At 35.9% G+C, this 72,089-nt stretch overlaps 1 protein-coding gene and 5 pseudogenes across 3 annotated transcripts in view; 3 read left to right on the top strand and 3 right to left on the bottom strand.

Moving 5' to 3' along the window:
* LOC147287133 (protein ANTI-SILENCING 1-like) overlaps nt 1-1,036 on the top strand; it is a 5,397-nt pseudogene extending 4,361 nt beyond the window's left edge. Inside the window, exons 10-12 of the transcript XR_015121798.1 lie at nt 74-185; nt 653-794; nt 915-1,036. The product of XR_015121798.1 is annotated as a protein ANTI-SILENCING 1-like (transcript). The remainder of the gene's footprint in view (nt 1-73; nt 186-652; nt 795-914) is intronic.
* An 850-nt stretch (nt 1,037-1,886) lies between these two features.
* Nucleotides 1,887-4,781, bottom strand: LOC147287132 (putative disease resistance protein At5g63020 pseudogene; annotated as a pseudogene).
* Nucleotides 4,782-11,166: 6,385 nt separating this feature from the next.
* LOC147287131 (disease resistance protein RFL1 pseudogene) lies at nt 11,167-13,913 on the bottom strand (annotated as a pseudogene).
* A 16,955-nt stretch (nt 13,914-30,868) lies between these two features.
* On the top strand, nt 30,869-36,453 carry LOC147287130 (protein ANTI-SILENCING 1-like; annotated as a pseudogene).
* Nucleotides 36,454-38,514: 2,061 nt separating this feature from the next.
* Nucleotides 38,515-41,541, bottom strand: LOC147287129 (disease resistance protein RFL1-like). 2 transcript variants are annotated; one of them, XM_086240624.1, is made up of 2 exons: nt 39,109-41,541; nt 38,896-39,011 (listed from the first exon to the last, which is right to left on the bottom strand). In XM_086240624.1, exons 1-2 carry the CDS (start codon nt 41,506-41,508, stop codon nt 39,006-39,008), a joined length of 2,406 nt encoding a protein of 801 aa, XP_086096750.1. In that variant the 5' UTR covers nt 41,509-41,541; the 3' UTR covers nt 38,896-39,005. The 2 variants fall into 2 exon arrangements, with proteins under 2 accessions (XP_086096749.1, XP_086096750.1); XM_086240623.1 differs by having other exon boundaries at nt 38,515-41,541.
* Nucleotides 41,542-45,829: 4,288 nt separating this feature from the next.
* LOC147287128 (uncharacterized) lies at nt 45,830-52,516 on the top strand (annotated as a pseudogene).
* The last annotated feature ends 19,573 nt before the right edge of the window (nt 52,517-72,089 follow it).

The raw sequence follows: 72,089 nt of genomic DNA, 5'->3' as shown, positions 1-72,089 counted from the left end.
TTTGGGTTCAGGTCCCCTCTTTTGCATATACATTTTCATATACATAATATTTTCCTATTTGTTCCTTTTGTAGAGAAAGGCAGTATCAACAGCACACTGTTCTCAGCCCAACACAATTGAGTATGATATGGCCATGGAATGGTGTTTGCTACAGGTCAGATTTATGGCAGAAGGCATTACATAAGGTGCTTTCGATTTTCATAAGCAAAGTATGTTATATCAATGTATATAACAGTTTCAGGACACATGCACTGCACACCAACCTTTTACCAGAGATTTTGTTATTTAAAACATTTGAATTGATATATAGGTTTTGTTGGCATAATTTTTTTTTTTTTTCAGCCTGAAGGTTTTTTGACATTAGGTATCTCTGAAAATGCTTATGAATACTCTTTTAGATGTCTACAACATGTCATAAATTCTATTTTAGTACCATATTACAATCTATAAATTAGTTAGTTTCTTCTAACTTACTAAGAGGCCAATAGTCAAATGTTTGATATGCAAAAAAAAAAAAAAAAACGCACTTTTTAATGTACTTTGCAGCCAATTAAGGAAAACTTTTAACTCTTTAAACCCGCCTGCAGTGATTTTAGGAAATTCATAGTTGTGACAAAGGGCCCTTAATGTGTTTTGATGTTTTCCACTTGAGGAATTTTTGTTGAATGTTCTAACTTTTTTCTCCCCTTTGGAGCCCCCTTCTCTTCAGGAACAAATGGAGGAGATAGAGTCGCTAAGGAGACAGCTAAAGTCAATTTTTAATTAGCTAACATTGTATTTCATCGATACATTGGGTAAGCTTACATCCTTGGAGGAAAAATCATTAGTGTTGGCTCTTTATCATAGACCATCCTACCTTTTTCATCTACAAGTTTTACACTAACATACTAAATTTATTAGTTATGTTTCTGCAGGAGAAAATTGTTCTTTTTGTGATTACAGTAGAGTCAGAGAAGGGTGCCCCAAAATTGGACAGCATACAGGGTTCTACCCACACTTGAAGGATTGTGTAAATTCCTAACAACTTAAAATTCACTTTTGTGTAAACCTGTCATCTGATCAGATCTAATTTTGTAAGCTTGGAAGGAAATATTAGGATCAAATTCATATGATAGAATTTCTTTTTCTCTGGGGAATTGGTCAGCCTGTGATATGTATCACTTTTTCCAACAACTTTGTTATTGACTAGTTGTGCATTTTGATGCCTAAGTATACCATTGTGCCATTCATGGCTGATCTGTTCATTTTGCTGATCTGTTAGATTGATTAGTCCATTTTGAAGCTTGCCATGATAAAATTATCTACCTAATGAGTTTAGTGCTAAAAAGATCCACCATTTTAGGATAATAAATCTGGCTCACATTATAAAATGAGCAGCATGTTTCACAGGGTCAAGCACTAGATCATGTTGCACGTTTGCTTGTTCCAGATAGTTAACATATTTGCCTCCTGTTAGGGCTTCTGCCAAATAGGTTCATCAAATCAACTTACTAAATGATGTGTTCGTATACTTGGTAGTATGTTATTTGCTAAAACTAAATGAGGTTGAGAGTGGGTTTAGATTTGAATAAAATTTGATTCGTGTAGTATTATCCTCATAAATTGAAAGTTTAAAGGAATTGACTATAGATCGAAGCTCAAGTTTATATCTATAAATTCTTGGATTTATCAAAATATTCTTTGACCAGAATTCCATATTTATACTTGGTCACTGGAAAAGAGCTCTTGTATCCTGTTGAAACACTAGCTTGTTATTGTTTCTCACTCCATTGTGGAGTTAAAAGAGTACAAAAACAACAATGCAGAAACAAGTAGTGCATTACAAACTATTCCAGGTGAAACAATAAAATGAATTAGAAAAGAACCATAAAGTATTAAAGTGGTATATACGGACAATAAAAGCATAATACATAAAAAAAGAATAATTAAAAATAATAATGAAAAGAGGTGTTCGTGCAAAAGAATAATACATATATGTTGAATTTCATTTGGTAGCATGGGAAGTGACCCAATTCAGACAATTAAGTGGCTACCTGCACCTGCAAGTGAGATCCACCAGCTCAGCTGCCTGCCTTTTACTCAATAGGTTTGAAGGTGGGAAGGAAAACATTTGGAGCATCTTGGTCGTCCCATTCTAACCCATTCCACCACCATTCCTGTCCTTCGATGATGAGATTGCATCCTTGGGCACTCCTTGAGTCCAGTGGCAACTTCTTCAGTGCTCGACAATCTCGTATGTAGACTTCCTTCAGATCTGGAAAGGGTAAGGCACCTTCATATATGCTCTGCAACTTTGGTAGATACCCCAAAAACAACTCTTTCAGTTTTGCAAATGGGTTCAATTCTTTTACCACATTTGCCACTCCACCCAATCTTTCCAAATTCATTATTTTTTCCATTTCTGAGCATCCCTCTACAATTAAACTGATGAGATTTGGAGCAAAAATGAGCCATGTCAGATCCTTCATTTTTGCGCATGCAAATACAAATACTGTTTGAAGGCCAACGAAGCAACTTTGGTTTATCGTCATCGATTCGCGAGGATCATTAGGACCTCGTGCTTCCCAATTAACCTTCAATTCTTCCAAATCAGTACACTTTTCAATTCCAAGGTAATCAAGATTGGCCAGAGATGATGATATATCAAGAAACCTCGTATTGTCGGAAAGTTGGAGGCTGAGCTTTCGAGTGCAGGTCACTAAGTTCTTATAGCTTCTAAATAACTGTTGGAAACAAGAGGCACTTCTTATGGTCAAAGTCAAGACCTCTAGGTGTTTCAAACACTGCAATTCATCCAACATTGCCTTTTCACTGTCAAAAGGAAATTTGTCATGATGACCACACCACATCATTCTCAAAACTTTTAGCATGGAAAAGCTTGATATTATATGCGGTGGAACAAATTCAAGCTTCTGCATAGCCTGCAAGTTCAAGTATTTTAGCCTTACCAAGGCCTTTAACTCCATCGGCAACTCTCTTATATCAGTTCCTGACAAATTCAAATGTTGTAAAAAAACAAGTTTTGAAACTCCAGATGGTAGTTGGGTTAAATCCCTATTGCCAGACAAATCCATAACTTGAAGAGAACGCATAGAATCAAAGAAGCTTTCGCCAATCTTCTTCAATTTATTTCGTTGAAGAAACAAGGTCAGCAAATTGGGGGATTCTGGTCTTTCAACTAACTTTTCAATATGATTGTTCATTAATGACACCCTTTCTACGCCTTTCCATTCTTCAACATTCGGTGCTTCACTCAAATTGGCACCTGATTCCACAAGGAAATTCTTGTTTGTTTTCTCTGGATCACGAGACAGCCACAATGCCATCTCGCGAACCACATCATGCATTTTTACCCCGCTTTCACCATTCGCTTCCAACAAACATGCATTGAGAAGAGTGCCTATGATATCATAACTCTCATATTTCGCTTTGTCTACATTACCGTATTTCTCAAGTATTCCCTCACACATCCAACAATATAACAAATCAACTTTCTTTATGCGAAAATCTTCTGGAAATAAAGCACAGTATAAGAAGCAGGATTTAACTTTCTCGCTTGGTAGATTATTATAACTATACTCTAATAAGTGCAGCACCTTTTCCATACCTGTAAACTTCCAGACAGAATTCTTCAAAACATCAATTGCATATTTCCATTCTTCAGGGGTCTTCTTGCTAGCCATGGCCTTACCCATTGTAATTAGTGCAAGTGGCAAACCGTCACACTTTTTTGCCACTATTTCAGCAAGTTTGAGGATTTCTGGATGAAGAAGAAGTGTTTCTGTCCCAACATTCTTTTGAAACAATTCCCATGCTTTGTCCCATCGCAAAGGATCCACTACAATCTTCTGAGCCCCCATACTAGCACATACACCTTCTAATCGAGTTGTGAAGATTACCTTGGACTTGTTTCCTTCACCAGGAAAAGGAACCCCTAGTTTGGTAATTTCAACCGGCTCCCATATGTCATCCAAAAATAACAAAAACTTCTTTTCACTCAAGATCTTGCAGATGTCTTCAGCCTTTTCATCCTGCTTTTTTTGCTTCCATGCGTCACCCGCAAACCCAATCTTTTCACCAATATTATCCTGAATTCCTTCATATTGGAGGTCCTTTGAGACCACTATCCAGATCACAATCTTAAAATCATGAGGAGTTTGGGCCAACTTGTTTTTGATTTGGGTTAGGAGGGTGGTCTTGCCCACCCCTCCCATTCCATGTAAGCCAATTTTTCCCACTTGATCATCTTCAATGAGTCTCCAAACCTTTTCAAGCATCGATTCCATGCCCACAGTAGGCTCAACAGCTACTTGATTGACTACAGGTGCAGCTACTCTTTCTATGACCTCTGCAAAATCTTCCTTGCCCTTTTTAATTAATTCAGCGACTTCCTGCAACTTCTTGGCCACGTGTTTTCCATAATTGTAGCTGGACACGTAGTTTGTTGAACAGTAACCTCCACAACATAAATTTCCAATTTCTTGGCTGCCATCGGTTACAACTTGATTGACTTGAGCCTCTGTACTTTCCACACTTGAAATCCACCACTCTACATGCTCTGACCGCTTCATGAATGGCTGCTGCTCCTCGACCTCAACCCTTCTCTTCACACCATTCTTTATAGCTGTTAATTCTTCCAATGACGTTTTCAGAGCTTCATGGTTTTGTTGGAGGTCACGGACATATTGATGTTGTCCAATAATGGAATCCCAGCAGCCAGAAACAATGCCATCGCCTGAAGATGAGACTGAGGAGGTCACGGACATATTGATGTTGCCCATTGCTTGCAGATGGATCGAAAATGGATCGAAAGAAATAAAAGATTTCTAAATATTTTTGAGATAGAGGAATTAGTGTGGGTAGCTACTAGCTAGGCAAGGCAAGCACACACACATACAGGAGAGAGAGAGAGAGAGAGAGAGAGAGAGAGAGAGAGAGAGAGAGAGAATAATGTGGGGGAAAGGACTGATGTACTGAGAGGTAATATTGGACCTCCTTGGATTCTCCTTGGTGCACTGTGGAGTGAGGAGCTGGTGGGTTGGTGGGTGGGTGGGTGGTTGGGTGGGGGGGCTCACCCGAAGACTTGACCCGGCTTTGATTGATTTTTATTTTTTGGTCGAAAAGAACAAACCCTAGGCTTTGATTGATGTAAAAGCCAAGAGTTAGTGGGTGGTGGGGATCAAGGCTCACCAATTTATTATTATTTTTTTTTGGCCACCAATCCAATTTAATTTAAAGACTCAATAATATATGCTTAAAATATGACTTCTCACTCAATTGATTCACAATTGATTAAAATAATATGCTTAAAATATGCTTAAAATAATATATAATATATATATGTCAGTTGGTTCACAATTGACGTAATCATCACATCATGACTTCTCTCTCATAATATGCTTAAAATAATGTAAAACTAATGCTAGAATTAGTAGATTTGTTCACAATTGATGTACATGTAAGTAAAGTAGGAAAATTTCAAAATTTTTGTCGAAATTTTGTCAAAAATTTTATTTTTTAGAAAAGAATAAATTTTATGAAAATACCAACATATTTTTGTTAATATTTCAAGAAATTTTGCCAAAATTTCCATAATAATAAAATATGCTTAAAATAATTGATTAAAATATGACTTCTCTCTCAATTGGTTCACAATTGATTAAAATAATATGCTTAAAATAATATATATATATATATATGCAGACTCCTTCTATTGAGGTATACCTCAACTTATTTATGTTGAGGTATACCTTATTAGGACCCACATGAGTCATTTTACGTTGATCCGAACCGTTCATTTTTTACATCTCCATTGATAGATCATCTTTGCAAAAAATTAGCCAAATCGAAAATCATTTGCCTATCTAACTTTGGTCGAATAAATGGACGAATCAAATATTTTCGATGAAATCGTCCATTTGTTTTATCACAATTAGATAGGTAAATAATTTCTGATTTGACTAATTTTTTGTAAGGATGATCTATCAATGAAGATGATCCTTGCGAACGGTTCGGATCGACACAAAACGACTCGTGTGGGCCCCAACAAGATCATACCTCAACATAAATAAGTTAAGATATACCTTAATAGAAAGAGCCTGATATTTATGGGCAACGGAGTTATAAGCACGTGGTACATATGAAATAGAAAAATCTCAAAACTGCTTTCATCCGAAGTTGCAAAATCATAAACCAACTAAAGTAAATCCACAAAAGATGGTACCTGCCAGCCATGCAATTTAGAGGCAAATATAGAATGTCGCCACACCTTGTTTTTTATTAATAACATAGTGTATTATTACATAATGTGCTGTAAATGTAATTATCAAAGAAAAAGATAATAAATTATTTAATACCGGTTAAAATTTGTATTAGCATTGTTGAAGTCAAAGGTTTAAATTTCGATTTTTAGGGGTTCCAAAATTTTAACACCCATTCGATCAAATTTCGAAAAATTTCGGCGAAATATTCGAAATTTCGAATACCCTAACAACAAATTTTTTTGAATTTGAGAGAAATTTCGTCGAAATTTCGTCGAAATTTCGACGAAATTTCGCTCAAATATCCAGATCCAGCTAACCAGAGGGAGAGAAGGGAGGAAGAGGCGAGCTGGCCTCGTCGCTGGCCGTCGCCGAAGGCAGCAGATCAAAGAGATTGGGGAGGAAGATGAGGAATAGAGAGAGACCAGGGAAGAAGGAAAGAAGGAGAAAAGAGGAAGAGAAGGAGGGAGGAGAAAGAGGGAGGAGAGAGAAGGTGTTTGGGCGTGGGTCTGGTGGCTGGGTAGTGGGAAAAAAGAAAAAGAAGTGGGTTTGGTGGCTGAGTGGCTGACTGGCTGGGCAGCGGGAAAGAAGAAAGAAAAGGGGAAGAGATGAAGTCACGGGAAGAAAGAAGAAAAGAAGGAAATGAAGGAAGGAAAGAAAAGAAAAAGAAAAGAAAAGAAAGAAAGAAAAAAGAAAAGAAAGAAAAAAGAAAAGAAAAGAAAGAAAGAAAAAAGAAAAGAAAGAAAAAAGAAAAGAAAAAGAAAAGAAAAGAAAAGAAAGAAAAAAAAAAGGAAAAAAAAAAAGAGGAAAAAAAAAGTTTAGGATTGGTTAAGGATCTTTTAAGTTATCAAACAGTTGGAAAAATCCAAGAGAAACTATTGTACGTTCATGCATACTGTACATCATGTTTCATTCATTGTTCTTATGCACATGCATGTATATAATTGTTGACGCAAATTAATGGCTGAAGTTAATTAGTCGTAGAGAATTTCAAAATAAATTATATATATACTGATTTCGTTTAGGGTCTTTGTGCAATTAGAAAAAAAAAAAAAAACTTTTTGGTTTCGTTTAGTTGTTTTTAAATCCTAGATCCTAAATCCTAAATCCTAATACATTTCTATATAAAAATAATTAAAAATATCTTAAAGAGCCTAAACCCTAATATCTTATACCATATCCTAAAAAATATAGAATACACATTATAAAGTATACAAAATTTAGTGTATATATTACAGAGTATATAAGATTTAGTATATAGGATTTAGTATATAAATTATAGAGTATAAAAAATATACTAATTTCATTTACTCATTATACTAATTTTATTTAATAGTATTTGTCTCCAGCGTGCATTATATTCATATTATATCACATGAAATTTACTATATAATTTAGTTTCTTCAATGTTTTTTATCAATGTAGTAGATAATATGTTAAATAAACATATAGTAAAGTTTCATTCAAAATTTCCGTATTTTGATAGTAATTTCCGTCGTTTCCGTTTAATTTCTGTCGAAATTTTAAAATCTTCGAAATTTTCGTCGAAATTTCCATCGAAATTTCCATCGAAATTTTCTCGAAACCCGAAATTTTATTCCTTGGTTGAAGTCAAGATCAGACACATGTGGAAATGCATTCCCAGCTGGTGGGTTATGCATGCACGGATTCCTAGTGAACAAAGTACTTTATTAATGGCAAAAAAAAAAGTACTTTATTACTTCTAAGGGGGCTAAAATAGAGATTTCATCTCTTAAAAAAACAAAACATACTAAAATCTAGTCAGACTAGGAGGTTAACAAATATAAATAAAGCTGCTATTTGCACACCTCACTTTCTCTTAGAGGGCTGCTATTTACACACTCATAAATTTTTTTTTGCACACCCTTTTTCTCTTTTTTTCTCCTACACACCCCACACACTCATCTTAAATTCAAAACCTCTTAACACACTCCTAACCCATTACCAAAATACCCTTATTTCATTACACACTCACACACCCCATCTTTCTCTTTCTCTCTTTCTCTCTCCTTCCCTCTCTCTCTTTCTCTGTCAACACACACCCGCGCAGCACCACCACCGTGCGCAGCACCAGCACCGCGCGCAGCACCACCCTGCTGCACCACCCTCTCATTCTCTCTCTCCTCATCTCTCTCTCCTCCCTGCTGCACCACCTTCCCCGCGCCCACCACCATGCCAAGCTCGCACAGCCCCAACACCCGACCACGCAAATGAGCTCGCGCCCGACAGCTCTGCCCAGCTCGCACGACCACGCCGCAGTGCCAGCCAAAAGGATGAGCTTCACATGCCGTTCGGCAGTCATCCGCCGAAACCGGCGGGTTCGTTCGGCAGCCATCCGCCGAAACCGGCGGTTTCCTTTGGCAGCCATGCATCGAACATTCGAGTTTCCTTCGGCAGCCACCCACCGAACATTCGCTGCAACTCGATCTCCTTAGCCGGGTGGCGTTCGCCGGCGAACCAGGCAACGAGACACCCGCCAACCACCCAGAAAACCAGCGACGGCGCCGAAACCAAAAGCACCACGCCGGCGTTGATTCCGTTTCTGGCGGAGTTGGGAGACCGGACCACCCTCCTCTTTCTTAAGATCGGGGCTGGTGTGTATGTTTTTTTGGTCGGGGTGAGGGAGGGAAATGGGCTGGTGTGTGTTTTTTTTTTTTTTTTTTCTTTTCGTTGATGGGGGTGTGCAAAGAGAGAAAATGGAATTGGGCTTTGGGTGAGAGAAGGAGAGAAGAGTCTTTTCCTTTTGATCTTTTTTATTTCTTTTAAAAAGGGTGTGTAAAAAAAAATTTAGGGGTGTGCAAATAGCAACCCTCTTCTCTTATTACAAACCCCCCATTTGCCTATTTTAGGAAATGACAAAACTCACCCAATACAAAATTATCATAAAAAACATATTTCTTGATTGCCCTCCCTTACAACTTGGTTGGCTTGAGCCTCCATAGTTTCCACACTTGAAATCCACCACTGAACCCTCTCTGACGGCCTCATATGTGGCTGCTGCACAGCGACCCCAACCTTTGTCTTCCAGTCATTCTTTATAGCTGTTAATTCTTGCAGAGAAGTTTGCAGAGCTTCATGGTTTTCTTGGAGCTTACGGACATATTGTTGTTGTCCAATAATGGAATCCCAGCAGCCAGAAACAATGGTATCGCCTGATAACGAGACTGAGAAGAAGTTGCCCATTGCTTGCAGACGGATCAAATTATTATTAATTCTACGGGATCGAAAGAATTAAAAGATTTCTAACTATTTTTGAGATAGAGGAATTATAGTGTAGGTAGCCTAGGCAAGGCAAGCACACACACATACAGGGGAGAGAGAGAGAGAGAGAGAGAGAGAGATGAACCGGCTTTGATTGAATGATTTTTTTTTTTTTTTTTTTTTTTGTGTGGAAAAGATAATTCCTTAACCAAAACAGAGGAAACCAGATACCAGAGAATTAACAGTCCGGAGGGAATGGCACAGCACCAAAAAAAAAAAAACAAATTTGTGAAGATTTATCCTTATTCATATTAAAAAAGAAAAAGTTTAATATAAAAATTTAAAAACATTTCTTCTATTAATTCTATAGTGCCATCGCCTCCTTCTGTGACTTTTCCTCACCTACCATTACCAATCTCATCACAGCTTGCCAAGTGCATGATCGTTATTGTAGTCGTGTGCTTGCTGCTAGCTTGAAGACATTAGGATAAGTTAAGATTGCCAGCAAACCTGACCTGCCTGTTCTGTTAATTAAACATATTAGGTATGAAAGATGCAAAATCATGAATTATTTTTTGATTTGTTTCAACTTTCAATATTTTTTTCAATTATATAATCCAAGAGTTCAATCTGGTGCAATAGTTATTATGATTATTTTATCACAACTAGTTAAAGATAATGTTTTTTTAAATATTGTTGACATTTTCATATACAAACGAATTGATTAGGCCTTCCGAGAGCTCAAGATCAACCTCTGTTTCAGTGGTGAGAATTAGACCCGAATATAGAAGCAAGACTTATTACAACCATAAGCAAGAAATGACCTGCAGCCCTCAATTGCCACAGCTTCTTTGAAGACCTGTTACCAATAGCATGCCTGCTGGCTCATCTATTCTGACTGACTGTTCATAAAATTTAATTAAAGGACTCTGTTAATGTGGAAAATAAATTCAAGAAAAATTCTAGAATTTTCATAAAATCTCGAAAGAATTCTCTAAAATAGGTTTTTGGTAGAGTATTTCCGTCTTGACTTTACAGAAATTCTATAATTTTTATAGAATTTATTTTATGGCAGGAAATTTATTTTAATTTTTTTAAAAAGAAATTTGGACTTCCCAATTTTTTTGGAAACTCTCAGAGGGTAAATTGATAATTTGACTCTACAGTAAATTAGTATTAGTCAAGACGAGTCCGTAAAAATTTTCTGTGTATTTTATGAGTCCGAAGTTATTTTTAATTAATTTTTAAATTTTATAAAAATAGAAAAATGGTTGTACATGTGACCACTTATAACTGGTTGGGCCTTGCCACTCAGCATGTTGAGGTGGCAAAAGCTTCCCCACCCAATTTCAAAGACCAAAAAACCCTTGAAGATTTGAATGAAGGTCGTAAATTGCAAACAAAATTTAATTTAGGAGGCAATTTGTTTTAATTTTTAATTTATGTGGTAACATACAAATCGAGTCAAAATTCAGGTAGTATCTTGCTTAAAAAGCCAACAAATAATGAAAAGAGGTGTTCGTGCAGAAGAATAATACATATATGATGACTTTCATTTGGTAGCATGGGAAGTGACCCAATTCAGACAATTAAGTGGCTACCTGCAAGTCTGCAACTGCAAGTGAGATCCACCAGCTCAGTTGCCTGCCTTTGCCAAGTCCGAATCAAATGATATGGAAGCCCCTCACCACTCAATAGGTTTGAAGGTGGGAAGGAAAACATTTGGAGCATCTTGGTCGTCCCACTCTAACCCATTCCACCACACTTCGTCTCCTTCGATGATGAGATTGCATCCTTGGCCACTCCTTGAGTCCAGTGGCAGCTTCTTCAATTCTAGACAATTGCTAATGTGGACTTTCTTCAGATCTGGAAAGGGTAAGGCACTTTCGTATATGCTCTGCAACTTTGGTAGATCGTACAAACTCAACCATTTCAGTTTTGCAAATGGGTTCAATTCTTTTACCTCATTTGCCACTCCACCCAATCTTTCCAAACTCATTATTTTTTCCATTTCTGAGCATCCCATAACAACTAATTTCATGAGATTTGGAGCAAAAATGAGCCATGTCAGATCCTTCATTTTTGGGCATCCAAGTACATCTACTGTTTGAAGGCCAACGAAGCAACTTTGGTTTATCGTCATCGATTCGCGAGGATCATTAGGACCTCGTGCTTCCCAATTAACCTTCAATTCTTCCAAATCAGTACACTTTTCAATTCCAAGGTAATCAAGATTGGCCAGAGATGATATATCAAGAAACCTGGTATTGTCGGAAAGTTGGAGGTAGAGCTGTCGAGTACTGGTCACTAAGTTCTTGTAGCTAAATAACTGTTCGAAACAAGAGGTACTTCTTATGGTCAAAGTCAAGAACTCTAGGTGTTTCAAACACTGCAATTCATCCAACATTGCTTTTTCACTGTCAAAAGGACATTTGTCATCATCACCACACCCCAGCATTCTCAAAACTTTTAGCATGGAAAAGCTTGATATTATATGCGGTGGAACAAAGTTAAGCTTCCTCGTAAACTCCAAGTCCAAGTATTTTAGCCTTACCAAGGCTTTTAACTCAGTCGGCAACTCTCTTATACCAGTTCCTGACAAATTCAAATGTTGTAAAAAAGCAAGTTTTGAAACTCCGGATGGTAGTTGGGTTAAATCCCTATTGTCAGACAAATCCAGAACTTGAAGAGAACGCATAGAATCAAAGAAGGTTTCGCCAATCTTCTTCAATTTATTTCGTTGAAGAAACAAGGTCAGCAAATTGGGAGATTCTAGTCTTTCAACTAAATTTTCAATATGATTGTTCATTAGTGACACCCTCTCTATGCTCTTCCATTTTTCAACATTCGGTGCGTCAATTAAATTTGAACCTGTGTGCACAAGGAAATTCTTGTTTGTTTTTTCTGGATCACAAACTAGCCACAATGCCATGTCTCGAGTGACATCGTGCATTTTTACCAGTCTTTCATCTTGTGGTTCCAACAAACATGCACTAAGAAGAGTACCTATAATATCATAACTCTCATTTTTTGCTTCGTCTACATTAGCATATTCATCCAATATTCCCTCACACATCCAACAATAGAACAATGTATCTTTATGTATGAGAAAATCTTCTGGAAATAAAGCACAGTATAAGAAGCAGGACTGAACTTTCTTGTTGGGTAGATTATCAAAACTAAACTTTAAGAGGTGGAACACATTTTTCTCCATACCTGAAATCTTTGAGGGAAATTTCTTCAAAACTTGAATTGCCTGATTCCACTCTTCAGGGGTCTTCTTGCAAGCCATGGTTCGACCGACTGTAATTAGTGCAAGTGGCAAACCCCCGCACTCTTTTGCCACAGTTTGAGCAATATCTGTATGAATATTAACAAGTGTTTCTGTCCCAACATTCTTCTGAAACAATTCCCATGCTTTGTTCCATGCTAAATAATCCACTTTAATCTTATGAGCATTCATATGACCACATACAACTTCGGATCGAGTTGTGAAGATTATCTTGGACTTGGTTTGATCATCGGGAATAGGAACCCCTACTTCGATTATTTCAACTGGCTCCCATATATCATCCAACAATAACACAAACTTCTTATTGTTCAAGACGTTGAAGATGTCTTGAGCCTTTTCATGCTGCTCTTGTTGCTTCCATGCATCACCGGAAAGCCCAATCTTTTCACCAATCTTATTTTGAATAGTTTCAAGTTTGTGGTTCTGAGAAACCACTACCCAGATCACAAGATTGAAATCATTAAGAGTGTGGACGAACTTGTTATTGATTTGTTTTAGAAGGGTGGTCTTGCCCACTCCTCCCGTCCCATATAAGCCAATTATGCGCACTTGGTCACCTTCAATATACTTCCAACACTTAGCAAACGTGGATTCCATGCCCACAGTAGGCACAACAGGTACTTCATTGACTGAAGCTGCAGGTAAACTTTGAGCGACCTCTTCAAAAACTCCATTGCTCTTTAAATCAGCTACTTGCACCAACATTTTAGCCACCTTTTTTGCGTACTTGTAGCTTGACATGTAGTTTGTTGAACAGTGACCTCCACAACAGAGTTTCTGAATTTCTTGATTGCCCTGGCTTACAACTTGGTTGGCTTGAGCCTCCATAGTTTCCACACTTGAAATCCACCACTGAACCCTCTCTGACGGCCTCATATGTGGCTGCTGCACAGCGATCCCAACCTTTGTCTTCCAGTCATTCTTTATAGCTGTTAATTCTTGCAGAGAAGTTTGCAGAGTTTCATGGTTTTCTTGGAGCTTACGGACATATTGTTGTTGTCCAATAATGGAATCCCAGCAGCCAGAAACAATGGTATCGCCTGATAACGAGACTGAGAAGATGTTGCCCATTGCTTGCAGATGGATCAAATTATTATTAATTCTACGGGATCGAAAGAATTAAAAGATTTCTAACTATTTTTGAGATAGAGGAATTTTAGTGTAGGTAGCCTAGGCAAGGCAAGCACACACACATACACAGGAGAGAGAGAGAGAGAGAGAGAGAGAGAGAGAGAGAGAGAGAGAGAGAGAGAGATGAACAGGCTTTGATTGAATGATTTTTTTTTTTTTTTGTGTGGAAAAGATAATTCCTTAACCAAAACAGAGGAAACCAAATACCAGAGATTCAACGGTCCAGAGGGAATGGCACAGCACCAAAAAAACAAATTTGTGAAGATTTATCCTTATTCATATTTAAAAAAAAAAAAATTTAATATAAAAATTTAAAAACATTTCTTCTATTAATTCTATAGTGCCATCGCCTCCTTCTGTGACTTTTCCTCACCTACCATTACCAATCCCATCACAGCTTGCCAAGTGCATGATCATTATTGTAGTCGTGTGCTTGCGGTCAGTCACGATTTAGACCCTTAATTGGTTCCTGCTAGCTTGAAGACATAGGATAAGTTAAGATTGCCAGCAAACCTGACCTGCCTGTTCTGTTAATTAAACATATTAGGTATGAAAGATGCAAAATCATGAATTATTTTTTGATTTGTTTCAACTTTCAATATTTTTTTCAATTATATAATCCAAGAGTTCAATCTGGTGCAATAATTATTATGAATATTTTATCACAACTAGTTAAAGATAATGTTTTTTTAAATATTGTTGACATTTTCATATACCAAACGAATTGATTAGGCCTTCCGAGAGCTCAAGATCAAGCTCTGTTTCAGTGGTGAGAATTAGACCCGAATATAGAAGCAAGACTTATTACAACCATAAGCAAGAAATGACCTGCAGCCCTCAATTGCCACAGCTTCTTTGAAGACCTGTTACCAATAGCATGCCTGCTGGCCCATCTATTCTGACTGACTGTTCATAAAATTTAATTAAAGGACTCTGTTAGTGGACTCTAAAGTAGAGGAGAAGTCGCCCACACCACGCACACACAGAGACACATCATACTAAGGATCATTCTCATATTAACTTTTTGTTACTTACATAAAAAGAAAACATATGTCTTCACCATGGCAATTAATGAGGACTAAAGTCAGAAAAGTAACGACCAACAGCCCTGGCATGGTCTTCTCCTGATTTCTAAGACATGCATCTCCTGATTACTAAGCTATGTATTGAGATCAAAGTCAATTCCCACACCTATTCAGCAAAACTAAGATGTTAGAGAAAAACACAACAAACTTCTTATCTGTACAGGGATACAGTACTAAACTCTTCATCCTACCATTTGACACACTGTTGGCAGTTGTACAAGTCCTTGAATTGGCGGTGTAGCCACAACGCTTCTGTACTTCTGTAAAATTCATGAATGTAGATAGATTCTAGATATCATGAACTGACTCGAATTTATAACTAGAGATGGCTAACAATGGTGCATATATTCCATTTCTCCAATGGCCAATTCGAAATGAAAAAGTTATGTACTTTGAAATTCAAGGTAAAACAAAATACAAAAAGATGCCAGTCAAATTCCATGAACAACTAATTCACAATAGATGTATCTTTTTCTTTGTTTTTTGTACATCCAGGCACAAGTAACAATCTCACTCTCCAACATGTAAACCAATATGCAGCAAAATCAAAATATTGATAAGGCTTATTACCACTTTTGCCCCTTGAAAGTGTAACGAAATGACAATTCCCCCCCTTCTCGTTTCAATTGTCTCGTTTTGCCACCTAATAGTATATCTCGTGATTCAATGTGTCCCTTCGACTTAATTCCGTCATAACCTCTGTTAGTCTTGCTGAGATGACCCTATGTGGTAGGGCATATTGGTCATTTCGACCAGCCTGGACCACTCAGCACCTCTTATTTTGCGACATAGACCCAAAAGTGGGACCTACCCCTTTAATTTAATACAAAACTAAAAAAAAAAAAAACAATAAAAGAAACAAATGAAAAAAAAAAAAAAAAACCCTCCCCCTCCACACGGACCCCACCCCTTTCCCCCTTCCCCCACCCACGAACCCCACCCCCACCCTTTTTTCTTTTTCTTCTTCTTCTTCTTCTTCGTCTGCAATTCCCTTCCCTCCCCCACCCAACACCAGCCCCCTCGCCTCTCTCCCCCCAACCCAGCCCCTCCCTGACCCACCCCCCCACCCAGCCCCTCCCTGACCCACTCCTCCTCCTCCGTCGCACTATCGCACCTCCCCCCCCCCCCCAACTCAACCCCTTGCCCCGTCTCATCCCCTCCCACCAAACCCCAACCCCATCGCACCCACCCAACCTTCTTTTTTTTTTTTTTTCTCTCTCTCTTTCTCCCCTTCACCCCACGCAGCTTCCCGATGTCGAGCAGCTGCGCATAGTTGTCCAACGGGCAATCCAAGGGCACCACAGAACTCAGTGCGATGAGAGGAAGACGACACGACCGGTTTGGCGTCACAACTCCGTTGAAAATGACGAATCACCGGTGAGGACTCGTCGGCGTTCAAGTTGGGTTATGGGTTTTTTGGGTGATTTTCCGGGCAAGTGAGTGGCAAATTAAGGGGGGGAAGAGGGAAGGACGGCGAGCAAAACCTGACCAACACCTCCGGCATTGACTGCCGGACAGAGCGTCACGCGTTGATGACAGGTGCAGCGAAGGAGAGAAAGAGAGAGAGAGAGAGAGAAAAAAAAATGATAGAAAGAAGATAAAAAGAAAAAGAAAAAGAAAAAGGGGAAGTGTCACAGGTGAGTGAGGAAATGACCAATATGCCCTGCCACGTAGGCACCACGTCAGCAAGGCTAACGGAATTGAGCACATTGGATCACATGATATACTATTAGGTGACAAATTGAGACAATTGAAACGAGAGGCGGTGAATTGAGATTACGTTACACTTTCGATCAATGGGCAAAAGTGGTAATAAACCTATTGATAATGTCAATATGAAACCATACATATACAATATCAATTTCATAAACTGGAAAAATTTCCAAGTCTTTTTTTTTTCTTTCTTCCTTGCTTGGAGAAGCCTTTCAAAATAATAATTGTGAAAATTTCAATCAGCTTAATATCACATATTATCAGCCATCACCAGTAATGCAGTTCAAATAAATAGTTTATATTAACGTTTTTCCATTAAAAAAATTGAAAAAAAAAAAAAGATGAAAAGGTGCACAACAATAATAGTGATGAACTAATTTGGTAGCTAACTTACGTAGACAATAAATGGGACAAGGTACAACATGCAAATATTTCACATGGAAGTGATCGAATTGAGACACGTATGTCGACCATAAAGGTAAAATACAAGAGTTTAATATAGAAGAGTCATTTAGATATACACTAGAAATTGTGCCCGTGCGCGTGGGTGTTGAAAGCTTATAAAATGTGCAGAAGGCTTATAAAATTTTAATGAAAAGATACAGTCTTTAATATATCAAAGTTTAAATGGCTGTGCCCAGCCTCATAAACCACCATCAATCAAATTTTAATCAAATCAAACCAAATATTTGTTAGAGAACGTTATATTTCTTTGGGCAAAAAATGTAATAGACAGTATAGTATAAGAACTAAAAGTGAAATGGACCAAGAGCGAGGATGACATCCTAATCCTACACTTATGAGAATTCAGCATTGGTACAAATGTACAATGGTTGTATGTTATACAATCACATCCAGGGGTCAAAAAGTGGTTGTATGACAGAAATTTTTTATTCCACTTTAATTTAGTGGAATGTGATAAACAACGATCACCTTTTCAAAGTATCTAATCTGACGTCAGTATATTGTGTCATGCAGAGACTAGTCGCAATATCTGGATGTGGTCACCATCCTCATGAAGAGTGTCTGAAGGCATTACTTGCAGCAATATCACTCTTCTTAAGTAGACTCTTAATCAGACAAGACTCACAAAGCCAATAGGTTCCTTTTCCTTTTCTTTCCCTTTTTTTTTTTGTTTTGTTTTGTTTCTTTCGTTAATCAATTTAGCCCAAGGGAAGAGACTAAGGTCATCTCTTCTTTTTGGTATTTTTGATGTGTTAGTTTGGAGCCTTACCCTAGCCCACATTCTTTAGGGTTTTAGAGCTCTTTTCTCTTGTATTTTCATATCCCTCTATTCCTTCTTTTTCCCCTTTTGGAAATTTTAGTTTTATTTATTGTTGTTTGAACAGTACTTGTTATTATTCCCCACTAAAGGGGGTGGAAGATAGCATATATTTGTACATTTTTATCACATCGTGAATGCATGAATTTTGAGAATGGTTTTGTTCCACCAGTCTGTTGAATTGTGATTCTCTATGCCTAACACCCACAAGCACTAATAGGAGGCTCTTGAGTTGTTGTATGTTCCTTCCAACCAATGCAACCTTAAAATTGATGAATGGCAACAGCATTGAGTGGTACTGATAATTTGTTTTTTCGGGGAGAAGTGGAGGATTTTGAGCAATTGTGCAAGACAGTTGAAAATGAATTGCGACGGGTGGGTTGAATTAGCTTGTGCTTAAGTAGTATTTATCTTTTCAATATTGAAGAAGTTTTATGTTGGAATCCACCATCCTCAAGAACCAAAAAACCTTCTCAATCATAGAACAATTCAGCTATACAGGTCCTTTTTGGAAAGACGACAGATCAAGTGTTTTAAGGGTTTATACATTATCAATGGAGATGGACATTACCACAGGATGTTACTTTCAAGCTTTCAATTATGGGAGAGAGTACAATTACTTTCCTCTGAATTTGGCTATCATTAAGCTAAAGAAGGAAATTTGCATCATGGGTTACTTAAAGGATGAAAATTTGCTTAGTGGATTACTTAATGAAGGAAATTTACTTTATGACACTTAGCCTACAAGTACTTGGTTGAAAGACTAATCAGAACTATTCAAATCTGCAATGAATGACTCATGCAAAGATGTTGATTGATGTGAATGTTGGCATGTTGCTTTGCAAGAATTTAGTATACAAATTTAAATAAAATTATTCTTTCCTTTAATGTATCGGTGGAGAACTACTAGAAATGGCATGCTACTTTGTCATGCAGGTTAATGCTAATTTAATTCAAATTTTATTGACTCCATGTCAATAATTAAATCACATACCACTCAATTTAAGTTATATATTTTACACTGATTAATCCAACTCAAAAATCTTACTGGTCAAATTTTCATATTCTTTTGCTTAATAGCGGATATGGCTTTTATTTTTTGTTCTTGTTTTGTTTTTGATATTGGATTTTTGTTTCTATGTTTGGTGACAATAGGGGTTATGATTGTTTGCTTGAACTCACAGTGAAAGAGTTGGGCGTCATGTTTAGCTTATTACATCATCCCTTATGTTTTTGCCATTCTTTTTGGTGTTGGGTTAAGATTACAAGATGGAGGCTCTGTTTTCAGATATTCATAGTTTACTGCGTAACAATGATTATAATTTTTATTTTTTTGTTACAATAGAGGTTATGAATTTTGCTCTGTCAGTTGTTGCGCTCTAAAATCTTTATTTAAAGTTATTATAACTCACTAGCCTCTCTGCAAGCGCTATCGCGCGTGCGAATTTATTTTTTGTATTGTGCATACGTTAATTTTTTAACATACATTCTATCTATTTGTATTTTTACTTTATTTTTTTTTTGTTCTTATTGTTATTCCCAGTACTCTTTCCACGTTTTAAAATAGTGGGATAGTGGGGTGTGTTTTTTATTTTTTAAATTTTATTTTAATCGTTGTATTTTACAACTATACTATCATTTATTAGGTTGTTTTAAAATAACTGATTTGTTGAATAACGGGTAGAAAAACCAAAGTATCAAAGTATCCTAACAGGGACATTAAAGGCATGATTCAAAACATTTGTTATAGAAATCGACCATTAAATATGTTTTGTTATTTTCTCAACAAAAAAAAAAAAAAAAGCTTTGTTATGGAGGATTAGAAACCTGGAGAGCATATTGAAGATGGAAATTGACTTTGACATACATGATTTCTACAACCACCTAAATACAAACCAATCCCTAAGGACCCACATCATGTGTAATTGATGATAAACAGTAAGCCTAACTAATACATGTTTCCTATATAATATGGCAGTAAGCCTAACTAACAGTAATACCATTAGTATGAACTAATACTATCATATGTATTACCATGCTGCATGCTGCAGTAAGCCTAACTAATACATCTAGCGTATGTATTACCAAAGCATTATCTATATATATAAAGCAAAGGTTTCCTTTAGGTGAAATTTTCAAATATTTCACAAATACCCATGGTTGAAACAGTTTGCCTTTAGGTGAAATTTTCAAATATTCCACAAATATCATCTTGGTTGAAACAGTTTGTTAAAACAGACTGGTTTTATTTGAGGGGGATAAATAAGTAAATCAACCACTATTCTAATTAAACGAATTAAGAAAATAAAAAACCAGTCATGACCAATTGACCACGTTCGCACGTTCTCTTCTTCTACAGCACATCATTCCTTCCCCACCATTTCCTTTAGTGTCTTGCTGCTTTACTTAAAAATTATTCATATTTAGTATTTAATCATAATTTTCTATTTAAAAAAACATACATTACTTTTAAAATGAGAATGCATTTTCATGAAAAAACTTATCAGGAAAAGGATTTTAAAAAGTCTTGTTTTTCTTGGTAAAAAAAAGAAAAAGAGAAGATGTATTTTTATATATTATTTAAATTTTCTAATTGAAGCTATTAGATACATTTTTTTTTAATTTGTAGTTCACTTGTAAAAAGAATTATTTGAAAATAATGGAGATGATTTTTTATTTTGACCTCAAAATAAAAAATCAAAATTTGATAGTAGTGTCAATTCTACATAATGTAGAATTGGGTCAGTTTTCCCATCTGTTTTAACTTAGATAAAAATTATAAAACAAACAACTAAGAGAAAAACTATTTACAAAGTAGCATGGAGAAGAGTTTAAGCAAAGGCAAATAGAGTAGTAGAAACTTAGCAAAGTACACACGCTCGAATAACGACAACGATGTGCAAAGTAAAAAAAAAAAAAAAGATGATAATTGAAAACAAATGCATTTGTGTGTGTGCGTGTGTGTGCAATCAAACATGCAACATCCACATATTCAAACATGGACAACAGCCAACATGTACCCACAAAGCTATCATCCACATATTCAATGTAAAGTGTGTAGTAACAACGAAAAATATGCCACAGTTAATGAAAAACATTTCATAGGTAAGAAAAAAAAAACTATTTAACAAAGTGCAGTCAAGATGAGTAAATGCTTTAATGATAAAAAATTTTGTAAGAAAGTTTTGTAATCTGCGAGCATAGCTGCTCCCCTTTTTTCCAGTGAACAGGAAAAATGCTGATATTGGCTGCTCTGGTTTCAATTGATCCTTTTCTTTCTTAATTTTCTAGCTCACTTTTTCTGTTTCCTATTTGAGCTGCAGGTATTCTTCAAGCAACTCTATAGGTGTCTTCTACTTGTGCTCTTCTTCCCAGAACTGCATTGACTCACTCTCACACTTCTCTTTTGAAGTCACTTTCAAATAAGATTCCTTCTTTAGCCTGGTACCTTTCTTCATAAGGCTTTTTCTCTTCCTGATGTTCTTCCACTTTGCCCCCTAAATTTTTAAGATTTCTTTAAACTCTGCCTCAGGATTCTTCTTCTTCATCTCATTTCATCAATCTTTGGACCATAGGATATAAAGAGGGGCGGGCTGGCATTTTCTTTTTAGGGAACACCTATTTCTTGACATTCAATGATTGAACGACGTCATAGTGGGTCTCAACTCCTTCATCTTTTGTACCTTCTTAAACTTCATCAGCAAAGTGTCAAAATAACAAATACAGTGGTACCTGAGAAAGTTGCAAGTGCCATCTCTGCTTGGTATAAAATAAAAGAGGAAGGTCATTCCCTTGCACTGAAAGGCTTCATCCAAACAGTGTCAACTTCTAAAATCAATCAGGGTCATCAAAGTAAATTCTTTATTTGAGCACAAAAGAATCCCAAAAGAATCTTAGTAAGCCAATGTTAAGAAGTGTGTCTGCGAACTCAAGGCATATACATAACACATTCACATGCAATGTTAAAATAGGAAAAAGTGTTCTAGGGAACTTCTTATGCAGGCATGCAATAATCTGATGTTCTAATGTTGGGATTTAAAGTCTAATATATATTCTAGAATTTACCATCTCCATCTCCCCTTTCTTTCTTTTAACAAATGTTATTTGAGTTTTAAGCATAGTAGCATCAATGCTAATATAGAGAGGAACAGAAAGATCAATGCCTCAATCTTCTTTCTGGATATAGTATAAAAGACCATATGCAGTAGAAAGGGAACAAAAAGATCAATGCCTCAATCTTCTATCTGGATATAGTATAAAAGACCATATGCAGTAGAAAGGGAAATGCACAAAAAACTGGTTATTTCCTCTAAATAATACAGGATATTAATTCTCCAAAATGATCAATTTAGATATTCAAAGAGGTGAGGAATGGTTTTTGAATTAATCTTCAGATCTTAAAGGTTTGTTATTTGTACTATTTAATCTTCACATCTTAAAGTTTCATTTTTTTTTTTTTGTTATGACGATAAATAGTTTTCTTTCCTTAGAGAGAGTTAGAGATGATCAACATCATTGTTTACTATGTTTTGAAGGTAAACAAAATAAAGGACTACACACAATTACAGCAACCCCTTACACACTCTCTGTTTCACAGTTTCACTATATCCAATTGCAGGGAAAAAATACTAAATTAAATTTTGATTACCTACAGACTTAACGGTCGTGAAAGTCCTAGTTAGAAATCAGGAAAACAATAAAGAAAACAAAAGGGTGAAAAAAGATTCTTACAGCATATTGCAGCATGATTAAAAGGAATGCCAAACCCCGCAGGTATTCTGCAGAAAACCCCGCAGCAAAACTGCAGAGCACAAAATAATCCGTCAAATACAATAAAAATAAGAAAATTACCATTACCTCTGGTATATCAAGGTTGACAGATCCATAGTGTAACTTAAAAAAATAGTGAGTGTGGCTCCAATAGTAAAATGCTCACATACCAACAACTGCAGATATCTTGTTGCATATGATGCACATGGAAGTAGGCACTAACACCATATACATTCCCAAAATTATGACTGGAACTTGTGATTGCCCCAAACTATAAAAAATATGCAAACTGTAATTAGAGAATCCAAGCTTTGACAGGAATGGACAAATACACGAAGAACTTGGTGCTACAGAAATGGACAACTACTGCACATTTTTTTAAGGGTTTTCCTTCTTATTCTTGTGTCAATGCAACTTGTTGCATATGATGCACATGGAAGTAAGCACTAACACCGTATCCGTTCCCAAAATTATGACTGGAACTTATGATTGCTCCAAACTATAAAAAATATGCAAACTGTATTTAGAGAATCCAAGCTTTGAAAGGAATGGACAAATACACGAAGAACATGGTGCTACAGAAATGGACAACTACTGCACATTTTTTTAAGGGTTTTCCTTCTTATTCTTGTGTCATTGCAAGAGTTATATTCTAAATTTCTAAAGAAGTTCCATTTCTTGTGCATAAGTATTCCATTTTGGATTTAATGCTTGTAGACATTTTGGCTAGATGTTAAGATACTATTTTGGCTAAATGTGAAGATAAGTTATGCAGGAGCACAATTCAATTGGATTGTAATCTGTCTATAGAATGTTAGAAATGCATTAACCATGATCTTCAACCCAAAAAAATAAAAAAACAACAAAAATCAAAGAGGAGAAAAATGAGTTGATTAATATTTAGTACCTCATCCTTCCAGTTTTAGTGGTCTTCTTTTTGCATCTCTGGCACACTCCAGTTGTCTATTTTTGCATAGTGAAAAATAATAAAAACCATAAAATCAAACAAAGGAACAAAAATAGTAAAGGAAAAGTTTTTGGGGGAATATCATTATCAAAATCCTAGAAGTAAAATGCTAAATACAACATTAATAATCATTAATCCTAGATTCACAAAAGCTAGCACCACACCTGACATAGTGTGTGTGGGGCTTGTTGCCCCTCTGTCCAGAGCTCCCTTTCCCATTGGTATGAAGGTCAAGCTGTTGGGAAGAGGTGTTAGGCTGCATAATGCACACTACCTAGATTAAAGATTTGACTTTCATACTAAAATTGTCATTACCTTAACAAAACTTTAACAGATAGATCGAGAAAATAGAAGGAAATGCAGAAAATATCATTGACCCAACAATGAATTCTGTTTGTTAAAATATGCAAAAGCCAAATATATCCTGAAAATGATTCCTAATAAAAGAGCTTTAGGCAGCAAACCTGGGTATTGATGGAGGTAGTAAACTTAGGCAGACAATGAATTTGGAGTGAAACCCTCTCATCAAAAGCAATGAGTCTTCTTTCAACCCTCTTGCTCGTTTCGATTCTCCAACATTCTTTTCCAACGAAAAAAAATCAACAACACAGCCTTAACCCATTTTGGGTCCAACCCAAAATAAATCAAAAGAGAAAGAGAGAGAGAGCAAAGGGTAAACAGAGACACTCACCATTTGGGTGGGTTGAGAAGGTTCGAGGTTTTGTGGGTTTTGGGCAGTTGGGATTTTGGAGAACGGATGCTCATCTGCTTCTCTTCTCAGCAGTCTCCCCCTCCCCCCAATCCCTCTTACACATATCACTCCCTCCTTCTGATTTCCAAGAAAAATCAAAGAAAGGAACAGACCTTTGTCTACAGAATGAGCTTTCCACGGGAGAAAGAGAGGGAAACTGAACCCAACAAAACTACTAAAGGAAATAGTGGGGAAGGAATGATGTGCTGCAGAAGAAGAGAACGTGCGAACGTGGTCAATTGGTCATGATTGGTTTTTTATTTTCTTAATTCGTTTAATTAGAATAGTGGTTGATTTACTTATTTATCCCCCTCAAATAAAACCAGTCTGTTTTAACAAACTGTTTCAACCATGGGTATTTGTGGAATATTTGAAAATTTCAGCCAAAGGAAACCTTTGCTTTATATATATAGATATAGATATAGAAGATAACTAACAATAATCAAATTGTTAAACATAAATGAAAGGCATCAAAATATATACTGCCTAACTAACAGTAATACCATAAGCCAAACTAATACATCTTGCGTATGTATTATGGTATTACCAATATAGGCTTCTGAACTAAGCGTAACTAACAGTAATCAATAAACTATAAATGACAACTTGTTGAGGAGGGGGAAATACATGTGAGAATAAATGTAAAAACCAATTTAATAATAACCACAATAAACAGACATATATAAGAAGTCGATAGCAGAACAAAGGAATTTTAATTTATTTGAGACCACTAATATGGCTACTTCCCTGCCCCCCTCCAATCTCCAACAGTACTATTGAAAGATGAGCATTTTATTACCAAAATGCAGTACTAGAAAAATTGAGAGGAGGCCAGTGAATCGAAATGAAGTGAAATGTAGTAAACTGTAGATGATGAAAATTAAGTGAGCTAATAATGCATTCAAAGAAACAACTGTGGCTAAATATTTATCATGTAAATTTGAAATTTAAAAATGTATTTCAAATATTTAAAATATTCACCATGTCCAAATAAAAGTTAACAACACATAAGACAATTATTACCTATGAAAATAGCCAATTTAGTTAACATGAGTCCTACAGGGACTTACTTTCGAAGCCAGAGCCGCTCTGTTCCAAAGTTGATAAAGAGCAGAGCGAATTGGGGCCCATTTGCCTAAACTATGAGGAGAAGAGTCCATAACATAGGGCCAGCAGAAGGATGAGGAAGAGGTAGCCGCCATCAACATGTATGCCACAAATTAAAGGCACAACAAAGGAGCTAATACCTGTGTATAAGGCCTTCCTTTCTGTTCGAAACAGTGAAACACAATGCTTAAATCCAAAAAACAGAATATATAGTTAGATATATGGAGATTTCATGAGGTGAATCAATATCTCAATTCTGATGATTGAATAAAAACAAATGAAAGCTAAGAAACATATTTTACCAGAGGAAAAAAAAATCGAATCACAAAATCTAAGAAACTCAAATTGATCCAATTCTCTAACTCATAAAACTAAAAAATCAAGTAAACCACTAAAGAGATTGTGGGGAAGAATGTGATGCATAAGAAGAGAACGTGAGTTTGGATTGATAAAGAAGAGATAACATGGTTTGGATACAGAAAAAAAGAAAAAAAAAAAGGATAAAAAAAGAGAACATGGTCTCATACTGCATCATTTTTCAAATTTATTTTTGAATTTGTATAATTGCAATAGTGGTTGATTTACTCATTTGTCCTTATCCAATTAAAATTGTATGTTTTAACAATTTTAATTAATCATGGGTATTTGTGAAATTTCTGAAAATTTCATATAAGGAGAGCCTTTGCTTTATATACATAGAATAGATATATACATAGATATACATCTTTTCTTGATCGGGAAAAACCGAAAAACACATACATAATTTCTTTGAATTATTATTGGCAAACATTATCATTTCAATTTGCACATATATGTGGTACGACCAAGGAGTTAAATTTCTTTTTCGGAGGGTATGGAAATTTTAGCACGAGTTCGTCACTTTTTCGTCGATATTTCGCCGAAATTATCGAAATTTCGCTCACAGAAGTCCTCTCCTAGCTTGCTGGCATGTGACCGGACCACCGTCTTCCAGATCTGGGTGGCCAAGAGAGGGAAGGAGATCGGGGAGTATGACCGGACCACCCTTCCTTCCAGATCTGGGCAGCCAAGAGAGGGAGGGGGATCGGAGAGGGAGAGGCGAGGAGAAGGAGGAAGAGATCGGGGAAGACAAGGAGGAGCTGAGGAAGACTGGAAGAGATTGGGGGGAGGGGGAGGGGGAGGGGGAGGGGGAGGGAGAGGGAGGAGAAAGGGGAGCGACTGGCAGAGAGAAATGAGAGGGGAGGAGAGCATCTCGGCAAGAACATGAAATTTCTCTGTTTTGGAAATTTCTCTTTTTGGGATGCTGATAGAGATTGAAAAATATCTCTATCGAACATTATTGCTATAAGCCTATATATTGTAATAACTCCACCTATTTTCAGTAGCTTGTCCTAATAGTTTAAGTTTAAGCAATTACTAATTAATGTTTTTTATCTCTTAAGTAGCGCGCCTACCATTTAATACACATATTATTCAACAAACTAGAGGTTTTGAAAAGAACAGGGTGTCATCAATCATATGCTCTGGCCTTATGCTAGCTCCTGTTAATATCTGGTGGGGACTTTTACTCTTGAGTTGTATTGTCAAAATTGACAATAATTAAGCCTTTATGGTGTTTTAAATGAATGAATGAAAATTCTGACAAAGATATTATTAAGTAAACAAGTCATTGACAAACAATTGGACAAAAAAACACCCTTTAAACTTTAAACCGGATTAGACATTTAGACCAAACAAAAAATTGGAGCAGAGTTGTCCATTAGTTCTCCTATAAAAGATAGAAACACATACAAAAAAAGATAATCACATATTGTAAATTTGTAACTCATGTTAATTAAAAAAGTCATAAGAACATATAATTTCAGCAAAAAATATTACCTAATATGAGAATAGAACTCACAGTTAGAATTCAATTGTCATTTATCTTTGATATAAAAGAATAGAGGAACTTCAAGAATAATTAGTTTGTAGTTTGAAATTGCAAGGAAAAAAAAGAAAAGAAAAAAAAAAAAAAAAGAGGTTTGGGGCCTTTGGGCAATTGGAAATAAAAAAATGAGATTGGGGTTTGGTTTGGCTCTTTTGGGGTTTCGTTTAGTTGTTTTTAAACCATAAACTCAAATACATTTCTATATAAAAAATAATTAAAAATACCCTAAAGGGCTTAAACCCTTATATCTTATAGCAAATCCTAAAAAATATAGAGTATAGATTATAGATTATATAGAGTTTAATGTATAGATTATAAAGTATAAAGAGTATTAAGGTAAGGTATATAGAGTATATATGGTTTAGTATTAGGATTTAGTGTATAGATTATAGAATATAAAAAATATATTAATTTTATTTATTTAGTATACTAATTTTATTTAACAGTATTTGCCTCCAGCGCGTATTATATTCATCTTATATCACATGAAACCTATTATATAATTTAGTTTCTTCAATGTTCTTTATCAATGTAGTAGATAATATGTAAAATAAACATATGATAAAGTTTTATTCAAAATTTCCGTATTTTGATAGCAATTTTCATTGTTTCCGTCTAATTTCTGTCGAAATTTAAAAATCTTCGAAATTTCTGTCGAAATTTCTATTAAAATTTTCATCGAAATTTTTTCGAAACCCGAAATTTTATTCCTTGGTACGACTCTGGGATTTTTCACACATTTCCATAAAATCAGATACAATTCCATGAAAGGACGGACAGTCGCGTGACTTAAAATTCAAAAAGATGGCGCGTAGAAAATCGTCTGCATCCGTAAACCCGTACTACCTTCACGTAGATAACTAAACCCCTATTATGAAATCCACCGATCTTCGCACTCCTGGTACGTGCGAAAATCCTCTTGAAACCCAACGCCTCTCTTCTCAAATAAGACAAGCACGTGAATATCACTACAAATGAGACGCGCGTGAGAATTCAACGTCCTGTCCTGCCTTCCCCTCAAAGGCGTCGCGCCTCACCTCACTACCCGCGTCAATTCAGAATCCACGTAAGGATTGTGGAGGAACAGTACGCACCCGGCGCACTTTAGCACACTTTCCATTTTTGTGCTTGCTTTAATTTCGCTCTGTGTATCCAAACCTCACACACCAGTACACCACCTTGACCGTCTACACCTCTCTCTCTCTCTCTCTCTTCTCACTCGCACCACACGCTTTCCATTGAAACACTTTCTTCTGGACTCCAAAATCTCAAATGGGGCTTCTCTGTCGTTTCGTTCATCATCGACGTTGAGGTATATATCCCTCACTAAACCTCCGTTCCAAGTTTTTTCTTCATTTTGAGCTCAACATTTGTTTGTGGGTCATGGGTTTTCAACTATCTTTTTGACTGCCTTTCCAAAGCACCCAATGTGTTCGTTTTGTCTCTTCTTCTTTTCCCAGCTTTTCTCTGATTTTCTTTTTCTTTTTTTTCTTTTTGTGTGTGCCGGACCGCTGGTTCGTTTATATACATTATGCTTTGTATAAGATTGCAAAGTTTTCTGCAACTTAAGTGTGCATTAGTGATTCGCTTGAGTGCAAGAGGAGGCTCTGTTTCCAGATTTTCACATTCTTTTGCCTAATAGGGGATATGGCTTTTATTTTTTGTTCTTGTTTTGTTTTTGGTATTGGGTTTTTGTTTCTTTGTTTGGTTACAATGGGGGTTATGATTGTTTGCTTGAACTCACAGTGAAAGAGTGGGTCGTCATATTTGGCTTATTGCATGGCCCCTTATGTTTTTGCCATTCTTTTTGGTGTTGGGTTAAGATTACAAGATGGAGGCTCTGTTTTTAGATATTCACAGTCTACTGCTTAACAATGGTTATGGTTTTTGTTTTTTGTTACAATAGGGGTTATGAATTTTGCTCTGCCAGTTGTTGCGCTCTAAAATGTGCCCTAAATGGTAATGCGCGTAGAGTCTGGTTTGTTTCAACTCACAGTGAAGGGGCATCATGTTAGGCGTATTACATGGTCCCCTCATGTTCTTGCAATGTTTTTTGGTTGTTAGGATTAATACCCAGCAAATATATTCGTAGTTTTCCTCATGTTTGATAAATGTCACAGCTGAGAGAAAGTGTTGTTTTTAGAATTTAGGAATTTCTTAGCTCAAATTTGGAAAATAATAAATATTTATCAATGTCTGTGGCTTAGTTTGAAATATTGATGCCCTTTATGTCATTTACACTCCTTCGAAAATTTATTACCTTTATTATAAGGTTTGTCATGGCATCTCAGGTTGAAGTGCTGAAGCATTATTTTAGCTTGCATACTTGTGTCCAGCTGCACACCCTGATAGGTACCTGATGGAAATAGAACCTGATGAAATCATGGTTTGCAGGAATTTTAGGAAGTTTTGGAGATAGTAGAGGACCATAGAGCTGGATATAGTTTATGTGGGTTCTTTCAGAGTATAAACAATGCAGAAAAAATTGTACTTGATAATTAAAGCAGGTTTAGATTGAATTGTTTTAGTTAACATAATGGTGCAAAAAGAAAGCTTAGAAACTCTTGCACTGAAGAGTAATCTAAAAGAGAGGTTTTGTTTTCATGTTGGGGCTCTGGTCCCATTTCAACCAAAAAAAGAATTACTGAGTTATGGAACACAGGAGATCCAAAAATTTTATACCTTCTTAAAATTATATTAGTGATTTTGGAGTTTCCTTTAGATCTTTGGGTCAAAACTTTGTAAAAGGGTTTATTGCAGCTAGCAAATGTGCAACATATCTTGCCCTATAGGTGTCTACAGGGGAATGCTTTTTCTTTTCTTTTTTTTTAGCGTGACGTTTTTGAGGCTCCAGGGCTCTAATGATGGTCTAGAATATTCAGAGACAAATCTGGACTTATTGCTCTGCCTGATTGTTCTAACCAGAAGAAAAAACAGTGTAAACCTTTTTCTTACTTCCCTCTTCTTTAAACAGCTCGTTATGCATCACTGTATCAATTGACTCTATAGCACATTAAGTCTTGTGTACATCTTTGGTTTTTTAATGCTACTGGATTCTCTTGTACTCGACTAGGTACTTTGAGGTTGATCAGAGGAGGAAAACACCAGGAACTACTAATATATAAATTTCAGCTTCAGCCCTAAGATCCCATATTCTTTAGATATTATATGGAATTTGGTTGCCTGCTGAGCTATGATCAATTTTGTTTCCTGACTACAGCTTACAATATATTGCATAATTTTTTTTGCATCTCTGGTTTGAGTTTTATTTGTTTATTTTTATGGGTCATGTATTATAAGGTAATTTTCTGTTTTAGGTTCTCGAAAACTATTGGATGGGCTAAGAAACAATGGTTGAGTTTGAAGATAGATAAGCCTGGCGCATCCTGAAGAGACAGATATGGAAGATGATGTTGAATTTAGGTGGGGCAAGAAAGGTGGAGCTGGGAGAAAGAAAGGTGTCCAGTTCTATGAGTCATTCACTTATGAAGGCGTGAAATACTCCCTTTATGATTGTGTACATGTTTATCGCACTGGTGAATTCGAGACTGATATTGGTAAGCTTGTGAAAATATACGACACCAGAGGACCATAGAAAGAAGATAAAGCTCTTGTGGTTTTTTCGTCCTGCTGAAATACGTAACTTTTTGGCTGATTGTGAACCACGCTGGAACGAGATATTTTTAGCTTCTGGTGAGGGTGCAGGCCTCTCCAATATCAATTCTCTGGTAAATTAGATTTAATTAGAGACATTTTATAATCATGTCCACTTTATGTTTTCATACCTCATTTAAGTAGAGTACTATGCATGGTATAATCATTGTTAAATTAAAAGGGACAAAAGAGTCTTTCTTCTTAGCATCTCTCTGGGCACCTTTGTCTATACATTTTAGAGATATTTAGAGATATGGTATAATCATTGTTAAATTAAAAGGGACAAAGGAGTCTTTCTTCTTAGCATCTCTCTGGGCACCTTTGTCTATACATTTTATAGATATTTAGAGATATGGTATAATCATTGTTAAATTAAAAGGGACAAAGGAGTCTTTCTTCTTAGCATCTCTCTGGGCACCTTTGTCTCTACATTTTAGAGATATTTGGAGATATTCCTTAATCCTTTTAGTGTTATTATTCTAGGTTTTCAGGTAGCTTTGATTTGAATGTAATCTGTGTTTCTGCTTGAGGATGTTAACCTAGATTTGATGGTTATATCTCATGCATCCTACTCGTATCTACTTTAACTGCATATATACTTTTTATGGCAATGTGGCCAATATATTATTAGATGTCTTCTCAGCGTCTTTCCCTTTACATTGCCATGAAAGTCTTTACATTTCCATAACATTAATGAGCCTACTTCCTTTAGATCAATGCAATGCCTTTTTCTTCTTTCATTTGAATCTATTTGGATGCCAAACTTGTAGAGTCTACAGATCGTTAACAAGTGTCCACATGGTTACATCGACATCTAATTACATGGCAATTTTGAATACTAATTTCAGGAATCAATTCAAGGAAAATGCAATGTTGTCTGCACATCAAAGGACAAAAGGAATCCTCAGCCCTCTGAAGAAGAGTTGAGAATGGCTAGTTACATTTTCTGTCGTACTTTTGATGTAGGAACGCGTACAATATTAGAGAACTTTCCAAATGAAATAGGTGGAATTAAAGGTCAGTCATCTACATCTGGAATTTATTTAGGGTGCTTTCTGGTATAAACTTTTTAAACAAATATAGGATGTTAAATTGTTAGTCAGATTCACATTTGATTGATTGATTCTGTTATCTAAGAATTGAGAATTTGTCACTCATTTTTGCGATTACTTTCTATCAAGTATTGGGCTGTAGGCTGTAGCAGTTCTGTCTAATTGTTTGAAGTAGAACACTTCTATAGTTACTAATCATGGCTTCATGTAGAATAAAAAACTTTGAGCAGCTAGATTTCGTTTGTTTATGACAAATAATGAAATATGTTTATGTTAATATCTATATGATGATGCTATTGTCACTCTCAAAGCCATGTTCTCAAAAGGCAATGATCAGTAAAACTGAGTACCTTGTTGCGAGATTAGGTAGCAGTTGAAAGAGACCACTGACAGTTCTAGGAGGCATGTTAGCATGCATTTACATCTTTCTGGTAGATTTGTAGTAGCTGATAACAAATGAGCATGCTATTTCAGCGAGATATAACAAGTGAGTGGTTTTAAGTCTTAGCCTCAACTCTGAAGGGCTGCTACCTCCTTTCCAAGAAACAATCAAATACCCCTAACAGATGTGATCACTTAAAGCAAACTGATGTGAGAGATCCTGCTCAAAACTGGGGCTACATGTCATTCATGGTACTTGGGGACCATATAGTGATAACTGAAGGGGTTCAACAATGACCTGAAATGCATTTAACAGCTGTTTGATTTCAAAGCCAAATTCTTAAAAAAACAAACTGAGGTTTTTTTTAAATTTTTTTAATTATGAGTGCACGATTTACAGCAATATTTATTTACCATACATTCATGTCTCAAAATCATTATAACTTCCCTTGTATACTTTTTTCTTAGTGGACTTTAATATCTATCATGGTCTTCAAATATTTTGAATGCAATGCAGTGGAGTGCTTTTTTAATGCGGGAAAAAGTCAAAAGCTCATCAGGACTCCCCAGTTCCAGACAAATTTGAGAGACCAAGCTGGACCATCAAATGTGTTGTCCAAGTTAGGATTGGACAAAGTGGTGGCCTCTCCAGTTAAAAATGACAAGTCCAGCAGCAGAGTAATCCCTGTAGTGAAAGGTGATTTCTGAGAATGCCAGCTGTGCATTTTACTTCTGAATTCAACTGATTAGATGAAAATAAGATTATTTCTGGCTTATGTGCAGAATCCGAGAAAGCAGTAGTTCGTATTGGTGAGAATTCAAATGAGGCATTAAGGCGCAAACCATATATGCGCGCATCAGATACCCATCAACATAAGAAGGTGATAGTTCTACCTGGTGTAGCTTCCAATTTACAGACAAATTTGAGAGACCAAGATGGACCATCAAATGTGTGGTCCAAGTTAGGATTGGACAAAGTGGTGGCCTCTCCAGTTAAAAATGACAAGTCCAGCAGCAGAGTAAGCCCTGTAATGAAAGGTGATTTATGAGAATGCCAACTATGCATTTTACTTCTGAATTCAACTGATTAGGTGAAAATAAGATTGTTTCTGGCTCATGTGCAGAATCCGAGAAAGCAGTAGTTCGTATTGGTGAGAATTCAAATGAGACATTAAGGCCCAAACCATATATGCGTACATCAGATACCCATCCTCATAAGAGGATAATTGTTCTACCTGGTGTAGCTTCCACTATGGGGGAAAGTTCTGAACAGAAGACAAGCAAAACTGCTGGAAATGCAGCTACTCAACATGCAGGGGATAGGGGAGTTAAAGTTAATAGCAAACCTTTGGGAATAATTGTAAACTAGCAAATTTTATTAGTTCAATCTGGAACCTTATTTTATGTCCCAAGTTTGGATATTCTACGGAAATGCAATAATATGCTAGACGACTCCAAACACATATTCACACAACCTGTTTGCAAGTTTTGATAGTGAATTTGGTTAATATTCTAATTTCTCTAGTTTTCTTAAATCCAGGAGGAAAGAAGAAATTGGTTCAAGCCACTTGTGAGTTTCTATTTCCCGATATTTTTTTTGTAGACATTACCATTTGTTGTTTGATTGTTCATACAAATCAATGGTTGGCAATTGATTACATTGTAAAGTCTTAACCAGATTTATTTCCTTGTCAAATTTTGAAGCCTTGGAAGCAAAGACTGCAGAGAGCTCAAGATGCTGGCACTTTGGTCTTACTAGACAATTTGGATCCATCTATGCATCATCAGAAGTAGAGGTAGTATTCCTTGATGCATCTAATATTGGAAGCTTATTATATAGTCAAAGAAATTCATTGAAACTCATACGTATATAAAAAGCCAGTCTAGTGTACGATGCAATGTATCATCTTATTTTCTCTTAAAAGAAAAACTCTTAAAGGTTCCCTAGCCACCAAACTGGATGAGAAATGACTAATACTGGATGAAGTAACAAACTGGAGTTATAGGGCCAATGTGGTATGGCCTAGTGTTAGATATTATGTTTAATCTACATCCCTTTTTCTCTTCAGGATCTAGTTTGGCGTGCACTCCAAGAAAAGGTTGAGGCAAAAATGATACAATGCACTACTTTTTCTAATACATACTATGGTACAGCAGCTTGTTGTGGCTATATACTGATTTTTATAATGATTTCATGTTTTGTTTGGTGGTTGATTATTAATGCTTTTAAACCTGAAACTTAATTTTGGACTGATTACATTTATTCTTTCATGGCCTTACAGGCAAGGCTTTTGTCATATTCACGTCAAAGATTGCTGCTGAGTCTGCCATATCTGAGTTAAATAGGAGATGCCTGATTCTGGCAGATGGGAGGTATCCTTTTTATTTCTTCATTCCATAATTATGTTGTGAATTTTAGTAAGTTATGAATCCAACTTTTTAAAAAGGATACCACACATAATTATGTTGTGAATTTTAATAAGTTAGTTATTGTGTGAAAACGATAAATCTTAAATCCATATAGTGGATAAGAATGACTAGCATTCTACTTGTCAATCATTTGATAATATCTCTTTTCCTCTTTCTTTTGCTGTTTATTTTTTCCTTGTTGAATTTTCTTCAATGCACTCATTGTTATGATTTAAATTGGCTGGATGCTTGTCATGTTTTTTGTGGTGTCAGATGTGAGTTACCACTATGTTGCCTTTGTATGTCAGTGGAGAAATATACCTCTATTATTTCGAACAATTAATTGTAAAAGTCTGCGATAGTCTTTTTACTTTCTATTGACTCAGAGCTCAGTTTCTTAAATTAGTTACAAAGGCCACCATTAACTTGGTACAAGTTATGAGAATAATTGAACTCCACTCAAGTTGATCTTACACATGTATATCTGACTTTGCATTTGCAGACCTGTGATTGGTATGAGAAGGACTCTTAAAGAGCCTGACAAAACAGCCAGATTTGTTGGACATCTGACCATTGACAAAATCAGGCTTCAAAGCCAACGTGAAGAAATGGTGACTCACATTGCTGAGTGCTTTGTTCTTGCTTTTGGGTTCAGGTCCCCTCTTTTGCATATACATTTTCATATACATAATATTTTCCTATTTGTTCCTTTTGTAGAGAAAGGCAGTATCAACAGCCCACTGTTCTCAGCCCAACACAATTGAGTATGATATGGCCATGGAATGGTGTTTACTACAGGAAAGGTCAGATTTATGGCAGAAGGCATTACATAAGGTGCTTTCGATTTTCATAAGCAAAGTATGTTATATCAATGTATATAACAGTTTCAGGACACATGCACTGCACACCAACCTTTTACCAGAGATTTTATTATTTAAAACATTTGAATTGATATATAGGTTTTGTTGGCATAATTTTTTTTTTTTTTTTTTTCAGCCTGAAGGTTTGTTGACATTACGTATCTCTGAAAATGCTTATGAATACTCTTTTAGATGTCTACAACATGTCATAAATTCTATTTTCAAGTACCATATTACAATCTATAAATTAGTTAGTTTCTTCTAATTACTAAGAGGCCAATAGTCAAACTTTTGGTATGCGAAAAAAAAAAAAAACGCACTTTTTAATGTACTTTGCAGCCAGTTAAGAAAAACTTTTAACTCTTTTAAACCCGCCTGCAGTGATTTTAGGAAATTCATAGTTGTGACAAAGGGCCCTTAATGTGTTTTTGATGTTTTCTACTTGAGGAATTCCCAGTTTAAATGTGTGTGCCTCACAAATATAAGAAAGAATTTTCTCTTTTTTGTTGATTGTTCTAACTTTTTTCTCCCCTTTGGAGCCTCCTTCTCTTCAGGAACAAATGGAGGAGATAGAGTCGCTAAGGAGACAGCTAAAGTCAATTTTTAATTAGCTAACATTGTATTTCATCCATACATTGGGTAAGCTTACATCCTTGGAGGAAAAAGCCATTAGTGTTGGCTCTTTATCATAGACCATCCTACCTTTTTCATCTACAAGTTTTACACTAACATACTAAATTTATTAGTTATGTTTCTGCAGGAGAAAATTGTTCTTTTTGTGATTACGGTAGAGTCAGAGAAGGGTGCCCCAAAATTGGACAGCATACAGGGTTCTACCCACACTTGAAGGATTGTGTAAATTCCTAACAACTTAAAATTCACTTTTGTGTAAATCTGTCATCTGATCCGATCTAATTTTGTAAGCTTGGAAGGAAATATTAGGATCAAATTCATATGATAGAATTTCTTTTTCTCTGGGGGATTGGTCAGCCTGTGATATGTATCACATTTTCCAACAACTTTGTTATTGACTAGTTGTGCATTTTGATGCCTAAGTATACCATTGTGCCATTCATGGCTGATCTGTTAATTTTGCTGATCTGTTAGATTGATTAGTCCATTTTGAAGCTTGCCATGATAAAATTATCTACCTAATGAGTTTAGTGCTAAAAAGATCCACCATTTTAGGATAATAAATTCGGCTCACATTATAAAATGAGCAACATGTTTCACAGGGTCAAGCACTTGATCATGTTGCACGTTTACTTGTTCCAGATAGTTAACATATTTGCCTCCTGTTAGGGCTTCTGCCAAATAGGTTCATCAAATCAACTTACTAAATGATGTGTTAGTATACTTGGTAGTATGTTATTTGCTAAAACTAAATGAGGTTGAGAGTGGGTTTAGATTTGAATAAAATTTGATTCGTGTAGTATTACCCTCATAAATTGAAGGTTTAAAGGAATTGACTATAGATCGAAGCTCAAGTTTATATCTAAAAATTCTTGGATTTATCAAAATATTCTTTGACCAGAATTCCATATTTATACTTGGCCACTTAAAAAGAGCTCTTGTATCCTTTTGAAACACTAGCTTGTTATTGTTTCTCACTCCATTCTGGAGTTAAAAGAGTACAAAAACAACAATGCAGAAACAAGTAGTGCATTACAAACTAGGAAACAATAAAAGGAATTAGAAAAGAAACATAAAGTATTAAAGTGGTATATACGGACAATTAAAGTGGTCAATTTTTAATTAGCTAACATTGTATTTCATCGATACATTGGGTAAGCTTACATCCTTGGAGGAAAAATCATTAGTGTTGGCTCTTTATCATAGACCATCCTACCTTTTTCATGTACAAGTTTTACACTAAAATATATACTAAATTTATTAGTTATGTTTCTGCAGGAGAAAATTGTTCTTTTTGTGATTACAGTAGAGTCAGAGAAGGGTGCCCCAAAATTGGACAGCATACAGGGTTCTACCCACACTTGAAGGATTGTGTAAATTCCTAACAACTTAAAATTCACTTTTGAGTAAATCTGTCATCTGATCAGATCTAATTTTGTAAGCTTGGAAGGAAATATTAGGATCAAATTCATATGATAGAATTTATTTTTCTCTGGGGAATTGGTCAGCCTGTGATATGCATCACTTTTTCCAACAACAATGTTATTGACTAGTTGTGCATTTTGATGCCCAAGTTTTGAAATTTTAAAGGAATTGACTATAGATCGAAGCTCAAGTTTATATCTATAAATTCTTGGATTTATCAAAATATTCTTTGACCAGAATTCCATATTTATACTTGGCCACTGGAAAAGAGCTCTTGTATCCTGTTGAAACACTAGCTTGTTATTGTTTCTCACTCCATTGTGGAGTTAAAAGAGTACAAAAACAACAATGCAGAAACAAGTAGTGCATTACAAACTATTCCAGGTGAAACAATAAAATGAATTAGAAAGGAACCATAAAGTATTAAAGTGGTATATAAGCTGCAAATCCTATAAAATGTTTCTTGCTCATGAAATATTGAAATATCTAAAAAGCTGCAAATCTCATTAAATGTTTCTTATTTAATCATTGGACCAATGCAATGCAATTTTGATAACAAGTTTGTTTGCTTGATTAAAAGGGAACACCAGCGAAGAAAAAAACTCATATTGAAAGAGTGTTATTTAATCGATCTACACATACAATTTATTGGGTCCTATCATAGAATCTACACACTACACACACCCTATATGAGGGATCCGGATCCAATAGGGATAGAGAGTTGGTTGAGTTCAATAACATCAACGTCGTTTTTTCCATAAAAAAAGAACAATTAAAAAAAATAATGAAAAGAGGTGTTAGTGCAGAAGAATAATACATATATGATGAATTTCATGATTTGGTAGCATGGGAAGTGACCCAATTCAGACAATTAAGTGGCTACCTGCAAGTCTGCAACTGCAAGTGAGATCCACCAGCTCAGCTGCCTGCCTTTACTCAATAGGTTTGAAGGTGGGAAGGAAAACATTTGGAGCATCTTGGTCGTCCCACTCTAACCCATTCCACCACCATTCCTGTCCTTCGATGATGAGATTGCATCCTTGGGCACTCCTTGAGTCCAGTGGCAACTTCTTCAGTTCTGGACAATCGTGTATGTAGACTCCCTTCAGATCTGGAAAGGGTAAGGCACCTTCATAAATGCTCTGCAACTTTGGTAGATCGTACAAATTCAACTGTTTAAGTTTTGCAAATGGGTTCAATTCTTTTACCTCATTTGCCACTCCACCCAATCTTTCCAAACTCATTATTTTTTCCATTTCAGAGCATTCCTCTACAGTTAATCTCATGAGATTTGGAGCAAAAATGAGCCATGTCAGATCCTTCATTTTTGGGCATGCAAATACAAATACTGTTTGAAGGCCAACGAAGCAACTTTGGTTTATGGTCATCGATTCGCGAGGATCATTAGGACCTTGTGCTTCCCAATTAACCTTCAATTCTTCCAAATCAGTACACTCTTCAATTCCAAGGTAATCAAGATTGGCCAGAGATGATGATAAATCAAGAAACCTCGTATTGTCGGAAAGTTGGAGGTAGAGCTGTCGAGTACTGGTCACTAAGTTAGGGTAGCTGAATAACTGTTGGAAACAAGAGGTACTTCTTATGGTCAAAGTCAAGACCTCTAGGTGTTTCAAACACTGCAATTCATCCAACATTGCTTTTTCACTGTCAAAAGGACATTTGTCATCATGACCACACTTCAGCATTCTCAAAACTTTTAGCATGGAAAAGCTTGATATTATATGCGGTGGAACAAATTCAAGCTTCTGCGTATGCTGCAAGTTCAAGTATTTTAGCCTTACCAAGGCCTTTAACTCCATCGGCAACTCTCTTATACCAGTTCCTGACAAATTCAAATGTTGTAAAAAAGCAAGTTTTGAAACTCCGGATGGTAGTTGGGTTAATTGCCAATTGTAAGTCAAATCCAGAACTTGAAGAGAACGCATAAAATCAAAGAAGGTTTCGCCAATCTTCTTCAATTTATTTCCTTGAAGAAACAAAGTTAGCAGATTGGGAGATTCTGGTCTTTCAAATAAATATTCAATATGATTGTTCATTAGTGACGCCCTTTCTACGCCTTTCCATTCTTCAACATTCGGTGCTTCACTCAAATTGGCACGTGTGTGCACAAGGAAATTCTTGTTTGGTTTCTTTGGATCACAAACTAACCACAATGCCATGTCTCGAGTGACATCGTGCATTTTTACCAGTCTTTCATCATGTGGTTCCAACAAACATGCGCTAAGTAGAGTACCTATAATATCATAACTCTCATTTTTTGCTTCGTCTACATTAGCATATTCATCCAATATTCCCTCACACATCCAACAATAGAACAATTTATCTTTATGTATTAGAAAATCTTCTGGAAATAAAGCACAGTATAAGAAGCAGGACTGAACTTTCTTGTTGGGTAGATTATCAAAACTAAACTTTAAGAGGTGGAACACATTTTTCTCCATACCTGAAATCTTTGAGGGAAATTTCTTCAAAACTTGAATTGCCTGATTCCACTCTTCAGGGGTCTTCTTGCAAGCCATGGTTCGACCGACTGTAATTAGTGCAAGTGGCAAACCCCCGCACTCTTTTGCCACAGTTTGAGCAATATCTGTATGAATATTAACAAGTGTTTCTGTCCCAACATTCTTCTGAAACAATTCCCATGCTTTGTTCCATGCTAAATAATCCACTTTAATCTTATGAGCATTCATATGACCACATACATCTTCGGATCGAGTTGTGAAGATTATCTTGGACTTGTTTTGATCATCAGGAATAGGAACCCCTACTTGGATTATTTCAACTGGCTCCCATATATCATCCAACAATAACACAAACTTCTTTTTGTTCAAGACGTTGAAGATGTCTTGAGCCTTTTCATGCTGCTCTTGTTGCTTCCATGCATCACCGGAAAGCCCAATCTTTTCACCAATCTTATTTTGAATAGTTTCAAGTTTGTGGTTCTGAGAAACCACTACCCAGATCACAAGATTGAAATCATTAAGAGTGTGGACGAACTTGTTATTGATTTGTTTTAGAAGGGTGGTCTTGCCCACTCCTCCCGTCCCATATAAGCCAATTATGCGCACTTGGTCACCTTCAATATACTTCCAAGCCTTAGCAAACGTGGATTCCATGCCCACAGTAGGTACAACAGGTACTTCATTGACTAGAGGTGCAGGTAAACTTTGAGCGACCTCTTCAAAAACTCCCTTGCTCTTTAAATCATCGACTTGCACCAACATTTTAGCCACCTTTTTTGCGTACTTGTAGCTGGACATGTAGTTGTTGGAACAGTAACCTCCACAACAGAGTTTCTGAATTTCTTGATTGCCCTCCCTTACAACTTGGTTGGCTTGAGCCTCCATAGTTTCCACTCTTGAAATCCACAACTGAACCCTCTCTGACGGCCTCATATGTGGCTGCTGCACAGCGACCCCAACCTTTGTCTTCCAATCATTCTTTATAGCTGTTAATTCTTGCAGAGAAGTTTGCAGAGCTTCATGGTTTTCTTGGAGCTTACGGACATATTGTTGTCCAATAATGAAATCCCTGCAGCCAGAAACAATGGTATCGCCTGATAATGAGATTGAGAAGATGTTGCCCATTGCTTGCAGATGGATCAAAAATGGATCGAAAGAAATAAAAGATTTCTAAATATTTTTGAGATAGAGAAATTAATGTGGGTAGCTAGGCAAGGCAAGCACACACACATACAGGGGAGAGAGAGAGAGAGGTGGTGGGGCTCACCAGAAGACTTGACCCGGCTTTGATTGATTTTTATTTTTTGGTCGAAAAGAACAAACCCAAGGCTTTGATTGATGTAAAAGCCAAGAGTGAGTGGGTGGTGGTGATCATGGCTCACCCAATCCAATTTAATTTAAAGACCCAATAATTTGTACGAAACAGGACTCAATAACTCAAGACTCATGGCTCAGGGCAGTGTGAACCCGGTGGGTGGTGGGGCTCCCAATCCCATGAGTTGTGGTGGAGGTTTCATTGTCATGAACGCCACAACTTTGTTAAGTACATCATCCTTAATGGAGTCATGTGGTTATAAATAAAGACCCATTTACATGCACAAAATACAAATCTTTTAAAAGAATCTTAGAATATAGAAAACTACGAGTCCTGTAATCCATGACATAATTGAAATTAGATCCTCCGAGTGCTCAAGGTCAACCTCTTTTTCAATAATGAGAAGTAGGCTTTAAAATCACCGGGGTTCAAACCCCTGTTTATTTTATCAAAATTTAGTTAGAAAAAATAAATGAAGAAAACTCTTAAAGTAGAGACACATCAAGATTTTGGCAGCAAGTAGTAGAAGCTCCTCTGCTTCTTCTGCTACTCTGCTACTCTGCTACCACTAAAACAAAAGATGCAGTATTAATGTAGGTCCTGTAGACCTTCTCAAATTCTATATATACTAAAACGCAATCCGGTCGCCACTGTTCACACTGTTCATAGCCTGTTCATCGTGAAAGTTCGGTTTTGCCCTTCTAGCAACCTTAATTTTCGCATCCTTCGCCTTTTGAGTTTTGGCCTTTCGTTGGGCCCTTTTTTGTCATTGCGTCTCTGTCTGGTTCTAGCCCATATTGTTTCAAAAATTTTACATTCCTTGCCATTGCTTTCTTTCTCTGCGGTATGCTCTCACAGGGCTTTTTTTTTTTGATCTGTTTGCCATTATGAGAATAGGACAGATGGGTCTGCCCTTTGTGGTCATTCGTTTTCTCTTGCTTTATCTGGGTTCATGGTTAGTGTTTCAACTAGATGAACCATCTCCTGTGGGGGCTTTGATCCCAGCTTGATGTATTCGTCTGGTTGTGATTCGAACTGGGTCGCACCTTCATTTATTTGTGTGGTTCTGATTCGAAGTGGATCAACAATCTGGTTTGGTTTATTTTGTCGTTTGATGTGTTGGTCTGGTTCAGTATTTCAAGCAGATTATGGGATTAATTCATCGCATCGAAGAGGTCAGCCACAAGTTTTTTAGGGTTTTTTTTTTTTTTTTCTTTTGTCAAATCTCACTGACAACTTCACTGTTTCAGCTTGATCTGGCTTTTCGATTGCCGTTCGTTTGTGTCTCGGGTGGTGTGATTCAGATCAATCCCTTCGTTTCTACCTACTCCTTATCAGATAAGTTTCATCTTTCTCTCATCTCATTTTTTCATATCATTCTGCTCCTATTTGCTTAGGCTGTGTTCGCTGGGTCTCTGTTTCCATTTTGGATATCATTACTCTGGGTGTGTGCTTGCATTTATTGTTGAATATTGAAATATAGACTTTTGTTTATTCTTATTAGTTTTTTTCTATCAGTGTTTGATCTCTGCTTCCTGTTTTTTCTTTGTGTTGCGTCACAGTTTTAGCTTCTGTTTTCAATTCTTTATCTTCAAAAAAATTTATACAGTCCAAAAAAAAAAAAAGGTTTATGCAGTTATTTAATTGTTCTCTTAATTTAGTTCTTGCATAATCAACTCTGTTCTGCGACAAAATTAATTGAGTACCAATTTTATTAGCTATATACCTGGGTACACAGATATCAACTTTCATGAGTATGCATATCTTCATTGCATCTACTTATCCCATGCAATGAACACTAATTACAGTTCGCATTAGATTATGTTACTATCTTTCTGTTTTTCGGCCTGTACTTTTTCTCCTGCATTTGTGCGTCTGAATTTAACTGGTTTCATTGTTTTGGTTTATGTTGGCACACATGAGGCTGTTTAAATGTTATCAAATATTCCTTTCTATATACGTTGTTGATTTTCTCTCATATCATACATATTCCGATCAACCATTCTTATTTATGTCGCTCAACATTTTTTCTTATTCTAAATCAGTATGTTTTTTGCATTTTAGGCAAAAAAGACATGAACATTTATACCCACACTTTAATTTTTTTTATTTTTTTGAATGTTTGCCTTTCAAATAAATCAATTCAAATTGCCTCTCTTATACTTTTATGTTTATACTTTTCAGATCTTTTATTTGTCTTATATCTAAGTTTAGCTTTATTTTGATCTGATTGCTTGATTTTTAACATTCATATGTATGTTTTCTAGGTACTGTTGTGTTGGTTGTTTGGGCTTCACCTTGAGCCTGCGCTGTTGTGGCATTTGATCTTGCTGCGCAAAAGGTTAGCTTCTGGCATCTATTTTTTAAATATGTTGAAAGGTTAGCTTCTGGCATCTATTTTTTAAATATGTTGATTGTGCATCTGTTATTTGTCATGTTAAATATATTCTGCTCATGGATGAACATCAATTTGCTTTGATTGGTTGTTGTATCTATCTTCTTTTAAGTTTGCAATTTATTTATATGTGTGTCTTTTTTTCCTCCAGCTATTTATTCATTGCTTCAAGGTTTTTTCTTTCGATGTGATGGATAAAAAGTCTAGGGTTCGTACTAGATCTCTCATGTTAGGCAAACCTGACTGTCCTGATATTTCAACTGGTGTGGAACTTGCCACTGAAAATCTGTCTGATGTTCTTTCTATCACTGCTTGTGAATTAAATTCTCCAACTCATAGGAAAAAACACAAGTCTATTAGGAATACAACTTTAACGCATATTAACGCAATTCAGCCAACTACAGATCAGGTCCCTTTCGAACAATTGGACTCTAATTCTGATATTGCGTCCTATAATCTAAATGTTTTTCATTCTGAACTTCCGCCCATGAGCTCCACATTGAATGAAAACAGTGCAAATCACAGCTATAGGAGTCAATCATTTTATCAGAAGAAAAGACAGAGTATGTGGATTTATTTCAACATTTCAACATTATTTTCCTATCAATGATGATATGCATTGATACTCTTTCTTTCTTTCTTTCATACTTCTTCTTTCCATAGGAGTCATTCACAAGTATGTGGATTTTGGAGATAAAGATTATAAGTGCATTTACTGTGATGCACTTTTTTGGCTGACTGAATCCATTGGTAAAAAATCTACAAACAGACAGCCTTTGTTTAGTCTTTGTTGTTTGCAAGGGAAAGTTAAACTTCCAATTACCAAACCAACTCCTAACTTTTTAGACAATTTACTTGATCCAAGAAAAGGCCAAAGAAGCTCTATATTTAGGGACAATATTAGGGCATACAATTCTATGTTTGCATTCACTTCAATGGAAGCCAAAATTGATCATTCAATTAACAATAGGCCAGGTCCTTACATTTTTAAAATTAGTGGGCAGGTTCATCATTTAATGGGGTCATTGTTACCGCCGGAAGGCGATTCTCCAAAGTTTGCCCAGCTCTATATCTATGATACCTATAATGAAGTTATGAATCGCCTTAATGCAGTTAATCGTAAACAAAATAATACAAATCTTGATCCAAAAGTTGTTGAAGGCCTTATGAAAATGTTTGACCAATCAAATGACTTAGTGAAATTCTTTAGAACAGTCAGGGATAAATTAGAAAGCAATTCTATTACTGATGTCAAAGTGAGAATATTGGGAAAGCAGTTAGATCATGATAAACAATATGAAAGCCCAACATCTGATGAAATTGCTGGTCTGATAGTAGGAGATATTGGTCTCTTTGATTCAAACAGAGATATTGTCATAGAAAATCAAAATGGAGAGTTGAAACGAATAACAAAATTAAATCCAAAATTCATGTCTTTACAATATCCTATTCTATTTCCTCATGGTGAAGATGGTTATAGCCCTAATATTAAATGGAATCCTGATTTTAAAGGTCATCAGCCAAAAACAGGAAGGGTGCCTATGAGAGCCTTTATAGCTTATCAAATTTAGGAGAGGCAATTTGAATTTAGTACACTCTTAAAAGGTGGTAGATTGTTTCAACAATTTTTAGTGGATGCCTATGCAACTCTTGAAGAGGATCGATTAGATTTTATTAGAAAAAATCAAAAAAATCTCAGGACTGAAGTTTATAAAGGCATTTATGATGCAATTTCAATGGGTCATACAAATGCCAATGATCTAGGACAACGAGTTATATTGCCAACCTCACACACTGGCAGTGCTAGATATATGATCAATAATTACCAGGATGCTATGGCAATTTGTAGGCATTATGGCAATCCAGATCTTTTTATTACTTTTACTTCCAATGTCAAGTGGCCTGAAATTGTTAGGGAACTTCTTAGAAAACCTGGCTGCAAACCAGAGGATAGGCCTGACATCATTGCTAGAATGTTCAAAATCAAATTGGATGATATGGTTAGTTACATCAAATCAGGACAGCCTTTCGGACCACTTGCAGCAGGTGAATTTCATCAAAAAAAATTTGTTCTTTACTGATTTTCTTCCTTTTTAAATACAAAATTAATAAATCCTGTCATTTTTTCCCTGTCTCTCACATCAAACAGAAGTTCATACAATTGAATTTCAAAAAAGAGGATTGCCTCATTGTCATCTCCTCATCTGGTTAGAACAGAATTTCAAGTCATTGTCTGCAGCAGATATTGACTCAATAATCTCAGCTGAATTGCCAGACAAAACTGTGGATCCAACACTTTATCATATTGTAGATCAGTTCATGATCCATGGTCCATGTGGTCATTTAAATCCTAATTCTCCTTGCATGCGAGGAGGAAAGTGCTCTAAATTTTTCCCAAAGCAATACAAAAGTGAAACTGTTTTTGAAACCAATGGTTTTCCTACATATAAGCGTCGTGATAATCCTAATAGATTTGTGCTCAAAAATGGAATTAAGGTTGATAACAGTTTTATAGTGCCTTACAATTTAGAGTTGTTATTAAGGTATAATGCTCATATAAATGTTGAATTGTGTTGTCAATCAATTCTTATAAAATATTTATTCAAATACATCAACAAAGGTTCAGATAGGGCTAGGGTCATAATTGAAAACAAGCCACAGGATGAAATATTATCCTATCTTAATTGTAGATATATATCACCATATGAAGCTGCATGGAGATTATTTCAATTTCCTATTCACTGTAGACAACCTGCCATTGAACGATTGCCTATACATCTGCCTTTAGAGCAAAATGTTATCTTCGGTGAAGATGAATCACTTCATTCGATTCTTGATCGTCAAGCAATTCAGGATACAATGTTAACCAGTTGGTTTCAAGCAAACAAAAATTATCCTCAAGCACAAAACTTATCTTATTCAGAATTTCCTTCTAAATTTGTATGGAATTCTCGCGATAAGATTTGGACACCTAGGAAAAAAGGCAAATGTATAGGAAGAATAGCTTATGTACACTCTGCAGCTGGAGAATTATATTACTTCAGAATGCTTTTAAATTCCCATAAAGGTGCCTTTGATTTTGATGATATAAAAACTCTTAATGGCATTAAACACCCATCATATCAGTCTGTGTGTAGGTCTCTAGGTCTGTTAGGGGATGATAAAGAATGGATTGAAGCCTTAGAAAATGTTCTCAGCACAGCATCATGCTCTGAATTAAGGCAATTATTTGTTACAATTATTTTGTTTTGTGATGTAGCAAATCCTGCACTCATTTTCGATGCTCATTGGCATAATATGTGTGATGACATGTTATATAATCTTAGAAAAACATTTTGTATGCCTAATCTCATTGTGCCACAATCTGAATTAAAAAATTCACTTCTCTATGAGCTAGAGCTACTGTTTAATGCATCATCTAGCAGCTTAAAAGATCATAATCTTCCAATTCCTGATGAACAAAGCATGTTACAAATTAGGAATAAATTGTTAAGAGAAGAATTAAATTATGATCTTCATCAGTTAGCCAATGAACATTCTATTTTAATCACTCAACTCAACAAAGAACAAAGATAAGTGTATGATTCTGTTATGACTGCTATAAATGAAAAAAAATCTGGTTTGTTTTTTGTTTATGGGCATGGGGGAACTGGAAAGACTTTTTTGTGGCACACAATCATTAATAAAATTAGATCTGAAGGTCAAATTGTTTTAGCTGTTGCTTCATCAGGTATTGCATCGTTGCTGTTACCTGGAGGCAGAACAGCTCATTCTAGGTTTCAAATTCCTCTCAATCTCACTGATTCTTCCACATGTCAAATAAAAAAACAGACTCATCTTGCTAAATTAATTGAAAAGGCTGCCTTAGTTGTTTGGGATGAAGCACCTATGAATCATAGGGATTGTTTTGAAGCACTAGACAAATCACTATGTGATATTTTATCGCATTTACATAATTCAGGTCAGACTATGCCATTTGGTGGGAAACCTTTTTTACTGGGGGGTGATTTTAGGCAAATACTACCAGTCATTCCATGTGGAACAAGGGAAGAAATAGTACATGCCACTCTTAAAAGTTCATACTTATGGCCTTCTTTCAAAATTTTTTGTTTAAAAGAAAATATGAGGCTATCAAAGGAGGGGTTAAACAATCAAGAAAAAACAAAACTTGCAGACTTTGCTGCTTGGATACTCAAAATTGGTGATGGTCAAATATGTGATATAAATGATCCAACAGATGAAGAGGTATCATGGGTAGAAATTCCTGCAGATTTATTGATTGAGTCATACACAGATCCAATTGACTCCATTTTTTTAGCAACATACCCAGACTTTCTTAGCCACTTTGACAATTATGCTTACTTAAGAGAAAGAGCCATTATCACACCTAAGAATTCTACTGTTACTGAGATAAATAACTATGCTATAGATTTATTACCTGGAGAAGCCAGGACTTATTTAAGTTCTGATTCTCTATCCTCTTCATCTGGAAATTTAGAAAATCTTAGCATAATGTATCCCACAGAATTCCTTAATCAGCTTGAATTCAATGGCTTGCCCATCATGCCCATCATGTTATTAAGGAACTTAAACCAATCTTCAGGGCTATGTAATGGAATTAGATTGGTCATAACCCAAATGACTGATAGAGTTATTGAGGCAAAGATACTGACTGGTAGCAACATTGGTCATAAATTCTTTATACCTAGAATCAGCCTTACAGCAACAGAAAAAAAATGGCCTTTCATTTTTAAAAGGCGTCAATTCCCAATTAGACCAAGTTATGCAATGACTATAAATAAGAGCCAAGGACAATCCCTTAAAACAGTTGGTTTATATCTTCCCCAGCCTGTCTTTACCCATGGCCAATTGTATGTCGCATTGTCAAGGGTTACATCAAGGGAAGGGCTTAAAATTATTATAGACAACAATGGAGAAATGCCAAATAAATACACTAAAAACATTGTCTATAAAGACGTTCTCCAAAATTTAGTTTCAGGTTTAAAATTCTGTCTATGCATATCTAAACATCTCTATTTATTTTATATCTATTCTTACTTAGCAAAGTTTATTTCTTCTTTTACTGACACCAAATATATTATATTTTCAGCCCTCTGATCCAATGAATATCACTCCAGTCAAGAGCTTGCAACCCCATCAAGACAAACTCAAAATTAGGGTTCGAATTTGCAGGATCTGGAGGCCAAAGGTTTTTGGATCTGATCATCAATTCGCTGGTTTAGAATGCATATTGGTTGATGCAATGGTAAATAAACTATTCCCATTACTTATTTTACTGATATTGTTGTTCCTTTAAATAAATCTAATTTTGGAAAACCAAATATCTTCACTTAAATGTGGATCAAACATACTTTCCCAACACCATTTTTCAATGCAAAGACACCTTGAAAAAACTGTTTTCCTCCTAAAAAATATTAATTAACTCACTAACAATCCTTTTTTTCAAACCATCACATATGAACAAAACACTGCTCAAAAACAATACTGCAACAACCACCTTATACTCCTGACAGTATATAAATATCCAAACAAAATTAAACCGCTGCTACTAGCCCCAATTTTTTAAAATAAAAATTACAACACATAATTAAACCACCATTTCAATCTTTTAAATAGCAAAAATCATATATATATATATATATATATATTTTTTTTTAACCACCTATCATCTCCCCAATTTGCAGCCATTCATTGATTTCTTTAAACAATTGTTTCAGGTCTTTGCACCCACAATCATCTGGTAAAAAAACCTTACACAATCCCTTTGCAAATTGTCTGCAGATATCAAATATTCATATAACCAACTTTTTTTTTTAATACTAAATGCTAGCTTTGTTAAATTACCAAAATTCATATGCTCTATATATATCATAATTAGTCTAATAAACTTCATATAGTATGAGTATAATTTAGTATACTCTGCAGATAACCTATACAAACCAATCAATTTCATGCTCCATTTTCTCACATTTCAATATCATAATTCATTTACTGTCTGCATTTTTAAAATTTATCTGTTTTCTTGATTGTTCCAATTCTACCATGATTAACTAAATTTATTTTTCTACTAAATCAAGGGAGATGCGATTCAAGCAACAGTCAAAGAAATTGACTATGATTGTGTTGCTCCAAAGATGCAGTCTGGAGCTGCCTATGACATCAGCTACTTTCACACAATAAAGAGCAGATCAGTCTACAAAGTCGTTCCTCATGCTGCTGCTATCATTTTTAACGAGAGAACCATATTCAAGAAATTGACAATTGTTCAACCAAAAATTCCAGCACACCGTTTTCACCTCATGGATTACAATCAACTATCCACACGGATAAATACAACCACAATTCTAACAGGTGCTGATCGCAAAACATACTTATTCCCATTATTTTCATTAATTTTTTTTATTCTCTTACGCCACTCAAATTATAATCACACACTTCTCTTATGCACCTTAAACATATGCCTATGATTTTTTCATGTATTTGGAAGATGTGATGGGGCACATAACTGCAATACAACATTTGGAACAAAAAATGATTGACAAAACAAGGTTGGAGAGCAAATGTGAAGTGTATATAGAAAATATTAGGTACAACCATTAACCAAATCTTTGCAAATTTAACACTTTTACAATCAACATTAAAACATTTTGTCCTCAATTTATTTTTTCAGCCATCAGGCAATGAGAGTCACACTTTGGAGCGATGCAGCAAAGAACTTTGATCATCCAGCTATCGAACAGTTGCCACCACCAATTTTTATCGTTTTCACAAGCGTCAAGGTGAAAGAATATCAAGGTAACTCATAACTTTTCCCAACTTCCTAATATTTGGATCTCCGATATTCATTACAAAACTTCTTTCATTTTTCTTTTACCCATGCATAGGAAAACCTGTTCTTAGCAGCACCAACTCAACCCTGTATTTCATCAATCCACCAATACCAGAGCTTGAATCCTACAAGCTTGCGTAAGATTTTTAAAACTTTTTCAATATACCAATTCTACTTTTGTAATATAACTCTTTGATTCAATATTTTTTACGAGAACAATTCAGTTTCAAAGATGATGCAGTGGCCATCAAAGTGCTTCCACCTTCAGCAATGGTACAACTTCCTTACCAACAATTAAAAGAGAGTAAAAAGGTGGATGTAGCAGAATTGAATATACTTGACCCAGATCTGCACAAGGTAATCCACATTCACAACAAACTACTATTACCCATCTGCATTTTTTAAATTGTTTTCATTATCAACCGCATAATCTGAATAGTTTCACATTTTTCGCATTATTACTATAATATACCCTTTGAAAATACAATAACCTACAAACTTTTACTGCTTTCCCATATTTAGCACTGTTCACATCTCTCCTTCCCTTTCTGAAATATGAAGTCTCTAAATATTTGCTCATAACCTACCTGCAATACTTCATATTAGTTGTCAACATTATATATCCACTCTGACATACTATTTAGCAACAATCTTCAAAGTAACAAACACTTATACCATACAAACTTTATCAAACTAACCATCCTATACTTGCACCAAATCCACTTTACCAAACAATGTTTATACAAACTTATATGTACCAATTAACTATAAATATTCATATCAATTAACTACCACCTAACAACTAAAACACTTATAAAATAATTATAACATAGATATTAGCAACTTAAACATAAGCATCGACTATAAGATCAAATAATTACAATTATCCAGCGTACTTAGCACATAATCACCTTTCATATTTTTGTAAAACCTCTATTCCACAATTAACTATAAAATGATTATAAATATTCGGAAAATGTTTAGACTAATTCAATTTGTTTTTACTATATTCACTCATACCAAAAACTTTCTAAGCATTGTCCAAAAACTCAAACATTTGTATGCAACTAAAACCATTTACTTTGGTGGTTCATATAATATGCTAAAAAAATGTTTTATTCAGCTTATTTTGTATTTAAACGTTTTATAACCCTAGATATCTCTCAGTTAACAAAAACAACCAAAACTCAAAATCTACTCTCAATTCAACCAGTGTCAGATTGTTTCTTTTTTGTTATACAGTTGATATAATATATTTGAGCAGCCTATTTTCCTGATTGCATCATCATTATCATTTCTCCTCATCTTTATAAAAAAAAAAATTATCTCAAGTCATCCATTTTAAATCTTTCATTTCATTTAAACTTCTTCAATACCCTAACCACTTATTTCCAACAACTTATAGGACAAACTGATTATCTGCCGTGCAACCATTACACGGTTTAACACAAATGCTGGATGGTGGTACAGAGCATGTCCAACTTGCCACAAGCAGGTCAAGCCTTCACCTCAAAGTGATGAACTCATTTGTCCAAGACACGGCACCCTCAGCACACTTCCTATCCCTTGGTAACCAATTTCTTTTTCTTTCTTTTTATGTTTGGCAAACAATTATAAACTATATACTTCATACACTTTAACCATTGTGTATAATTGTTACCTGTACATGACATACATTCTTAAAAAAGACCATGCATCCTACACATTTAAATAATTTATATTTACCATGCAAAATGCACATCCATAATCCCTATTTTCATTACTAACAAAACCCTTAAGACACACCTTAAATAATGAAACCATATAATCACTTTTGCACATGCACTTCATCTCTCTTAACAAATAAATGTAATATTACCAGAATACAATGCTAACAAGTTTGAAACCTGATAACATTTCTGCAACTACAATCAATCAAATACCAAAAAAACACATGTATATACCAGATAATAGATTATCTTCAACCTTCTTATACTTTCTCAACTTACATTCTTCAATTGAGCAATACCAACTCACATTAAAATTGCAGGTTCAAAGTCAGTTTTGCGATTGCAGACGCAAGTAACACAACCAGTGTTATCATAATTGGAGAGCCCGCTGAGCAATTTTTTGGAATCTCATGCTTCGGATTAGTTGTTGAACAAGGTTTTAATGACCAGAGTCAATTCCCAGATCATATACTTCGACTCAGAGGCCAAACTAAAAATTTTCAAATCAGGTTTGGCAGCATGAAAACAGATTTCAAAAGAAATGACCTTTTGATCCATGCTGTTTTTGATGATGAAACCCAAGTCCTTGAACAACCCTCTCTTCCCGCCGATCAACAAATGGTTGTGCATACAATGGAAAAAATCAACCAAAAAAATCTTCTTTCCACTCCATCACCTGCTTCAAAAAAATTTCCACCAAAAACACTTTCTGGTTCATCAAGGACTTTCAGAAAATACCCCACTCTCCCATCACCCAAAAAAGCTGCAGTCAAAAGGGCTCTTTTCACTTCTTTGACCAACGTGAGAAAAAAATTCAAGAGGTACCTAATTTATAAAACCTCTAACCCCTCATGCTAATACTATTCAAATTATAAGACATTTTTATGAATTCTAACATGCATTCCTTTTTTTCCTGTTCTTCCAAAAACCATCACCAACAGAGAAGCAACAATTGAAGAAATCATCAGCAGAGATACAGCTGGAAATGCAACACCCACAGAGGATATTTTGGGCTCAGATGACATCCCTCTCATGGCCTTAAAAAAAAAAACAACCAAAATCATGGCCAGGTATAATCCATACTCATACTCTCAAATTGACAAATCATATAATATTCCACTGCTATTTTTACTGCATCCACCATTCACTCATACTTTCAATTACATTTATTAAAACATCATGAATTTCAATTTGTTACTTTCAAGAACTATCTACAGTTTTTATCTCACATACAATTATCTTTTATAAATCAATATCGCTTTTATCATTCTCAATAAGCAAATCTTACAATGCATTCCTTTCAGTTTATATAGCTCTTCTCCACATTTTTTTCCTTCTTTTCTATATCTCAATTTAACATATTTCCTTATTTTGTTCTCTACTGTCAAATATCAGAATGTTTCAATATTACCAAACATATATTTTTAGATGCATTCTTAACTTGGTTCATCTTATACATATTGCAGTCAACCTTCAATTCTAACATTCTTTCTTTCATCCTGATTGTTAAATAATGGTATATAGTTTCTTTTACCTAAAAACAAATCACAAAACAAACAAAAAACACAATTAACATCTGTTATTCATTCCTTTTTTTCTTTCATTTTAACCTGACATCCTCCAATTTCTAACACTTTCTATGCTTAACAAAAAATGCAGCACAGCAGAAAAGGTCCTCTCAACAGAAGACAACAAAGGAGACAAAAGCCCCACAGCAAAAGAAGAAAAAAAACATGCTCAACATCTCCCCCTCCAACAAACCACCACTCATGAAAAAGCAAAGGACCGCGGCTCACCAGGCACAATTTCACCCGTTCTCAAATAACCATAAATACCTCTTTTGAACAATCAACAATTAGATATTACTTTATCTTTTGTTTAAACTAACAGAGATTTCTCCCATGCATTGTAATATTTTTTGAAACCTGTTTGCACTTTTAAGATATGATCAATATCTTAAAACAACAAACAGGCAAGCCTTTACCCACATCTAAACACATCCTATGAAAGGTACTTATATTTTGAATCATCTGACACCCAACGACTCATACTATATTTTCAGAGTTCATAACTATTTTAACATGTCATTAACATCTTAACAAACCAAACACACGTCTCCTCAAAACGTTTTATCATTTCTTATTACCTGCAGCAACGCGCGGGCATGAATTCTAGTGAATTCTATAATTGTTTTTTGCATGCGTTAGTGGATTTGTTACTTTAATTTTGAGAAAATTTGGGAATGTTTGTCGGTTGGTGTAGTGGTAGGTGGGGCCCACCGGAAGACTTTAGGAGACTTTACAAGCTGTGAAACACCCATGCAATGGAAATATTATTTTGTAAGTTTGGTTCCATCAACTCAAGTTCAGCTAATCTCATCCTCTCAAGAGTTCATGCCTCGTACAGTCATACTAGTTTATTGACTTATTCCTAAAAGCTCTTAGTATTATTTTTGTATTTATCTCACTGAAATGTTTTGTAAATATCATTAGAGTTTGTATAGTTTATACAGAACTCAAACTCCGAATTGTAATTGTCTATTTAATAGTGAAAATACATGTCTCTGAGATCTGAGACTTTCACCAAAGCTTTATATACAACATGTTTTTCCATCATTTATAGCATTGGGTGGGTGGGTGTGTGGGTTGGGGGAAGTCCGAATTTGAATCCATGGCCTAGTAGATCAAACGATGTTTGGACTGAATTCATAAGAATAATATAATTAAGTTCAGGTTCATGTGAAAGTTATCTTGTTGGAAAGTCCAGATGTGTGTTTATCCGATCCATGTAATTGAATTAAATGAGAATTAATGTGGGCGTAAAACGCAAGTAACATCATGCAAATATTGGGATGGAAGACATGTGAAAGGAGTTATTTGCGCATTACGCTATAAGCTTTATTCTCAAGAAATCATCCATTATAAATACATAATCACAGTCATTCGAAAAAGTACGCAATCTATTCATTAGAGCATACACATAACTAAGACACAAACTGACTTGAGCGTCAGAGTATCTTTTGCAGTTAACCGTCGAAGTATCTTTTGCAGTAACCCCACCTGCCGTTCATAAATAAACCAAGATCATAGTGCAAGCCCATCTAACCGATCCTGAGTCTGATTCTGAAGTCTGCATCAATACCTGTGGGCCAAGTTTTCTTCTTTGAAGATTTTGGGTCCAACATACAATCTACAAGTATATTCATGAGATTTGGAGCAAAAATGAGCCATGTCAGATCGATGAGTTTGTGGCATAGAAATACCTCTACGCTTTGAAGGCCAACGAAGCAACTTTGGTTGATCGTCATCGAGTCGCGAGGATCATTATAGGATGTCGTGCTCCCAAAAAACCTTCAATTTCCAAATCAGTACACTGCCCAATGTAAAGGGAATCAAGATGTTTCATACTCGCGAAAGATGATATATCAAGAAACCAAGTTATGGTATTCTGAATACTGTAACTGTTCTAAACAAGAGCTACTTCTTATGCTCAAACTATAAGTCAGGACCTCTAGGTGTTTCAAACACTGCGATTCATCCAACATGGTTTTAATTTCATTGTCAAAAGGAAATTTACCAGGATCACCACACTCCAACATTCTCAAAACTTTTAGCATGGAAAAACTTGATATTATATGTGGTGGAACAAGTTCAAGCTCTTCTTATCTAACCGCTTCAATTGCTGATGATCAGCAATTTCAACCCTTCTCTTCACATCAATATTGCTTAGACGTTAGTTCTTGTAAGGAAGGTGTTAAAGCTTCAAGGTTTTCTTCGAGCTGACATACATACTTTACCTGTCCAAAAATTGAAATCCCAGCAGTTAGAAACAATATATGGCATTCAATGGTAAAGAGATTGAGCAGATGCTACCCATTGGTTGCTGAAGATTGTGAGAAAAAGAAGAGGGCGGTTTATGTGTTCTTATTGTGAGCTAGGAATATAGGCATAATTGAGAATGTTGAGAAGGTCTTTATCAGACAGAGTTCCAAAGTCAAATAGTTTTGATCAAGACGTGCATTACCATAAGTAGTTAAGATGCCGCTAGCAGACTTGGCCTTCTAATTAACATATATATTACTATATTAGCACACTTCCTTTAATTTGATTATAGCTTTAATGCAAGTGTGTGACTGTGTGAGATAATAACAATCAATTTAGTCCCAAAGTCCAGTCGTGAACTAATTATATGATTACATTATACGTATGTATCAGATGTTACTGTAGACCCATAAATTTTAGTGATATAAAATTCGCGAACAAGTATTAGGCAGTCAATAAATTAAAATTTGATTGGTCAAAATTAAGTCTACATGAATTACGTGGCCTATGAAATTGTGATACGTACGTGACGTGTGACTACTCCAACAAAATGGGCTCGGAGGTAACCCATGACAATATTTGGAAGGCCTTGTCAATTAAATTAAGTTGATAGACCTTGATCTAAATTAGTTCGATTTATTTACAAATTTCTGAATAATGGGAATTAAATTTTATTGGGCCAATTTAAAGATTAAATTATATGGGCTCAGACCAAAGGCCCAAACCAAGGCCAATAAAGAGCCTTGTCTATTAATATAGACTTAACAACAGAAGAGGGACCAACAATTTTTTGGCCAAAGCAAACACCCAAAAAGACTCAGAAACTATCTTTGCACACTTCATCAATTTCGTGACAAAGCCATCAAGCCATACTCAAGTGCCAGCAAGGGGCATTTTGGTGGTCCGAGGAAGGTGGTTCGTAGACCGTTTTCCACGCCGACAAGGGGCGGCTCGGCGTGGTGCACGACCAAAACCAATCTTCAACACCAAGGACATAAACCAATCAATCCGGTTCAATCAAATTCGATTTTGTCGGACTAAAAAACCACCCTTAACAAAAAATCCTAGCAATATGAATGCATGCTATCTTTTCTTCTCTTTTTTATTACTTTTTCAAGGGAGGTTTATGATTATGGAAAAAAGGTACCTAGCCTGTCTAAGGACTCTAAATGATAAAGTTCAATATAAATAGCAAGTATCCAATTTTTCTCTAAGATATCAATTTATAAGATCGAAATTCGAAACATACAATAAAAATAACATAAATATAAAGTTCAACCATATTGTTTATAACTAGAACAAAAAGAAAAGATGTCTCAATTTTTTTTTTCTTTGGACTGAGATGTCTCAAAATTTACTCTTTCACTAAGTGAGTATAATTTCTATGGAAGATCTTAAAAAAAAAATGTAGTATTTATAAAATTGGCAGAAAATAAATGGGTGTGTGGTTATGATTGAAAGTATGATAACATTCTCAAACTTTATCATTAGTCAAACTCTTTATTTTTATTTGTTAACGAAAGTCAAAGAATTTCAATTAAGTGCGTGCATCATCTGTAACCCTAGCCGTCACCTATGTTTTCTCTCTTCTCTCTCCTCAAGCTCTCCCACAATCGCCCACTCCAGGAAGGGTGAGGGGAGCTGGCCTTCCTTCCCCTTCCCTTCCCTTCCCTTCCCCTTTTCCCCCAACTCAGGGATACTCTCCTCCTTCAATAGTGAGAGTTCATCTCAAGGTGTTTGGTTGACATTATTTTCATCGGTACTGGTCATATTTTCACTAGTTACTACTGCTTGATCTGCCACTATGAACTACTATCGGCCTCGATTTAGAGTTGTTGGTAGGATTGTAGACCCTAACGCGACAAGTTTGCTAAGTCCTTCGACACCTCACTGGCTCTGTTTGGTGGCAATAATGTCTGCTCAACACCGCTGTGATGAGATCTTGGAATTTCTGTGTGCTTTGATGCTCCACTTCTATAGGCTTTTGCCTTCTTGTAAGCCTTTGGGCTCTTTCTTTGTATTTACTCTGTTTTTTGGCTGATCTAATGCAATGAGATGCTTTATCAAAAAAAAAAAAGTCAAAGAATTTCAGAATTCAGGGGTGAATTATTATAAGCTCTTATTATTGCTGCCCTGTTGGTCTGCTGGACCATGATGTAATGCCAAATTTGATACTATTTAGATGCACAAAGATTTCGGCCACTTCCTTAACCACTGGTCCATTGCTGAATCATGTCTTTCTTGTAGGGCCATAAAATAGGACCATCTAGTGTTCTAAAAATCCTCAAATCTTGGAAATTTTGTTTGCACTCACTTGTCTCTACTTGTCTAACTTTTTAATATATGGATTTTCATCTTAGTGGACTCTCTTTTTCTTCTTTGTAGCTATCCCCAAAGAAAGAAATAAAGAGATTTTGGGGTTTTATAGTTGGGTTTTGCTTTTCAGCTTAAGAAATAGACAGGGAGAGTGCATAGATTTGCTTAGCTAGACCTGGTAGTTTCGTTGGGAGTAAGCTCCAGTTAAAAGTTTGCATTTTCGAGGAGGGTTTTTGTTCTTGGATTGCATACTTCGAGAACCAGATGACTTCTGCTTTTTGAGGGCTGTGATTAGAAGATTTCTGAACGTTGACTGACTTTGAGAGCTGGGTTTTACTTGTGGAAGGCAGAAATTGATAAGTATCTGCACAGGACCCTCTGAGCATTTTTCTAGTTGAGTATTAATTTTTGGAGGTGAGTTTTCATTTTGTGGAGCTATATGTAAATTTCAATTGTGGGTTGTGGTTCATGGGCTGCAAAGTTCAGAAATTTATACAGAATGTTTAAGCTTTTAGTAGTGGTTTTCGTGTAAATTGTTTGATGGAAGCATGACAGCATCTTTGCACACTTGGAACTATCCTTTCCATAAATTAAGCTTTGCACACAATAGTCATGGAATCTTACTCCTATCAAACATATCATATACAATGGAGAAGCTAATGCAATTGAGTCTTTTCCTCTAGGAACTATGGACAAGAAAGATAGACTAATTTGGTCTCTGGAGAAAAAATGAATCTACACAGTCCAATCTAGCTACCATAAGCAGCATGCTAGAAAGACTTCTTTAGTGGCCTAGAAACCCTCCCCAACAAGACTTCTTTAGATGCAGAAAGACTTCTTCTGGAAGGGCATCTCCAACTCTCTACCAACAAGATTCATTCTATACATAAGGAAAAGGATCACCAACCCATTTCATTTATCAATAAATCATATGTTATTTTTTTTTTTCAAATTTCAATATAGAAAATGTTGATTTATATCTCAGTTTGGGCTTATGGGTTGTGGCTTAATTTGCAAGCCCATTTGATGTCTTTTATGTGGGCCTACATGGGAACCATTGGGGTACTGCTGGCAGCAACTTATCAAGACAAAAAGTAGTTTTTTGCTTCAGTGAAAAAACAGAGAGAATAGATAAGAGACCAAAGAGAGGGTCTGCTGATGAGTGTACGTGGTTTTCCTTCCTCTTTGCACTGTTTGTTGGGCGATTGCTAAGAAAAGAAAACAAGGTGCAGAAGCTGTTTTGATTCTTCATCTGTTATTCTGATTGTTACTTTGTATGCACTGCTGCCAGTTGTAATAGCCTAGAGCTATTTTGTATTTTGTAATCTCCATTTAAATTAGTGGATTTGTTCATGCTGCTCCGTGGACGTAGGCTAAGCCGAACCACGTTAAAAGTTGTGTGTCTGCTATCTCTATACTTTGCCCTTGCATCCTTGTCCAATTTTTCTGGTCTCTCCTTGTTTTGTTATTGTGGTGTTCTCTGCTCAACAATTGGTATCAGAGCTTGGGTTTAGATCTGATTCACAAAGATGGCTGACGGACAAGGGGAGAACAATACTCAGGTGGCAAGAGCCACGGTTCAAAATGCAAAGTTTGAGGTTGAGAAATTTGATGGAACAAATAACTTTGGAATGTGGCAGTGTGAGGTGAAGATGTGTTGGCTCAACAAGATTTGGACATGGCTTTGGAAGAGAAACCAGCTACTATGAGTGATCCTGATTGGCAGAAAATGAATAGGTTGGCATGCTCTACTATTCGGTTGTGTCTTGCTAAGCCTCAGAAGTATTTTGTAATGCGAGAGACGTCGGCTAAGGCGTTGTGGCAAAAATTGGAGGACAAGTACATGACGAAGAGCATTGAAAACCGCTTGTATTTTAAGAAGCAGCTGTATCGCTTCCAGTACAAAGAAGGTACGAAAATGATTCATCACCTTGATGCATTTAACAAATTGATTGCTGATTTGTTGAATTTAGATGAGGATATTAAGGACGAAGATAAAGCCTTGATATTGTTGAATTCCTTGCCTGACTCATATGATCACCTGGCCACTACAGTAATTTATGGTAAGGACACTATTAAATTTGAAGAAGTGTCAAATGCTTTGATGAATCATGAAGTTAGGCATAAGGATAAACAAAATAGTACCTCAGATGCTTTGGTTGTTAGAGGTAGATCCAATGAGAGGAAGAAGTCTAACAACAGAAAAAAATCTCAATCTCGTATGAGAAGAGATTCTAAGAATAGAAGAAGTTTAGACAAAGATGAATGTACTTTTTGTCATAACAAAGGCCATTGGAAAAAGGATTGTCCTAAGTTGGAGAACAAGAACAAAATTACTAATGCTAATGTTGTATTTAGTGATGATGAATCTGAGTTTGCTCTAGTTGTTTCTCCTGCTTATGATTCAAATATATGGATTTTGGATTCTGGTTGCTCTCATCATATGTGTCCAAATAAGGATTGGTTTTCTAATTTGGAGCTGGAAAGTGAGGGAACTGTTTTATTGGGTAATGATTTTTCATGTGATAAAAAGGGAGTAGGAACAATCAAGTTGAAACTTCATGATGGCATAGTTAAAGAATTATCCAATGTGTGGTATGTTCCTGATCTTAAGAAAAATTTGATTTCCTTGGGTGCTTTGGAAGCAAATGGTTTCAATATTAATATGTCTAATGGTACTTTGAAAGTTACTAAAGGAGCTATGGTTGTGATGAAAGGAACCAGGCAGCAAAATTTGTATTTTTTGCAGGGCAAAACTGTGGTAGGTAGAGCAGCCACCGTTTCTAGTAGTTCAAGCTCTGACACTACCAAGTTGTGGCACATGAGACTTGGGCATGCTGGTGAAAAAGCTCTTCAAGGGCTGGTGAAACAGGGATTGCTAAAAGGAGCCAAATTATGTAACCTTGATTTTTGCAAGTATTGTGTTTTGGGCAAACAAACCAAGGTTAAATTTGGTACTGCCATACATCAGACTAAAGGTATTCTTGACTATGTGCATTCAGATGTTTGGGGTCCTACAAGGACAGCTTCATTGGGTGGTAAGCATTGGTTTGTGACTTTTGTTGATGACTACTCTAGAAGAGTTTGGGTTTATACAATGAGGCACAAAGATGAGGTGTTAAATATTTTTTGAATTGGAAGAAAATGGTTGAAAATCAGATTGGGAAGAAAATTAAAATCTTGAGGTCAGACAATGGTGGGGAATATACTTCTGATCCTTTTCTTAAAGTGTGTCAAGAAGAGGGCATTGTTAGGCATTTCACTGTACGGGGAACTCCACAACAAAATGGGGTTGCTGAAAGGTTGAATAGAACTTTGCTTGAGAAGGTGAGATGTATGTTGGCATAGTCTGGTTTAAGCAAGTCATTTTGGGCAGAGGCAATTACTTATGCTTGTCACCTAATCAACCGTTTGCCTTCAGCTGCAATTCAAGGGAAGACACCCATTGAGGTATGGTCTGGAAAACCTGCTTTTGATTATGATTCCTTGCATATTTTTGGTTCCCCTGCTTATTTTCATGTGACTGAAACAAAACTTGATCCTAGAGCCAAAAGGGCTATTTTTGTTGGTTTTAGCAGTGGTGTCAAAGGTTACAGGTTGTGGTGCCCAGAGTTGAAGAAATTGGTGATAAGCAGAGATGTGATTTTTGATGAAGTCAGTATGTTAAGAAGCAACAAGGAGACTACTTGTGATGCATCTCCGGAAAATGAGAGAGTTGTTCAACAGGTAGAGCTTGAAAAGACCACTTCTGTCACTTCCAAGTCAGCCCAAACTGAAGTTGAAGTGACTGGAAGTGATGATGAAGAAGAGGAAGAAGATGAAGCTGCAATTCCAGACCAAGATGAAAGTCAAGCTCCAGCCCAAGTGCCTCTACCTCAAGAATCTATTGCTACGAGTAGACCAAGAAGAATAATCACAAAGCCAGCAAAGTATAATGATTATGTTGCATTTGCTTTGCCCATTATTAATGCAGAAATTCCATCAAATTTCAGGGAAGCCATAAGGAGTTCAGAAAAGAGAGATTGGAGCAAGGCTATGGATGAAGAGATGAATTCTCTTTCAAAAAACAAAACATGGGAGTTAGTTCAATTGCCTAAGGGCAAGAGAACTATTGGCTGCAAATGGGTGTATACCAAGAAAGAAGGTCTCCATGAAAAAGGAAGCGTGAGATTTAAAGCAAGATTGTTTGCAAAGGGGTATGCACAAAAGGAAGGTATTGATTACAATGAAATTTTTTCTCCCGTTGTGAAGCATTCCTCCATTCGTATTATGTTAGCTCTTGTTGCACAATTTGACCTTGAATTAGTGCAACTTGATGTCAAGACGGCTTTTCTACATGGCGACTTAGATGAAGAGATTTACATGTCTCAGCCGGATGGATACAAGGTAGTTGGAAAAGAGAGCTTAGTCTGCAAGTTGAAGAAATCATTATATGGGTTGAAGCAATCTCCAAGGCAATGGTATTTGAGGTTTGATGATTTTATGAAAGGCCAAAATTATTTGAGAAGTCAATATGATCATTGTGTTTATTTCAAGAAGCTGCATGAGAAAGAAGGTCTCCATGAAAAAGGAAGCGTGAGATTTAAAGCAAGATTGTTTGCAAAGGGGTATGCACAAAACGAAGGTATTGATTACAATGAAATTTTTTCTCCCGTTGTGAAGCATTCCTCCATTCGTATTATGTTAGCTCTTGTTGCACAATTTGACCTTGAATTAGTGCAACTTGATGTCAAGACGGCTTTTCTACATGGCGACTTAGATGAAGAGATTTACATGTCTCAGCCGGATGGATACAAGGTAGTTGGAAAAGAGAGCTTGGTCTGCAAGTTGAAGAAATCATTATATGGGTTGAAGCAATCTCCAAGGCAATGGTATTTGAGGTTTGATGATTTTATGAAAGGCCAAAATTATTTGAGAAGTCAATATGATCATTGTGTTTATTTCAAGAAGCTGCATGATGGGTCTTTCATCTACTTGTTGATATATGTTGATGATATGTTGATTGGCTCAAGGAATATTAAAGAGATTGAGAAATTGAAAGCACAGATGAATAAGGAGTTTGAAATGAAGGATCTTGGTGAAGCGAAGAAGATCCTTGGTATGGAAATCACTCATGATAGAGGAAAAGGTTTGCTGTGTTTGACTCAAAAGAAATATTTGGGAAAATTGCTGCAACATTTTGGAGTCAATGACGCCACCAAGTCTGTAACTACTCCTCTGGCTCCTCATTTTAAATTGAGTGATTTATTGTCTCCCAAGACTGATGAAGATAAGCAACACATGGCTAATATTCCATATGCTAATCTGGTTGGCGGATTGATGTATGCTATGGTTTGTTCTAGACCGGATATTGCTCATGCTATTGGTTTGGTTAGTCGTTATATGCAAAATCCGGGTAAAGAGCATTGGAGGGCAGCTAAATGGATATTGAGATATCTCCATGGTACTAGAGATGTTGGTTTGTGTTTTGAGAGAGATAAGTCAGGTGTTGAGAACTTTGTAGTTGGATATGTTGATTCTGACTATGCAGGTGATTTGGATAAGAGGAAGTCTACTACAGGCTATTTGTTTACTATGGCTAAAGGGCCTATTTGCTGGAGGTCTATTTTGCAGTCCACTGTGGCTTTGTCAACCACAGAGGCAGAGTATATGGCTGTTACAGAAGCCATAAAGGAGGCCATTTGGATTCGTGGACTTATTAGTGATTTGGGGATTTATCAAAAGCAGGTGGAGGTTCATTGTGATAGCCAAAGTGCCATTTACTTGGCTAAGTTTCAAGTCCATCACTCAAGAACCAAGCACATAGATGTTCGTTTTCATTTTGTTCGGGACATTGTGGCTAAAGGGAAGATTATTCTTAAAAAGGTTGCTACTGCTGATAATCCAGCTGATATGTTGACTAAGGTGATTGGTGCTGCCAAGTTCATTCATTGCTTGAACTTGGCACATATCCTGCATGTTTGAATGCATTTGATGAGCAGCATAGAACTTGATGGAGGTGTTGATTGTTGAGTTGTGATTCAGCTCTTCTGTATTCTGTGCAAATTTCGCCAAGGTGGAGATTGTTGATTTATATCTCAGTTTGGGCTTATGGGTTGTGGCTTAATTTGCAAGCCCATTTGATGTCTTTTATGTGGGCCTACATGGGAACCATTGGGGTACTGCTGGCAGCAACTTATCAAGACAAAAAGTAGTTTTTTGCTTCAGTGAAAAAATAGAGAGAATAGATAAGAGACCAAAGAGAGGGTCTGCTGATGAGTGTACGTGGTTTTCCTTCCTCTTTGCACTGTTTGTTGGGCGATTGCTAAGAAAAGAAAACAAGGTGCAGCAGCTGTTTTGATTCTTCATCTGTTATTCTGATTGTTACTTTGTATGCACTGCTGCCAGTTGTAATAGCCTAGAGCTATTTTGTATTTTGTAATCTCCATTTAAATTAGTGGATTTGTTCATGCTGCTCCGTGGACGTAGGCTAAGCCGAACCACGTTAAAAGTTGTGTGTCTGCTATCTCTATACTTTGCCCTTGCATCCTTGTCCAATTTTTCTGGTCTCTCCTTGTTTTGTTATTGTGGTGTTCTCTGCTCAACAGAAAAAGGGGTCATGATTGAGTTTCTAAATACAAGATGTTCAACATTATATGTCAAGCATAAAACACACTAAATTAATTGGATTATGTGAGGGCGTGTAGCTTCAATGGTAGAGAGCATTTACCTCATATCCAAAGCTAGAATTCATAACTTTTATATAAAATATATGATATATCAAATTTTAAAAATGGTTCGCTGGGACTTGAGCTAGCAATGAATACAATTGCATAACATTGGGATCGATCTCAATCTAAAAGCATTCAACAAGACATTGAAGCTAGTACATCTCATTGACATATTACACAAACAATAATTCTTTAGTATAAATAAGATCGTTCAATTTTTCAACCAATAATTCTTTAGTATAAATAAGATCGTTCAATTTTTCAACCATACACATATAGCACTTTATCGATTTATAAATCGATAATAATGATAATACTATGGCAAGAATTTAAGGCATTCAACGAAACAAAATATCTAGTACAACTGATTTTAGGTGCAAATACACGTATAGAACCTTTTCTTTCAAAGTAAAACTTTCTACCAATTATTTTTGCAACTGTTGTAGCAGGCTCCAAAGTAGCCTTCCACTTCAGCCATACCTGCCACATATAGAAGAAACCATAAATTAAAGGGAAATTCTATATTACTCAACATTCTTCTTATTTTACCCAACAAAATTTTTAATCATGAATGAACAATTATGTCCCATGATGAAATGACCATTGATGACAAATGTAACTTAAAAAAAAAAAAAACTTTGTTTCTTTTTATACCCAACATCATATCTTCATCTTCATCTTCAACTTCTTCCATAACCAAACTCCAATCCGAATCAAAGTTTTGACTTCATATCATCCAATCAAGTGTTTTAAACCGAATGGAGGATCGAATCATTATTTTCGAGGCTCCAAATAGGTATGAGTGCCAATTTTTTGCATCTTTTCGTGGGTATTAAAAGCTTGAGCAAATCTGGGTTTGCGCAGTGTTCGGTGGACTAGTGCTGAACATTTTCATTATGTTCAGCAAGTGCCTGTTAAACATTTACATTTTATTCGGCAAGCACATGCTGAACATTTGCATTATGTTCAGCAGGTGCTCACCGAATGGTGCAAAAATGTCTAAAATTATCACACAACCATCGGTCGGTGGGCACCTGCCGAATATCCTATCATTATTCGGTGGGCACCTGCCGAATAAAATACAAATGTTCAGCAGGCAACTGTCGAACATAATGCAAATGTTCGACACTGGTCCACCGAACAATGCGCGAACCCAGATTCGTTCATGGTATTCAGAACACAAAAAAATTTGCACACAACCCTCGTTTGAAGCCTCCCAAACGACGATTTGACTCTTTATTCGTCAAAACAATCTTGATTAGTAGATATAGGGACAAAAATTAGTTTAGGTTTTGAAGTTTAGTTATAAGAGTGAGGTTGAAGGTAAATTTGGAAGGGAGAGAGGTTGAGTATTATTAATAAGGGTATGATAGTAATTTGGGTTGGGTAAAATGAGAAAATATTAATTTTAAAAAAGTGATGGTTGGGTAAATTGAGAAATTGGGTAAAATAAGAAGATTTTGGGTACGTATAGAATTTTCCAAAATTAAATTTGAATGAATTTTATGTCTAGCTATGCTCTTGAACAGATTACAGATTTTTTAAAGAAAATGTTTCAATAGCTTTATTAGACACTCATTCCAAGTTGTCCAACCAATGTCAGACAAGTGCTCAACAAATCTTCTTCATAGGGATAAGAAGGGCAACAAATCATTAAGGGGATGAAAAATATGAATTTTTATTTTCATGCAATATAATATGAATTCGACCTTATACAACTTGTCTCCTCTGTTTTAAATTAAGTACTTATAAGATTCACTTTCAGACAATGTTTTGGTAGCTAACTTTGATGCCCTTCATTCTACACAAACTTCAACTTGAAGTGAAGTCTTCAAGAAAGAAATTTGGAATTACTTACAAGTTTATGTACAAAATTATGTTTCTATTAAGTCTCTGCATGCAGAGAAAGATGAATATTTGGCAATATGCATCCTTTCTATTGCAACACTAATGAATGACAGAGAAAAAAAAAGATTTTTAGATTCCGGTCTCCAATATATAAGATTTGTTAAAAATTCCAATGCTCTATATATAGACTTTTCAGAGGAAAGTCGAACTAAAACTCAAAGAAACACCTACAGAAGTAGAAAGAATGAACAGAAATGTCATCCGTATGCATGAGTTTACATAGGGAGAGACGAGAGAGAGAGAGAGAGAGAGAGAGAGAGAGAGAGAGAGAGAGAGACGAGAGACGAGAGGGCTTAATTACCAACAATACATAGTACTATTTCATGCAATTGTCCTACACTGGTTCTTTCTGCACTCACTCATGTACCATGCAAGCCAAATGTTTCAAGTAGTCCTCTTTTATGTCCTTTGGTTATGATCTTAGGGCCAAATACACTTTTGTCCTTATAGTCTTGGCCATTTTTCATTTTAATGTATGTCAATTTAAAAGTTTTGATCAAGTTGTTGTGGTTTACTCTAGTTTACAATTAAGACCAAATTTATAATTTATGTCATTTTTCTTAATTATATTGAAGGGAATCGAATTCTTTACCTATCCTAATTCTAATACATTCTCCCACCTTTGACCAATTTTTTGACGATTTGGTGAATTGGTGGAGACATTTCAATAATTTTGTGATTTTTTTTAATTATATGGGAGGGAATCGAATTCTTTACTTATTCTAATTGTAATACATTTTCTCACCTTTGACCAATTTTTTGACGGTTTGGTGAATTGGTGGAGGCATTCCAATCAAGGATTCTTCATGAAATGACAAAAATATCCATATACATGCCAATCTAGAGCCGCCACATGATCGAATCTTAAAAAAATTGAAGAACTTGCGAATTTGACCCTCATTGAAAATTAAAATAAATCACATAATTCTGATTATAACTTTTAGAGTAAAAAAATTTAAACTTAAACTTAGCCTAAAGTACAAAATTTGTTTTGTTTATTATATTTTTTAAATTGGATAGTGGAAATCGAACTTTGGTGCATGGGCAAATTTTGCAATCCTTCCAACTGCTAGCTATTTTTGTTTGCCCATTTCTTAATGACTATTGCGAGGTGCCAGATATATATATATATATATATATATATATTAAGGACAATGCTTGAGTCCTCAAGCTTGAGGACCAACCTTGTCCTTAAGGTCGCAAAAAATCATAGTTCCATCGAGCCAGCTCAAGATTGGAATCGTTCCATTTTTAAATCACCTATTAAAGATCATCTTTATAAAATCAACTCAATCGAAAATCATTTGGTTGTATAACTTTTATATAAAATATATGATATATCAAATTTTAAAAATGGTTCTCTGGGACTTGAGCTACCAATGAATACAATTGCATAACATTGGGATCTCAATCTAAAAGCATTCAACAAGACATTGAGCTAGTACATCTCATTGACATATGACACAAACAATAATTCTTTAGTATAAATAAGATCGTTCAATTTTTCAACCGTATACATATAGTACTTTATCGATTTATAAATGGATCATAATAATAATACTATGGCAAGAATTTAAGGCATTCAACAAAACAAAATATCTAGTACAGCTTATTTTAGGTGCAAATACACGTATAGAACCTTTTCCTTCAAAGTAAAACTTTCTACTATTTATTTTTGCAACTGTTGTAGCAAGCTCCAAAGTAGCCTTCCACTTCAGCCATACCTGCCACATATAGAAGAAATCATAAATTAAAGGGAAATTGTATACATACCCAACATTCTTCTTATTTTACCCAACAATGAATGGACAAATATGTCCCATGATGAAATGACCATTGAGGACAAATTCAACTTAAAAAAAAAAAACTTTGTTTCTTTCTATACCCAACATCATATCTTCATCTTTATCTTAAACTTCTTCCATAACCAAACTTCAATCATAATCAAAGTTTTGACTTCATATCATCCAATCAAGTGTTTTAAGTCGAATGGATGATCAAATCATTATTTTCGAGGCTCCAAATGAGGTCTAAGTGCCAATTTTTTGCATTTTTTCATGGGTATTAAAAGCTTGAGAAAATCTGGGTTTGCGCAATATTCGGTGGACTAGTGCCGAACATTTGCATTATGTTCAGCAAGTGCCTGCTGAATATTTGCATTTTATTCGATAAGTACCTGCTGAACATTTGCATTATATTCGGCAGGTGCTCACCAAATAATGATAGGATGTTCGACAAGTGCTCATCGAATGGTGCAAAAATGTCTAAAATTATCACACAATCATCGGTCGGTGTGTGACGCCCCGAAACTGGGAACACCACAGCGGCACCCGTCTTAAAGATCCTGAGACTATAATACCCCTTACCCCGAGTATTATATTCCCAAGCTCTCTAAAACGAGTTAAGCCCTTTTTATTGAAGAACCCGGGTTGGATCAGAGTAGTAAAAAATACAACGGAAGAAATTACTGAAAATGCCTCATATTATAAATAACAGTAAGGAGTACCAACCCGTGAGGGTTATGTGTTTCAAATACACTAACCCTAATGCTACATAATAAAACAGTAGATAAACAGATATGTCAAGATAGTCCAACCCACGCCAGAGTGATTCAGTCTTCAACAAAGTGGTGCAACAAATTGGACTCATGGATAGCCATTGGGATATGCCACCTACAAGGATGAAAGAGAAACACCACCACGGATCCAAAGAAAGGATCTAAACCAGATAGCAAGACTGAAACTGACAAGCTGCAAGTGCCACACCCACGACCTCAATCTTGGTCTCCAACAACTGGATTATCTGCACTCACAAGAGTACAGTAGGGGGTAAGCGTCACATACGTTCATCGCTTCCCCTCGAGGGAAAATCCTGGTTAGGTTTGAAGCAATACTCGAAAATATAGGATTTCAAGGAAAACAGTTTAAAAGCAATGCACACCCAAAAACATGGTATCAATACCAATAATATTGTAACTAAGGCCAGTAATGATAAAGGTAATTATGCCAATAATCAGTGAGTAAAGCCTTTGCATGCCCATACATCTTTTTCAGTGAAAATCCTTCATGTCACGTAACATAGTTCAGAAACATACCTGCGACCGATCACATACAGGCCAACCGCCAGTATCGGAAATTCAACCACCACCTCGATACTGTGGTGAGAGTATCCATTTACCTGGTAATACCACATTGGTTAGCCTCCCCAGAAGGACATTCGACTAACCAGTCCTTACTTACCCCTCCGGAGGTTTAGGGGATCGAAACCCAAGGTCACAACACGTGCCCGTTACTCTCAGGTCGTCCAAGGTAACATACAGAGAAAATCACACAAATATGCCATACAAAATCATGCACATTCTCTGTGAAAGACATTTTCATATACATATAGTACGAAAATAGGCAGGAAATCCAATAACCGGGATATGGTACCTTCCCCTTACCTGTTTTACCAAAGTGTGTCCCTTGCCTGATCCCTTTCCTGTGTCTGGGTCCCACTTGTACCTGTTGGGAAACTGGAGATCCGAATCCGACGACAGCTATTAGGAACGTACTAAACGTACTCTCGACCTTGTCTGTTAAGACCAGGTAAAATTTAGAGGTTTGGCACTAGCGTAACTTGCTAGGCTTCTCTAAATTCTTGATCCGGCATGACCCTGCTCCCCGAGGCAGACAGTCATGTCAGACCGTGTGGTTTCTAAGTTTATTTTAATTTATTGTCGAGGAGGTTGATCAGATATGAACCTTACAACGTGACCAGGTCAGTGCATGGGGAAACTGAGGGAGCTCTGGCTCAGTACCCAACGCTTGTATGCTCATGGACTGACCTTAGTCATCACGTTATTTGGTTACCACTGATATGACCTCAATATTTATTAAGTTCATTTAATAACAACAGTTAAACGGTGTTTCGTCTATAACCACTACTTAAACAACAGCAAATTAAATAAGCTGGGTTAAGGGTATACCTGTTGAAGACTTCCCACGAGCAGAGTCTCGGTACTACTAGACTTGCTAAATAATAAGATTAAAATAGCCTAGTTAACAAGAGATTTATTTAACAAAATTTTAGCAGAAATTCGACAGGGATCAAGAAATTACCTATAGAGCCCATAAATGATTTTTTTTAAAACTTCACCAAAACATAGCCTTCACACTACTAGAATTGAAGAGCTCGTCGCCACGATCGCGTAGGCGAAATCGGATCGTCGATCGGAGCTCCAGAACTCAAGATAAACTCAAAACAAGATTGAAGAAGAGAGAAAAAGGAGAGAGGAGAGAGAATCTCTCTCTTGGGAAGCGTGCGGCTGAAATGGGTGAAGAACCAGCAAGGGTGCGGCACTATTTATAGGAAGGCTTGACTGAGTCAACTCGGTCAACTCGTTGACTCAGTGGGTGGACTCACCACCAACCGTCGCCACGTGTCAAGTGGAGAGGCTGCCACGTGTCGCGGGCCATGCAGCTGTTTGCACATGCAGCCGTCGGATCAGATGGGCCATGCGAGATCCAACGGCCCAGATCGTGCCACGTGGCGCAATCTGGTATTTCCTATTTTATTTTCTTTTTCCTATATTCCCCAACTTCAAAAATTAATTAAAAATAGCTCGGGACTCAGAAAAATACCCCGAAAAATACTACGGACTCGTATCGACTAGTACTAATTAACTATGAGGTCCAATTACC

The sequence above is a fragment of the Dryas octopetala genome, chromosome 4 (assembly GCF_963921425.1).
Source record: "Dryas octopetala chromosome 4, drDryOcto1.1, whole genome shotgun sequence".
Taxonomy (NCBI): domain Eukaryota; kingdom Viridiplantae; phylum Streptophyta; class Magnoliopsida; order Rosales; family Rosaceae; genus Dryas; species Dryas octopetala.
Note: the sequence above shows the minus strand (reverse complement) of the source record. Positions and strands in the feature narration are given on the sequence as shown.

Bases quoted from the DNA above. Each gene is read 5' to 3' on its own strand.
- LOC147287129 (XM_086240623.1), bottom strand. From the start codon at position 41,508: ATGGGCAACATCTTCTCAATCTCATTATCAGGCGATACCATTGTTTCT.